The sequence below is a fragment of the Capsicum annuum genome, chromosome 12 (assembly GCF_002878395.1).
Source record: "Capsicum annuum cultivar UCD-10X-F1 chromosome 12, UCD10Xv1.1, whole genome shotgun sequence".
Classification (NCBI taxonomy): Eukaryota; Viridiplantae; Streptophyta; class Magnoliopsida; order Solanales; family Solanaceae; genus Capsicum; species Capsicum annuum.
Genome location: NC_061122.1, coordinates 48,816,113 through 48,888,201, shown reverse-complemented (window position 1 = coordinate 48,888,201; position 72,089 = coordinate 48,816,113). Strand labels below are relative to the sequence as shown.

General features: G+C 35.2%; 1 pseudogene; it reads left to right on the top strand.

The window, feature by feature from the left end:
* The first annotated feature begins 28,715 nt into the window (after positions 1 to 28,715).
* LOC107849269 lies at positions 28,716 to 37,454 on the top strand (annotated as a pseudogene).
* Positions 37,455 to 72,089: the final 34,635 nt, after the last annotated feature.

Here is a 72,089-nt window from a genome sequence, read left to right as displayed (position 1 = left end):
ATGTCTAACTCAATCAGATCAGCCAACAAGAATCTATAAAGAACGGTAACAGGACACTTTTTATACACTTTCTGGGCAACAATCGAATCACTCACTAGGGTAGAAACTAGGATAGGCTCAGGAATAATCTCAAGACTCATTTCAAAATTCACAGTAATCAAAGGTGTAACATATGAGAAACTGGATCCAGGATCCAACAAAGCATACACATCAAACTAAAATATACAAAGCATACCAGTAACAACATCGAGAGAGTCCTTCTGTTCTTGGTAGGAAGGTAAAGCATAGAATCTATTCTGGCGCTGCCCGCCAGCACTGCTAGAAGAGGCGCCCTGAGCTGGGGCTAGGCGAATCGCTGGAACTGGAGCACTAACAGTCTGAGTCTGGGTCTGAGAGCGATAGTCACGATGCCCTTGTCCATCCTGTGGACAATATCTAACTCTGTGACCCATGTCACCATACCGGAAACAACCCTTCTTCTCATCCCAACACTCACCCGAATGAGCCCCACCACACTTAGGACACAGGGGATGATTTGGCTTACTGCCAGCACTGTACTGGGACCTGTATACATATGACCTGCTACCTTGCTCCTGCCTATCTCTAGGCACGGGAGCACTAGCAGATACCGGTGCTGGCATAGACGAACGATCCTGATACTGAGGGCAACTCTCTTCCTGCAATCTAGTCTGACCCTGTCCATGCTTCTTGGACCTAGCTTTTTTATTCCCTCTCATTCTATCTCTCTCCTTAATCTTGTCGGCCTCAATCTGTTGGGCATAAGTCATCAGCCTAGAAAGATTCATCTCACTATTCAGTATAGCAGACCTATACTCCTTAACCACATAACTAGACACTCCAGTCACAAACTTACTCATACTAGCCCGATTATTAGCCACTAAGTCAGGAGCATATTTGGCCAACTGATTGAACTTTAGACAGTACTCCCCAATAGTCATAGAGCCCTGTCGCAGGTTCATAAACTCTTCCACCTTTGCCTCCCTCATCTCCAAAGGGAAAAACTTATCCAGGAATGCATCCTAGAACTCTTTCCAAGTTGTAGGGATAGCTCCCTCACCTCTACCTTTCCTCCAAGAACCAACCCAGTCATAAGCAAGGTCTTTCAACCTATATGCAACCAACTCCACACTATGTTCCTCAGATACATGCATCACCTGAGTAATATTCTGCACCTCCTTTAAAAATAATCGTGGATCCTCATTAGACTTGGACGCATAGAATTCCGGCAGATTCATCTGCATGAAGTCATAAATCCTAGCAGCAGCTGAATCACCTCCCTGTTACTGTGGAGCCAGGGTCGGGTTGGCCTGAATATTTATAGTAATAGCTTGGACTAGCGCCTGAAAGGCTGCCCAAAATTCAGCATGAGACACATTTTAATTCAATGGGTCAACGGGTTGAGGTTGCTGACCATCATTATTTCTTCTCGCTCGATGTAGAGGCATATTTCTGAAAGAGGAGAGCACGAATCAATAGCAGAGAGAGACACTTTAAGCACGATAGACTTCTCAAAGAAAGAATCACACTTTTTCCTAAAACTTCTTGTAGCCTCTTGCTCATAGATGTGGCGCGCTACACACCGATGATCAAGACTCTACTTAACGTAGCTTGTCAGACTTCCTAGGACACCTTAAAACCTTAGAATCTGATACCAAGTTTGTAATGACCCAGAAAACAGATCGCTAAGCGTCACACGGTGCTTGAGGCTACGAGTAGCCCCAAGCTAACCCTTTGAGCCATTTTCATTCAGTTTAACACAAATAAACGGGGTTTTCATAAATAACCCTCAAATATCAATAGAGCAATCACTATCCAAGAATAAAAGAATTTCAGAAAGATAATAAAATACGACTTATTAGTCAACTCCCAACATCTATACTAGTATGACAAGCCTCTAAGAAAATCAACAAAACCAGCGAGCCATTGAGATATGCCCCAACTGACTCATACTCAGTTATCAAATGTAAATAATTCCATAAAACCAACATCAGACATCACGTCCTCGGAACATGAGGACTCACCACAACAGAGGATGTAGAACAGCGTGCCCAAAGAATCACTGTCGAACCTGGAACTGAGCACCTGAACCTACATTCCAAGAAAATGCAGCCCACATTCAAAGATATGGGTCAGTACCATGGAAAGGAACTGAGTATATAAGGGTGTATGCAGTTGTATAAATATCATCATCATAAATATTTATAAGAAATAAGCAGGATGTATGAAAAGCTCACATAGCCCGACGAAAATCATCATAATCATGAGAGGATGAAATAAGTACAATAACACATGTGAGTCATCATATAATTTGTCAATCACTTTCAGTTCATTAAGAATATCAATTCTCATAATGTAAATATTATTTAAATCTTTTGAAAGAATAACTTTCATAATTCCACTTTCAAATCACTTCACCATTCACCATAGACACAAGGAAACACACACACACTGGGAGATCCTATAACCGACATAAACCATGAGAGCTATATGGAGTCCAACGTACAACCCACGTTGGGGAGAGCCGTCCTATCCTTGCCATCGGAGTAGGACTATCGATAGCAAATCCACACAAACTAGTGATCACTATATAAATCAGCCTCAGGCTTACTCCTACGGAGGCACATAGTTTTAGGGAAGTAAGCTCGCTTTATACCTTCCACTCGGTGCTAAAGATTTCTCCCGGACTTAGCTTAGATCATTTCAAAGACAATCCACAACAAAACAATTTCAGTAATATATAAATATACATTGGGAGCCATCATGCTTCCCATCTATCAAAATCAACCACGTTGTGGATTTCTTTCACACTCGAGTTCAAAACAACTCTATTAAGACCAAAAGGTCAAACCATTCAATATATCTCAAATATTCAACATCAACGTGCGTATAACACACACTTTCTCAAAAAAACACAATTTCCAATAGGGATTCACGACCCAAATATCAAAATCAAGATAAATATCGTTCAAGATTCATGCTTTATATCTCTACACATGTAAATTCATATTTCAAAATCATAAACATCAAGATTTCATAATAATCATCATAAGATATGGGTTCATGCTTCAAATTCATAAAAATCAAATAAAAATCATGCCTTTGTAAAGAAAATTACTTTTGGGCACAAGAACAAAAGAGAGTTCTTGTTGAGAAACTCCACATACCTTGAATGATGAACTTTAGATCGATACTTATTTTTGAGATGTTAATCGTGACTTTGAATGATGGTTCTTGGAGTTCTTGAACTAGGAACTTGGAATCTTGAATAAATTTGTAGAATTTATGGTGAACTTTGGAGGTTCTTGAAGTTGGATGTAGGAGCTTAGGGTTTTGTTTTTGAGGGAATTTGATGAAATATAACATATAATACTTCTAATAGGCTTTAATATAGGGTTTGGATGGATTTTTGGTGAGGGGGAATGACCAAAACGCCCCTAAAAATCAAATAATTCTCGAATCTGTCCTTTGATGGACTATTTTGATAGTATAAAGTAGATCAACCATAACATTTTACTCCGATATCCAAATTAGATAAAACCAATTTCATTAGAAAGAGGACTCTCATACCTTTCCATTGATATATAGTATCTCACCCAGATCATTGTGTGCGAGGATTTATGATCGTTTGAAGTTGATCCAAAAATTTGCTTTTGATAGGCTGAAGTAGATTGACCATAACTTTTTGCTCCTATAGACAAATTGGATGAAACTAATTTCATTGGAAAGAGGACTCGCAGAGCTTTCTGTTGATATATAGTAAATCACTCAAATCATTATGTACAAGGAGTTATGATCATTTAAATTTGGAGCAAAAATACACCAGGCCTCGGTACTTTTTCTTGCACGTTTTACTGTTCACTACTATTGACGGTTCAATCGGAATGTTCATAACTCATCGCTCGGGTGTCCGTTTTGGATGATCCATATATCTTTGGAAATCTTATTCGATACTCTACGCAATGGTGGGTCATAATCTAAGACATTTTGCACTAAAAATTTATAATTCATTCTAGAAGATAGAACCTAACACGTTTACGCATAAAATTTCAACAAAAAATTTTTCGGGGTATTACAGTGTAACACACTACCCCAAGCAAGATTGATTTTGTAATTTAAAGAAGCTTTTAAATTCACTTCAAACAACATAAGGGAGTAAATAATTATCCATAAAGAAAAAATGTTAAAGTAAATTTGACATTAGGCCGAAATTTTATGTCTTTTCTCTTATTGTTTTGTGGAAGTTGCTATTTTATAGAAGCGTAAAAGTTGGACACGTTTGAATTTTACATGTTACATTGAACTAAAAATAAGGTTCTTTTTACATACTGTTTGGATGGTGGTTTTTCATGATATGGTTACTGAGAGAATCATGTTTGTTTTGATTATTTCTTAAAAGGCATGGCATGGTATTGTTCGTTTTCATTGTTTGAAAACCATGAAATCCCTCAATTTATAAAACCACCGATTTGGTGGTATCCCATGATTTTCTTATTTTTTTTCGATTATGCCCTAACTTAATATTATATAATTCTATTTTACCCGTTATCCTATATTACTTACAGTCCTAATACATTTCTATTTTCATGTTTTTCTGCCTCATCATCCTACTCTGCATCAATTTTTCTTCTCTGCGTCAGTTTTGTTCTTCGTTCTTCTACCTTCAGTCACCTCTTTGTTACGCCCCCTTTTTTTGAATCCCAAAAAAAGAATTAGATTTAAGTTTAAAAGGTTTTTATTGTTAAGTGACAAAAAGATGAAAATTTATTTCGAAAAAGAATTATTTATATTCAAAACTCAGAGTCGCCACTTGGCATAATCGGGTATGCCAAGTCATCTTTGGAAAATCCTTTTCAAAATGATTTGACTCTTTAAACTTGTTTGCAAATAGATATTTCGGCTAAGGAATTCTGTTGACCGAGGGGAAAGTGTTAGGCACCCCTCGATCCCGTGGTTCAACCACGGTCTATTGGTGGAGAATATCGGATAATTTAACACTACGAATGTATAAACCACATAAAACACACAAAAACATTCAATCAAAACAAAACAAATCAAAAATCATAATGTCCAATCCAATTATACAGTCCAAAGTAGAAAAATGTGAAAAATATAAATCCTATTCTATACTATCCTAGACTAAATCTCCAATGCCTTACCCGACGTCACGGGCCTTCATCACTATCATTTTCCACCAACATGATACGTCGGGGAATTCCCTGGTGAATAAATACATGAAACCTTAGGGAATTCCCGACCAAATGAATACATTTGAATCAGATGCGATAAACTAGAAAAAACATTCCACACACATTCCACGCATTCAATCAAATATCATTCCTAAATTTGCCTACCCGAACCTAAACTTTTGCCTACTTAATTCAACCTATCATGATACGATCGAGTTAACATCATCGATGAATCGAAATTAACAATCCAAATAAACCAAATGAAATTTCCAATTAGACAATTTTTAATACCGTCCCAAAATCAAGATTCACCCCAAATTGAGCCCGATTCATTTAATTATCCAATTCATCCAATCAATCGATCAATATCAACAAACAATTATAATTATTCAAATGTGTCAAAATCAACTAAAATCTAATTCAAACACCACAGATTCAAACCATAGATTATCAATTACTTAAAGATTAGTGAAGAAAGAGATAAGGAATGGACCTTAATATGGCTTTCGATTTCAATTCACTCAATTGAATAAAATGGAGCCCGTGCCAAAACCTCGACTCGAACCTCTAATCGAGACTTCAGTAACAACCAACAATTAGAATCCCAAATCTCATGGCTTACTAGAGGACGGGACGACGTACAATTACCCTGGACGACAGTAACCCAAATCAGCAATTTCTGCTGGAATAGTAGCCCAAATTGGAGAATTTTACTGAAATGGTAGACAAACGACGACTCATAGCCTTATTTCAAGTGATGATTCTGGTGATAACGGTAGTGTGTGTGTGTTTTTGGGTTTTCAATGAGCCGATGGAGGTGCTTTTTTTATGGAATTAGGAATTTGTGTGGTGATGTGAGTGTGATTCCGTGTGTCTGTATGTGCTGGTGACTATTTTTGGGAATTGTATATGGGTATGTATTGTTGTGATGTGAATATATGGCCAGTCTCGATAAATGAAAAATGGGTTCCTTTGTAGTGTATTAAAATATATTCTCTTTTTTTTTGTTCGTTAGTTCACGTGAGAAAGGTAGGGGTAGGGGGGGACATGTGGGTAGAGGGTGAGGGGGTTGTAAGGTGTCCTCTTTTAATTGGAGAGGTTGTTAGGATAAGATTAAAAAAAAGATAAAATTTGTTAAGGATTATTATTTTTGTATTTTTGTGGGATATAATCACATGGGTGAGGGTGTGTGGTAATGTGAGCTAAAAATGAATAAAATTGATCTTAGGAGAGACAAAATTTGGTGTCTACAACATGCCCCCTTTGAATGTAAACATGAAGTGTTTTTCAGAGAAAGAAGTAGACAACGAGACAGAATTTTGTCCCAACCATTATTAAAAGAATAAAACAGAAGGAAGGAGGGACACCAAGTCTTGACTTAGGACATCCTACCTACCCAAGTTATGAGGGAATCAAGTGACAGGTATCTTAAAGGATTGGAAGGAGATGGACTATACCGAGTTGGAGAGTCGAGTGAGGTCCCATCGAAGTTTCGATCACGGCTCTGTCATTACATCAAAAATGAAAAATTTCAAGAGTTAAAAAGATAAATAAAATTACAAAAATCCTATTTGTGCAGCTTCTTTTGAACTCTTGAGTTGAGTTTCATCACCCTATTCTTCAGGCGGGCTCCTGACTTGCAATTTTTCAATTTGTTGCTTGCCTTTCAATTATTTTACCTTGTTGCTTGACTTTTTATTTATTCGCTTGTGCTTCGGGCGGGCTCCAATGTTGCTTAAGTTATCAAAACAAAGAAGTGTGTCTCCTTACCAATGCGCTTAAATTACCAAAATAAGAAAGTGTGTCTCCTTACCAATGCTGCTTAAATTACCCAAACAAGGAACTGTGTCTCCTTACAAATGTTCCTTGAATTGTCCAAATAAAAAAATGCGTCTCCTTACAAATGTTGCTTGTATTGCCCAAACAAGGAAGTTCATCTCCTTACAAATACCGCTTGAATTACCAAACAAGGAATTACGTCTCCTTACAAATACCGCTTGAATTACCAAACAAGAAAGTGCGTTTCCTTACAAATGTTGCTTGAATTTCCCAAATATGGAAGTGTGTCTCTCTATAAATGCTTCTTGAATTTCCCAAATAAGGAAGTGCGTCTCCTTACAAATATCACTTGAATTTTCCAAGAAAATGCGTCTTCTTGACAAGGAAGTGTGTCTCCTAGAGATCTTGAATTATGAGTTTTACCATGGTTTTGATTACCAAACTTGTGCAACAACATTGCCTTTTGCATTTGTAGAAGTGAGAAATTATGGTCTTTGATGTTTAGGCTCCAAAATCCTTGATCTGAATGTAACATGTGTTCCTGTTTCATACAAAGAAAACTTGTGAGTTTAAAAACATGGTGTCTAGTTTGTGTCTTTAGCTTTTGTGGCAATTGCTCTTGCCCTCGTCACATTTAACCTTGCTTCCGACCATTAGCATATGTCACTGACTTGCTGCATCATTGACCCAAACTCAGATTATTAAGAGTGACTCTGAAACAAACACAATATCTCTGCTTTGCCGTGCTTCTCAGATAAACCCTTTGAACCTTGGTATTTCCATAAGTTGCCAGACTTGTCAGTTGACAAAAATTTCTGGATGTCTTACTTTGGCTCACAATCATGTCTTTTTCATGTGTTGGCCTTTTGTCTTGCTTTGCGCAATTAAAGAAACCGGTAGCAAGTTTTGAAATCTTTTCTCACTTATTTTGATATGGACTTGAATCAAAGACGAGAAAAATGATGATGACTTTTATTTGGATAACTGACTCAAGAAAACAAAATAAAAACAAAAGAAGAACGAAAAGACAATAAATGCCCCCATTTGAAACAAAGAAATGAAAAAATTATCTAGAAATGACAGTCAACTCTAATGATTATGCCATGCATTTTTTATTAAGCTTCCTGATCTTTCCATCCAAACTTTCTACCAAGTTTTGTTGAGTTAATGGCCATGAAACTGAGTTGTTTATTTAGGTTAATTGATACCTTAAAGGTTTTTTTTACCAACAAGCCTCTCTCATTCTCTTTTACTTAGTTCACCATTGTCTTATGGTGTCTGTGAGGGTTTTTTACCATTGAGACTCTCTTATTTTCATTTCTCTCAACTCACAGTCGTCTTATGGTTCCTGTGAAGGTTTTCTATAATAAGACTCTCTTATTTTTATTTCTCTCAACTTACTATCGTCTTACGGTGCCCGTGAGGGTTTTCACCAATAAGACTCTCTTATTTTTTATTTCTCTCCCGATTCTTATTGCTGAGGAAGACAAGTAGTTCCCAAAATGCGTTATCATATTCATTGCATGATTAGTCTTAACATTCTTAAAGATTGATCTGAAGGTTTTGTTTTGGTTGTAACTTGGCTTTTGAATGGGTTAGAAAGAAAGGATGGCATGTGGCCCAGACGACACTTGAAGTGGCGTAGGACTTACAACTTTTGGAATCGACTCGAACAATGAGGATTAACTCATGCCCTAGTTTCTTTTGACTGGGTGATTCTAGATTGTTTATTTAGTTGGACCGAGCCCTTAGTAGAGCAGCCTACATATCTCACCCCCGAGAGAGGAGAATCAGGTCATGCGTAGTTCTGGCGGCTTGTTTTGCTTGCTTCTGATATCTTTTTTTCTTTTGAATTTTTTTTCTTTGTGATTTTCCTGACTTTATTTTTCTTGACACTCTTTTTTCTTTTGGGACAAGTTTTTTTTCTTTTTTGAAACTTTTTGACTCTATTCTTTTGCTCATCACTTTTCTTTTGAGTTTTACTGACTCTATCTTGATTCCAAAAGAGGGGTATGAAAGAAAATAGGACTAAAGCTCAGATGGGGTAAACAAAGGATGACATAATATTTTGATAACAGAATAAAATGCCTTTGTAATATCAATCCTTGAAAATACTAGTAGATAGCATGCAAGTGAAAGTGAAAGATGAAGATCATTGTGACATCTTTTACATCATTAACTTTGACTGAGTCTGGGCATCACTACTTTTTCCTCAAACTCCACCTTTGTTGTGCATTCCTCACATCTAATAACTCATGCTTTCGTGGAGCTGATTTTTTGTTCTTTTTGATGTAGGACCACACATTCACTATTTGACCTAATTGAGACATGTCTTTCAATTGATGACCAAGTTATTCTTGCGATTCTTAAAATAATTGCCTTAATTTTTCAAATAAGGCTTCAACTTGTCACCAAATGTCTCAAGAATCTACCTATGTCCTCAGATACTCTCTTTTTCTAACATTAATCCTTTAACTCAATGCTCATGCCTAAACTGGATTTTAAGATTTGGATGAAAATTCTGCTAGCATGTCATAACACTAGAATCAACATAAAATGTACTATGTAAAGAAAACAAACAAACAACATAAATTTAAAACACAAAGGAAAAAAGGGACACTCCATTTAATTAAAATGAAAGATAGAAGGATTTGAACATAACGACAAAAGGACAAAACAAGATAGATCCCGAACTACAACCCTGAAATAATTTGGATAACAGAAAATAAAGCAAAATAGGCTACCAGACTTCTTCCTAGTAGGGAGAGGGGTGACTTCTCAATTGCTCAGCCTAACATCTTAGCCACTGGTTTGCATATCAGCATGATTAGAACTTTCCTCAATGTCAATGTTCTGCACCATAATTGATTTATCTTGAATCATGTTTTCAATTTCTCTTTTCAAAGCACGACAATCTTCAATACTGTGACCCTGAATATCAGAACGATATGCACATAATACATTAGGATCAAAACTTCTTGAATGTGGGTCAGGAGTATACCCAAGGAGAATAGTAATCATGCCCCGCTATACCAATCTCTAGAATAAACTAACATATGACTCTCCAATTGGTGTGAAGGTATCCATTGACATCTGCCTCATTTCATTATTTGGCTTGAACCAAAAATCTGGCTTAGAAGGGCTTCGGTATATTTGTGGAGTTTGAGGATAACTCTGAGGAGTTGGTGCATGCCATTGTGGGTAAGAAGGGGATTGAACATATGGCTGTGCATTATATACTGGATATGGCGGTGGAGGAATGGGGTATAATGGATTTTGGGAGTGATTCTGTGGAGCTTGGGCATAAGATTGGGTTTGAGCCTATGGGTAACGATGGTGTGGTCCTCTTGCCCGTGCCTGTTGTCCAACTACAATAGCAGATACATATTCCTCATACTTCTTTCCTCCGACACTTCCCGAACCTTTTTGAATTGCTTGAGTAGTCACTTTCAATATTGCAAAACTCACAATGCGGCCGGTCTTAATTCCATCCTCTATCATCTCCCCCATTTTGAGGACCTCAATAAATGGCTTGCCTAATGCAGGTAACAAGTGTTGATAATATGTTTCATCCTGTGCTTGAATAAATACCTCCACTATCTTACTTTTTTTCATTGACGATTTCACCCTAACAGCTTGTTCACGCCATCTAATCACATACTCTCTGAAAGTATCAGTACTCTTTTTTTTCATGTTAGTTAGGGATTTTTCATCAGGAATCAACTCTGCATTGTATTGGAATTGTTGCACAAATTCATTAGCTAGGTCATCCCGACTAATCCACTTGTCGATGTCTTGGTTAACAAACCATTTGAAGCTAGGCCTGAAAGACTCTCACCGAAATATGCCATGAGTAATTCTTCCTTCCCCCCAGCACCCCATAGTTGGTTGCAATAACATCTCAAATGTGCTACAGGATCGCCATATCCATCATACTTCTCAAACTTCGGCATTTTAAAACCAAAAGGAAGATGAACCTCTGGAAACATGCACAAATCTTTATATGAGACACTCTTGTACCCCCTCAAGTCCCTGGAGAACTTTCATAGCCAGTTTCAAACTTCTTGATTTTCTGGTCATTTTCTCTTATTCTTCTGTTATAACAGGCTTCTCAGTGTTAAGAGAAAATTTAGGCGGGTGAGTAAAGCCATAAGGACTAGTCAACTTAAATGTGGGTTCAATAGCATGATATTGACCAGCAAAAATATTCAATACAGGTTCTCTCGCAGAGTGGTGAGGAATAAATTATGGATAAACCTCAAAAGTAGAAGCTTCGGGTGGGGGTGGTGCTGCAAAAACACGAACAGTGGGTGGAGCCGAGCATGTGGTAGCTTTGTGTTGAGGAATAAGGAAGTGAATATTGGAAGTGTTTGGATATTGTTGCCCCAAAGCAGGTTCTAATGCATGTTGTGGTGTGTCAACAAAAATAGGAAATTGTGTATGTGACACTGGAGGCAAGCTAGAAAGAAATTCCAGATTATCAGCGGGAAATGGAGGAGGTGGTAACCCATTAGCCCAAGCTCGATGCATTTCTATCATTTGTTGCCTTAATTTTTGAATCTCTTCATTAGCTCCTAAATTCTCATTGCCCGAACTCCCTATCTAATCAGTGACAAGAAACTCGATATCCTTGTTGGCCATAACTTTCTCTGTGACTTAGTGTAATATGGAGGACCAACCAAAATGCCACAAACCAACCACCTTAAACTAACTGAACAAGAGATAGCAAATGCATTAGAATTCGACATTTTTTTTTTCAAATTTTTTTTTTTAAAAGATCACCGGACCCAAGAGGGCGCCTACGTATCTCACTCCCGAGAGAGGATAATCAGGTGTGCGTAGTTTGTGAAGTCTTGCCAAAATGGCCAATTAATTCTTTTTCCTTTCTTTCTTCTTGAAACTTTAAAAAGAAAATGAAATAACAAATTGTCCAAAGAATTGACTATTTTTTTTTTTTGCATTTTTCAAGTTTAAACTCTCTATACAAAATGAAACCTATGATTACCAAAGAAAAAACTTTTTGGATTTTCGATTTTGAATTTCATATGAAAATGAAACTTGAACCTATTGAAGGAAAAATCTTTTTTTGTAGTTTTCTTTTAAAGATGTATATGAAACACCTACTCTAATAAAGAGTGAAGAAAATCTTTTTTTTTTTAAAAAATAAATTCAAATAAGATCCCCGAACCAACAATAGGTTGCCTATGTATCTCACTCCCGAGAGAGGAGAATCAGGGGAGCGTAGTTCATCCAGATTGGACAATTAATGATTAAATAACAGATTGCACCCTAACTTGAGACATAACCAAAGACACACGATGAACAACATAACAAAATCTTGTTTTGTTTTTGAGTTTTTCATTTGACACTTCACATAAAAAATGACACCAACAGCTATGAAAGAAATTTTTTTTGGTATTTTCGTTATATGAAATGTACAAAACTTCTACCACCTTTTTAAAAATTTTTCTTTAATAAAAGGCTCCTAAAAAAATCTTTTTAGAGTTTTCGAATTGTGAATGCTTGATAAATGAAACAAAAGGAAAGTCTTTTTGATTTTTTTGAAAAATGAGTGCAAAAAGTAAAAAAAAATCTTTTTTTTTTGAATTTTTGAATTGTGGAAAACAAAAGCCATAAAGAACCTAAAAACTATGAAACTCTTTTTTGATTCACCTTTTCTCTTTTTTCCTTTTTTTTTTCCATGCCTAACATACCTTTCTTTAATTCTAGCACATACTTTCCCCAAATCAGTCCGTCAAATGACCCTATTACCCTAAAAAATGCAAAAATTAGCACGTAGGGATACTTTAGAGGAGAGTCTCCTACAAATGACCAAGTGGACCCCGCTAGGTCTCAATATGATGCACATAAGCATGACCTAAAGGTTGACCTACGTTGGGGTTTACTAACAAGGCCATTGGGGGAGTATATGGTCGGTAGTGTCTGCTTTGCTTTCCACCTACTCCATACATCCAACGGCTCCCCTTCTTAAAATAAGGGTGACTCAACTAGAGTTCGTGCGCACGACGTGCACTCCGGAACTTGTTGTAGAAAGAATTGACTCGAGTTATGCACATGATGCCAGATATAAAGCGGTAACACACAAAAGAAAAATTGTAAACACGTAGCACTCAACAATGATAAAATAAACAACAAACCATAACACAAACAATGTTTATACACTCATAATGTCAAACTAAGCCGATACAACTCCAAAAATAAGCTCGAATTCTGAAAAATCCCCAGCAGATTCGCCAGAGGTGTTACACCCCTTTTTTTGAATCGCAAAAAAAGAATTAGATTTAAGTTTGAAAGGGTTTTTATTGTTAAATGACAAAAAGATGAAAATTTATTTCAAAAAAGAATTATTTATATTCAAAACTCAGAGTCGCCACTTGGCATAACCGGGTGTGCCAAGTCACCTTTGGAAAATCCTTTTCAAAATGATTTGACTCTTTAAACTGGTTTACGAATAGAGATTCCAGCTAAGAAATTCTATTGATCGAGGGGAAGGTGTTAGGCACCTCTCGATCCCATGGTTCAACTACGGTCGCTTGGTGGAGAATATCAGCTAATTTAACACTACGAATGTATAAACCACATAAAACACACAAAATTAATCAATCAAAACAAAACAAATCAAAAATCATAATTTCCATTCCAATTATACAGTACAAAGTAGAAAAATGCGAAAAATATAAATCCTATTTTATACTATCCTAGACTAAAGCTCCAATGCCTTACCCGACGCCGCGGGCCTTCATCACTATTATTTTTCAACAACATGATATGTCGGGGCATTCCTCGGTAAATAAATACATGAAACCTTGGGGCATTCCTGACCAAATGAATACATTTGAATCAGATGCGACATACTAGAAAAAATATTCCACACATATTCCACGCATTCAATCAAACATCATTCCTAAATTTGCCTACCCAAACCTAAACTTTGCCTACTTAATTTGACCTATTATGATACGATCGAGTTAACATCATCGATGAATCGAAATTAACAATCCAAATAAACCAAATGAAATTTCCAATTAGACAATTTTTAATACCGTCCCAAAATCAAGATTCACCCCAAATTGAGCCCGATTCATTTAATTATCCAATTCATCCAATCAATCGATCAATATCAACAAATAATTATAATGATTCAAATATATCAAAATCAACTAAAATTAAATTCAAACAACACAGATTCAAACCACAGATTATCAATAACTTAAAGATTAGAGAAGAAAAAGATAAGGAATGGATCTTAATATGACTTTCGATTTCAATTCACTCAATAAAATAAAATGGAGCCCGTGCCAAAACCTCGACTCGAACCTCTAATCGAGACTTCAGTAACAACCAACAATTCGAATCCCAAATTCCATGGCTTACTAGAGGATGGGACGATGTACAATTTCCCAGTAGGTTCCATCAGAACAGTAATCAAAACAACGATTTCCCCGGAAGACAATAACCCAAATCAGCAATTTCTATTGGACTAGTAACCCGAATTGGAGAATTTTACTGAAATGGTAGACAAAATACGACTCGTAGCCTTATTTTTAGTGATGATTCTGGTGATAATGGCGGCGTACGTGTGTGTTTTTGGGTTTCCAATGAGCCGATGAAGGTGATCATTTTTTGTGGAATTGGAAATTTACGTGGTGATGTGAGTGTGATTCCGTGTGTCTGTGTGTGCTGGTGACTATTTGTGGGAATTATATATGGGTATGTGTTTTTGTGATGTGAATATATGGTCAGTCCTGATGAAGATGGTGATGATAAATGAAAAATGGGTTCCTTTGTAGTGTATTGAAATATATTCTTTTTTTTTTATCCATTAGTTCACGTGAGAAAGGTGGGGGCAGGGGGGACACATGGCTAGAGGGTGAGGGGGTGGTGAGGTGTTCGCTTTTAATTGGAGAGGTTGTTAGGATAAGATTAAAACAAGATAAAATTTGTTAAGGGTTATTATTTTTGTATTTTTGTGGGATATAATCACATGGGTGAGGGTGTGTGGAAATGTGAGCTAAAAATGAATAAAATTAGACTTGGGAGGGACAAAATTAGGTGTCTACACTCTTCTGTGCAGAATGTACATGTACAACAATTGAACAAAATTTCTAAGAACAATCTACTTATAGAGCACAATATAAAGCTATAAGCTTTGCGTAGCGCACTAATACTACCTAATGAATAACTCAAAAAACTAACCTGAGCAAAGTTATCCAACTCAAGTGCGCAGGAATATGTTGGATCACTAGCATCTCTGGGAACCACTTTAACATTGACCTTCATCTTGCTTCTCAACCTTTTTTTATAGTGGTGTCAGATTTACCAATAATATTAACATGACTTGAAGTTGGCACTCCTTCTTTATCCTTCCGTTTCTTATCAGATTAAACCTAGTCTGATAGTGTTTCCAATTTACTGTATTTTTACGGAGGTCTCCAACTTTTCCCAAAAAGTATCACTTGTGTTTAATATATTTACAAGACATAATTTATGACAAATTTGAAGAAAGATAATTACTTTAAGTTAGTTTATCAATAATTATTAATAAATTTAGATTTATAATAATTAAGGATATTTTAATAAATTTATCAGTTACGACATCACATCATACCATCAAAACAAACAATAAAACTATTATTAAACAGTAGCAAATGATACAATCCATTCAAATATTGTATTGTATTATACAGTACAATACAATAACATAACATACAGTACCGATATTATGAAACATGGGAAACCACCATCCAAATAGAGTGTTAATAGGGGTTTGGACATGCGGTCATGATTTCAAATCTTTTTTTGAATATGGGAATTTGAGATGGTAATTTTAAATCTCAAAATTTTCAAAAAGCTCCAAATTGTGATTTTAATTTTTTCTAAACATAAAACTTGGTCTATAAATTTATATTTTGTGAAAAATATTCGTCATTTTAAATTTTGTAAAAAAAAAAGTATAAAAAAATTATGCTCGACATGAAGAGATTGCATGTACCATATGAAAAATTATATTACAGAATACTAGTTACTTACTGCTACTATTGTTGACTAGTGGATTTTATATGATTATGCGTATTTGAAAGCTTGTAATTTCTAACATTAATTTATAAAGGAATATGGAGATATGAATTTATCAATGTGGCATCTTAAAATATAAGGTATTTTATTTATGAACAATGATTAGTTCATTTGGTAAGATTGTATAAGTAGTAGAAAATTTTTGATAGTTTTTACTACTTGTGGGATCTTTATATTTATGAGAAATATACTACTTAATAATAGAATTGCATGTTCACAAAAAATTAAACTTCAAACTACTTTAAGTTCAAATTATGTGAGTGTAACAACCCTCATAGTGATTATCAATTTTACTACATTTTGACTATTTTATTCCTCTTCATAGTTGCTTTATGTTATTTTTGATCAGGGTGTGGATGGTATGGCTTTCAAGGTAATCAATTAAGAATTATGTGATTCTTTTATTTTGAAAGATTTGGAAGTTTATTTGACTGACTCTGGCCAACTTTTTATGATATCGAGGTCATATTGTGTATTGCAATAGTTCTATTAGCTTTGAAATGTGAGCTTTGGGTTAGTAGGACTTTTTGTTTAGGTACCTATTTTTTATGGTAAATTTTGAGTAGTTGATTAAAAAATAGAAAATTTAAGCATAAAATTGACTACGATCAACATTTATTTAAGACGATCTCTTTTTGGCGATTTTTTCATTGAGTTCAGAATGTCATTTTTAGTCTAGTAATATAGTTGATTTGTGTTCATGAAATTTCAAACGAATTCTAAGGCTCTATTCAGTGAATTTTTGGCCTTTCCTTGTTCTTTTTGCACTTAGTGTAATGTTATTTTCCTCTTCACATTCGCGAAGACCTCTTGTGATTTCAAATAGTTATTCGGCCTGGTTATCGCAATCACGATGGAGGGTTGCGTGATTGCGAAGGGTAAGGGGTGGTTGGTTGGTACAAGTAATTTTGGTCATTGTATTTTTTATGTGAATGTCGCAATCAAAATGGGTTGGGTCGGGTCAGCCTCGTGATCACGAGAGACCTATCACAATGCTTTGAAGGAAATGATCTCAACAACAAATTTTAGAGCTCATTTTCGATCTAAAACTCCATAGTTGATTTTTTAAATTTGAAATCTCAATTTTGGGAGATTTAAAAGGTGTTTTTCAAGTATTCTTCTTTGGGTATGATTCTTACATTATATTTACACATTTTTCAATGATTTATTATCATTTTATCTTCAAATCATGAATTTTTAATGGGAAAATTTGAGAATTTTAGGGTAAAGTTAAGAAATGACATTTTGATGATTTGAAGTTCAATGTTAATTTGTTTCTAAAGAAATATATGGGTAACGTGATTTCAAATAAAATTTTAGTTTTTTCTTTTTGGGCTCGGGATTAACTTTTATGTTGACTTTCTAAATCTGAAATTTAATAATAGTTTATGAGAATTTATGATTTTATTTTCTTATGTATAATATGTATTTGATCAGATTGAATTTGTTCAAAGGCTCTACGAAATGATAAAGTTTTGGTTGGATTTCTCGGACTTTTTTTAAGATAAGTTAAAACTTTCTTTGACTCTCTTTCTAAGTGTTTATGTGTTAGTTACTTAGATGGAATTAATAAGGAGATGGGGTCTTGTATAGATAAAATGATGAGTATCTATGCGAGTACCGGTGCTATGTAAAGGATTAAAAATATATGATTGACTTGATTGGATCATTTTTTCTTATTCTTGATAGTTGGAGCATAATATAAAAAGTGGAATGGTGCTTTTAGCAGGCATGATAGTTGTTGATGATGATTGTAATCCCTTTTATGAGGGTAATTTGAGTAAATTGAGATAGATTGATGGTACTTAGGCTTGTAGTCAAAGTTTTTGAGTTGAGTATGACCGTATTTGTCTGGATTGAGATATTTGTGTTCATCTTATCATTGTGAATCATGTATACTCACTCTTATTCATATCATTGTGTTGTTAAGGAAATATTTTCAAGAAAGATGTTTTGAAATAACTTGAATGTCTGATGAGAAAATATTTTGGGTGAATTTTTATTTTTTTATGACTTGCATGTCTAATGGAAAATTATTCCTGGTAGATTTTACTGATTTTTGAATTGGAAACTCGATGGAAAAATATTTCAAAAAGAAATCATGATTTGCATGCTCGATGAAAAATTATTTCGAATGAATATATGACCTGCCGGATCTCCATGGATCCAAACTATCTATACAAGCAATGTGTGTATACTGCAACACACATTGTATCATATGCATTCATCTTGTCGTTTAGATAACTTATACCAATATCGATGTGCACAGTGATTGAGTAATTTGTTACTCTCGTACTAATTTGAGGTACTTATGGGATTATATTTAGTATTGTATCCTTATTAACATTGTATGATTGTTAGATTAGTTGTGGCTTTTTTGATATGACAAGTACTCGAGGATATAGTCGGTAGTAGTATAATAGGTAGTTCTTGCAATCACTTTGATTTAGGGTCAGTAGTCAGTGTTGTTGAAAACATGTGGTTTGATACTCAAGCTTATTTATTTCTGCACTTTACCTTCAAGTATTGAGTTGATTGTCTCAAGCACTAATTCAAAGTCCGTGTTTGAAATATCATCACTGAGGTTTAGAGGTAGCGGCTTATTGATCCAGTGCTTAGAGAATCTCTTCTATTATGTTTTTGTTATCTTTCATGGTATTGAGATACTTTGACTCTTGTTGTATTGATTTCATCATTAGAGGCTTGTACTTATGACTTTTGAATTTTTGATAGTGTTTTTGATTTTTGTACTTCTTTATCGAGTTGCATATGTGATTTAGTTTTGAGACTTATCATTATTTTACTTTGTATACATATTTACTTGATTACTACTATTTAAGTATTGGGTTGATTTACCTAGCACAGGGGAGGAGGATAGTGTTATACTTTTCATCACTACTTGAGTTTTGGATCTTGACAAGATAGTGTCAGAGCTCTAGGTTCATTGATATCACAAGTACAAGAAGAGTCTAGTAGAGTCTTGCGGATCAGTACGGAGGCGTTCAGTATCAATCTTCAAACGGCTATGGGATATTAAAATAAACTCATTCTTTCTTTCTTATCATGTGAACTAATTTCATCCATTACTGATATTCTCTTTTTCATTCTCTCATACACTACTAGAAAAATGCAAATTACATGAAAATTTTTCTGCAGATTATATACTAAAATTTGTAGGTAACATAGTTTCCTGTAAATTTTTCTACTAAAAAAAATCCGATGAAAAAATCTTCGTGAATAATTATTACTTGCGGATTTTAAAATCCTCAAGTACATTACATGAGAATTTTAAAAGCGCATATAAATTACCTATGGAATTTCTTGCCAAAAAAATTGATAAAAATTGATGAAAGAAAGTATATTTCTTACAAATTTCTACAAGAAATTTCGTAAATAAATTAAATTCCAAAGGGGTTTAATTATTTTATTTTTAAATTATTTTTTGCAGATGTATTTCTTTCAAATTACCTTGAATCTCTTCCTCTATGTCATTTACCCACGCTACCTTTAGTCATTTGTTTCGAATTTATTTAATTCTTAAGACTTAAGAATATTCTCTTTTTCATTGTCTCATATAGATGGTGAGGAATCATGCTAATATGGAAAGAGAGCATGATCCCATTCTCGCTTCTATGCCTACTGCCTATGTTGGGACACACAAATGTGGTAGGAATATGGTACAGGCCGAGTTAGGGGTCAGGCTAGAGCAGATCATAGGCAACTACTTGGGTACCAAGTATAGAAGAGTCTCCTGAGGTTGATTATGAGTTGAGGTTGATCAGGTTCAATTGAAGATGTGGGCCCAAATTAGGCTCCACTACTTTTGTAGCTACTCTGGTGCTTTAGAATACAATGGTTCGTGTGTTGGATTTGTTAGAGGGTATGGCTCAGAGGATGGTTTTATTGGTACTCCTGAGGGTTCATAAACTAGAGTTACGGCTCAGACTCCAAATCAGCAGCGTATCCTAATTTTTCAGTAACTATTAGGCCAGCTAGTTACTGAACCAACTAGATATGATGATATGCCTTAGGGGTGTACATGCCAATGCCAAGTTAAATGGAAAAACAATTGACCTGTGACTTGGTTTGGCTGGTTTGGTGTTGGGATGCCTACCATTCTTGATTTGATTTGATATTAACAAAAAAAGGTTAAACCAAACTCAAACCAAACAGACATAATACAATTCTAATTTTAAATTTATAGGATATAGTAATATTAATCATAATCTACTTTATAAATATTATAAATAACTAATTTATAGTTTTAAATGTTTAGATCTGATTTAGACCTGTAATATATTCACCGTTCGATAAGCACAGGATTCAAAATCCAAATCTAAAGGCAAATAAATACCTAATAAGAGAAAAGAAACTTTGTCACTTTCTAGAGAATTCCAAATTCAAAGTCTCCTAATTTGTTCATTCATTTCACTCTATTCTAGTATTGTTTTAACTTTGTATTGAAAATATCTAGGTAACCAAATCTCTCATCCTACGCCTTTCCTATTAGCTCTTGCCTCAATTGCAAATATTGGAGGTTTTGCCATTCTAATTGAGAATTTACAGAATTTAATCATTGCCGTACAAAATAAGATATCTTTTGGAAGTTTTTTTTTTATATTCTTCTGCTAATGTTTGTTTCCTTAGTTGTTATTGCACTATTATTGCCTTGTATGCATTGAACTTGTAAGTATTTTCTTTTCAACTTGTTAGCAGTTTCTTGTTTTCTAAATTTTTTCTATTTTTTCCAAAGCTTGTGTAATCCAATTACACTTTCATTTATAATATAATTGTAAAAAAAGAAATTGAGAAAACTAAAAAAAATTGAGAAAAATAAAAAAAATATACTAAAACTAAATTGAAAAGCCCTACTTTATATTAGTTTAATTCAATTTATAGATATAATAAATTGGCATAATTAAATTGGTCATTGTTTAATGAATGTATATCCCACTATGCCCTTGTCGAGTGTGACTAGACCAGTGAAATCGAATGAAGAGAAGAGAAGTCTTGAGAGGTTCAGGAATATGAATCCACCTGAGTTTTAGAGTGGATAAGAGAGGATGCTTATTAATTCTTAGAGTTTTCATAAGAGGTTTCCGAATGTGGGGTTGGTGGAATCCCATAGGGTTGATTATGCAACTCTTTATATGGGTGGCCTCACCAACAAGTGGTGACATTCTTTTGTTGACTCTAGGCCCACCTGATCTCCGCCTCTGATTTAGGAGTTGTTTGCTCAGATTTTTCTAGATCGATTTATTTCTTGTAATTTGAGGGAGGAGCGTAGATATCAGTTTGAGCATTTGACTTTAGAGAGGATTTCTATGACTTAGTATGAGATCAGCTTATATGTATTGTCTAGCTAACCTCTTCTTTTCGACCCTATTTTCTCTTGCTCTTAATGATTTTGCAACAGACAATCATAGCTAATGTTAGAGTTGTGACCCGAATTATATTGAGTGGGCCTGAATGGACCTTTATATTTTTGGGCCTAGGACTTATTTGTATGTACGTATTATATAAGTGCATTTAGTGGGTTATTTTGTGCATTTAGAAAATTCAGCCTTCTACACATTGTACTCTTTTCCATTATAGTGAAACCTCTTCTGCCTCTGCCCATGGTTTTTCTCGCAAGGATTTTCACGTAAATTTGTGTGTTGTTCTTTTTTTCTTTTACTTGTGGTTTGCTTATTCTATCCGAATCCTAATAAATTAGTATCAGAGCTTGGTTAATTATTTTTTCGGGGATGGTAACCATGAAGTATGATATTCCACTGTTGAATCGCAACACCAGATTTTTGTTATGACAGGCTAAGATATGGGCTATGCTTGCGCAGATGGATTTGGACGATGCTCTATTAGGGTTTGATAAGATGCCCTTATCGTGGATGAATGAGGACAAACGACGTAAGGATCAGAAGGCTCTATCTCAGATCCACCTTTATTTGTCTAATTAGATTCTACAGAATGTTTTGAAGAAGACCACTGCCGCTGCGTTGTGGTTGAAACTGGAATCTTTATGCATGATGAAAATCCTAACAAGTAAGTTGTATCTCGAACAATGACTTTATTCCCATCATATGTCTGAGGGTGCATCTTTGAAAGATCACCTATCTGTCTTTAAAGAAATTATCTCTGACTTAGAGACTCTGGAGGTTAAGTACGATGAGGAAGATTTAGGGTTGATTTTGTTGTGTTCACTACCTACATCATACACGAACTTTAGGGATATGATTTTATATAGTCGTGATACCCTGACGGTTGATAAAGTCTATGGTGTATTGTTCTCTAAGAAGAAGAAGAAACATCTTATAAATGGGTCGGAGACTCAAGGAGATGGTCTCATTATTTGAGGAGGAAGGACTCATGAGAGGAATTCTGGGGATGATGACAATAATAGGTCAAAATCTAGAAATAAAAACAAAACCTGTAATTACTGCAAAAAGAAGGGCCATGTCAAATTCGAACCAACCAGAGAAGTTCGGTGAAGTCAGTTTTGTTAAAGATGGCGGTAGTGATGGAGAACTCTTGGTAGTTTTTTATGGTAAATCCAAACCCTGTGAGGATTGAATTCTTGATTCAGCTTGCATGTTTCATATATGTCATAATCGGGATTTGTTTACAATACATGAAACAATCTCTAAAGGTGTTGTGTTGATGGGAAATAACATACCTTGTAAGATAGCTGGTATTGGAACAATCAGGATCAAGATATTTGATGGGGTTGTGAGGACACTTGGTGATGTGCGGTATGTCCCAGGCCTGAAGAAAAGTCTTATTTCCTTGAGTACCTTTGATTCGAACGGTTATAGGTACACTGGTGAAGGCGGAGTCCTTGAAGGTTACTAAAGGTGCTCTTGTTGTGATGAAGGGACAGAGAAAGTCTACAAATTTATATGTCCTGTAAGGCTCTACTATTATAGGTGATGCAGACATTTTTACCTCCTCTCTATCAGAAAGTGACATTGCTAAACTTTGGCATATATTCCTGGGGCATATGAGTGAAAATGGGATGGCTGAACTAAGCAGGAGAGGACCTTGTGATAGGTGGAGTATTACCAAATTAGAGTTCTGTGAGTACTGCATTTTCAGGAAGCAGAAGAAAGTCAGATCTACTAAAGGCATCTACTCAACTAAGGGCACACTTGATTACATTCATTCTGATCTCTGGGGTCTTACTAGAGTAACTTCTAGAGGAGGCGCTAATTACTTGTTGACTATTATTGATGACTATTCAAAAAAAGTTTGGGTGTTCTTTATGAAGCAAAAGAATGATGTGTTGCCTACTTTCAAGGAGTGAAAGACTATAATTGAAAAACAGACAGGGAAGTAGGTAAAACGCCTTTGGACTGATAATAGTTTAGAGTTCTGTTCTAACGAATTTAATGCTTTGTGCAAGTCAGAAGGAATTGTGAGGCACTTGACACTTCGCCATACTCCACAGCAGAATGGTGTGGCCGAATGAATGAATAGGACTATAATAGAGAAGGTACGTTATATGCTCTCTAATGCTGGTTTACCCAAGTCTTTTTGGATGAAGCTGCTTCCACAACTTGCCTTCTTATTAACCGCTCTCCCTCAGTTGCGATTGCTAAAAAGACTCCACAAGAGGTATGGTCTGGTACTCCTGCTAGTTATTCTGATTTAAGAATATTTGGATGTCCTGTGTATGCTCATGTTGATAATGGAAAGTTGGAGTCTAGATCTTTCAAGTGTTTATTTATGGGTTATAAGCCTAGTGTTAAAGGTTATAAGATTTAGTGTCCAAAAAGCAGAAAGGTTATAATTAGCAGGGATATTGTGTTTAATGAATACTGTCATGCTTTAGGCTTCCTTCGAATCTAGTGCTTCGCCTTCGGATGAGCTTAGTGACATAAATCAGCAACAGTCATGCACCCACATTGAATTGCAGATTGGAGCAGAGTCTACACTAGTGCCGACTTCTAAGCCTAGCCCGAAGATATAGAGTAATACTATTTCTTCTTCACCATAAATGGCGCCATAATATTCTATTGCTAAAGACAGGCCTAGAAGAGATATTAGACCTCCTCAGAAGTATGCTGAAGCTGATTTGGTTGCTTATGCATTGAGTGCTGCAGAAGGTATTGATTCCGATGAAGATCCTTCTTCTTACTCAGAGGTAGTTAGTTGTGATAATTCCGGCTGATGGATGATTGCTATGCAGGAGGAGATGGAATCACTTCATAAGAATGGCACATAGGATCTGGTGAGATTGCCTAAAGATAAGAAAGCTGTCCGTTGCAAGTGGGTATTCAAAAAGAAAGAAGGAACATTGGGAGTTGAAGATGCTAGGTACAAAGCAAGACTAGTTGCTAAAGGTTACAGTCAGGTTTCAGGTATTGACTTCACAGATGTGTTTTCTCTAGTTGTAAAGAATAGTTTGATTCGAGCATTGCTTGGTGTTGTGGCCATACATAATCCTGAGCTTGAGCAGTTGGATGTCAAAACCGCATTCTTACACGGAGAACTTGAGGAGGACATCTATATGTAGCAACCAAAGGGTTTTGTAGTCTCGAGAAAGGAGGATTATGTATGCTTGTTGAAAAAGTCTCTTTATGTCTTAAAGCAGTCGCCCAGGCAATGGTATAAGAGGTTAGACTCTTTTATGACCTCTCATATATTTCAAAGGAGCAGCTATGATAGTTGTGTCTACTTCAAGGAGGTAAGTGATGGTTCATTCGTGTATCTTCTCTTGTATATTGATGATATGTTTATTGCAGCAAAGGATATGAGAGAGATAATAAAAGTCAAAGCCCAGCTCAGTAAGGAGTTTGAGATGAAGGATCTAGGAGAAGCAAAGAAGATCCTTGGCATGGAAATTATGTGGGATAAAGAAAAGTGTAAGTTATATTTGAGTCAGAAAAGGTATATTGAGATAGTGCAGGTTCAATGTGCAAAATGCTAAACCTGTAAGTACTCTATTGGTAGCTCACTTCAAACTCTCAACCACTTTATCTCCAAAATTAGATTATGAGCGTGACTATATGTCTCGAGTTTCATACTCTAGTGCCATCGGGTCTCTTATATATGCGATGGTGTGTTCCCAACCAGATTTATTTTATGCCGTTAGTGCAGTTAGCAAATATATGGCAAATCCTGGCAAAGAACATTGGAAAGTAGTTCAGTGGATTTTCAGGTACTTACATGGATCTGCTGATGCTTGTTTGCAGTTTAGGCAAAATAGAGATGGAGTAATCGGGTATGTTGATTCTGATTTTGTAGGAGATCGTGATAAAAAGAGGTCCCTTACAGGCTATGTTTTCACCATTGGTGGTTGTGCTATTAGTTGAAAAGCTACCTTACAGACTACGGTTGCTTTGTCAACTACTGAGATAGAGTACATGGCTATTACAGAGTCTTTCAAGGAAGCTATTTGGTTAAAGGGTCTATTTGGTGAACTTAGCAAAGACTTACAGATTACTAAGGTCTTTTATGACAATCAGAGTGCTATCTTACTTAGCAAATACTTACAGATTACTACGGTCTTTTGCGATAATCAGAGTGCTATCTTCCTTACGAAAGATCAAATGTTTCATGAAAGGACAAAACACATCGATGTTCGGTATCATTTTATGCGTGAAATTATTGCTTGTGGTGATATTATGGTGAGCAAGATTAGTACTCATGATAATCCTGCTGATATGATGACCAAGACACTACCAAGTGCCAAGTTTGAGCATTGCTTGGACTTGGTTAGTGTTAGCTGTTGAGATGTGCCCTCAGGGCTTTTGTAGAAGAGGTGGAGAGTTTTTCTTGAAATGGGTTTGAGTTCTGAATTAGAGTTTGTGTCAAGGTGGAGATTGTTAGAGTTGTGACCCGAATGATGTTGAGTGGGCCCTGAATGGACCTTTCTGTTTTTGGGCCTAGGACTTATTTGTATGCACGTATTATATAAGTGCATTTAGTGGGTTATTTTGTGCATTCAGAAAATTCAGCCTTCTCCACATTGTACTCTCTTTTCATTATAGTGACACCTCCTCTGCCTCTGCCCGTGGTTTTTCTTGCAAGGGTTTCCACGTAAATCTGTGTGTTGTTCTTGTTTTCTCTTACTTGTGGTTTGCTTATTCTGTCCGAATCCTAACAGCTACATAATAAGAAGAAAAACGATATTAACCAATATTTGATAATTTTAATTCACAAAATCTTGTTTAGTAGCAGCTCATCTCAAGCTAGATTTGATATCAAATTAATTGTCTTGCTAATAAATTTACAAAATCTTGTTCTCTCATACTTAATAGCTAACAGTGCTATATTCATTTAAAGCACATACACCCCAAAATCAACAAATAGAAAACAGTGCAAAAAACGTACATCATAGAATGTTTCTGCAGAGACAAATTCATCCACAGAGACAAATTCATCCAAACGTGAAAGAAATTAGCGAAATTGTGATTACCTGACATGAGATTAGTGATGATAGAATATGTAGGTGGTACATAAAATCAGGTCATCCTGCTGTTGCCTCCACAAAATGTCTAGTATCCATAAGTGAAAGTTTCACAAGGAGAGGTGGTTTGAATTCAACCCTTGCTTAGACATCATGCATCTGGGTGAGACACAAAAAGAATAAAATATTAAAGGAGATGACAACTTGGATTTTGACTTCTGCATTTTTGATTTATCGCATCAAAAATACTAAGAAACACAACATGATATTACGAAATACGTTGTCTAAAATTAATCAAGTTCTTCAAACGACCAAGCGATTTGCTTATTTTTTGCTTGTCCTAATCAAAATATAGCATGAAAAGAGGGCGTGGTATCTCTAAAAATATCATAGTCGTATTTATTTTAGTACTCTTTGATAACATCAGTCGACTTAGCAGATATATTGCATGTGTTGAAGCTTAAATACCAGATACACGATAAATCCGTTTATGAAATAAAAAATGCTAATATATTTTACTCTCATATGGTGTTAATTGTCTAGTTTCAATTTTTTCAATTTCAATGTTTTTCCATTACATACCTTCATAGTAGGGATTAGATGTATTTGGTTCAACATTAAAGGTATTATATATTTGGTTCAATCATAACCAAATGATGTATATATATTGTCGTAAATGAATTTTTTACTTCTAGCTAGTACTTGACCAAAGGAGGGCTACCAGAGTGTCCCTCGGTGGATCTAAAATCTAAACAAATCAAATCTACCTTATTTTAAAGAGAAAATACATTATCTCACCCCTTAATTTATCTGCATAACTTACTTTAGATTCTGAACTTTACGATTAATTATATGTCCCCTTAACAACTTTAAATTGTATTAAATATATCCCTAAGCAGAGAGTTATTCACTCTCCAAAAAATGTGTGAGAAGAAAAAAAAAATATGAATTAACATGATAATACACGTGACATTATTTTATTTGCCAACGTATATTATTTTTAAAAAATGAAATATCTGGTCCCACTTTTTTTTTTTTTTTTTTTTTTTTTTAAATTTTGATTGTCTTCTCCAACTTATTTTTCCTCCATTGCAAGTTCTAAATTAAAAGCTTCCAAAGATAAATGAATCAATTTAGTCATCTAAGCTTCTCCTTCTTCATTTAATCTTCTCCGATGCAATTTTTGTTGTGATATTACGAAGGACCGGTGAATGGATTATATATTTAACAAAAGACAAGAACCAATCATTAGCTTTCCGTTAAATAAAGATGATAGTAGTATTCCTATGCCAAAATCCGAGTTGGGTTCAAACGATGAAATAGTTATTGCTCAACAACTCAAAATGCGATTTTACAACACCAAAAAGGGTGATTGTGAGATCATGAAATCCTGTGTAAAAAAATCTGAAATTCACAGCCGATTCACTAACAACAATCGACAATCCAATATCAGATTAAAATCACCCTACCAAAATGCGATCTCATCGAAGTTTCCTTTGCCCAATTTTTCTAGGGCTTGTTCCTTGCTCTACATGTACGAGACATTGTAGAACGACGACGGCGGCTATGGGAAAGGTGTGTTGTTGAGAATTTTCCAATCACCATCACCACCACTGGAGCAATCTAACTCCACAACATTCATCATTTGGGCGAAATTGATTGATACGTGAGAACAAAATAAAGATTTTTAAGCGAAGAAAGAAGAGAAATGGGGTTTAGTTTTAAATTGGGGGTATTTGTTAGTGTTGGATCGGGTTATAATTAGGAACGAATTAGGTATTAATAATTTTATAAAAATAAAATATAAAATAATATATAATAACATTAAATGACGTGGACAAATCAGAAGGCGCGTGCTCCAACAACACGCAATCTTGACTTCAGTTAAGCTTCGCGGGATTTAATTTAATACACTTTAAAGTTGTTAAGAAGGTATATAATTACCCGTGAAGTTAAAGGTTTAAAGTAAATTATACAGACAAGTTTAAGAGTGAAATGATGTATTTTCTCTATTTTTAATAACATCTTAGAGAAACGTTCTAAAAATTTGAGGTGGTGTTTACTTGATTATAAGTGGTCCTAAATTACAAAAGCTTTCAATGAAATGTCGAGGCAGTACTCCTATTTTCTCATTAAAGTAATTGAATATGGTATCTTCATTTAAACTCGTCTAACCATTAGGTCAAATTTCTCTGTGGTATTATCTCAATCCAAAATTCGTTAGGATGTCGATATTATGGACTCTGTTGTACAATTTTACAAGATCGATCAATAATATCATGTGTGATGCGAAGCTGCTTAAGAGAGTGGACATGTGTTATTTTAAGGGTCCTGAGGTGCAAAATGAGTTTATAAAGTTTATAATGGCATCTGCACTTATACTTGAGGAGATTACCAGGTGGATGATTCCACAAACGTTTTGCATTTGAGGATGCACATTGATTTTGCCTCGCACCTTAAATTTTTTTAATTACATGTTTAGGTCAACGAGCCACTTCAATCTGTATCTAATAGCGTGTCAAAGCTTCACTTCAGGTCAAACTCACTTTCTTTTACGATTAATGGGAATTTATACCCTTTCTTGACCCCATCGAGCTCTTCCCAATGCTCCGTCTCTCCTCAACAAAGTCATTAAAGTTGGCAACTCGTATTCACTTACTAGCTTAGGTATGTTACGCCAATATGGATCTATTTTTCTTTGCCCTGATCCTCTCGGTGAGGGAATGGAACCATTAGTCTATATCTTTGTCTAAATATCGCCTTCAAGTTTTCTAAGCTCGATAATGTTGCTAAGTTAAATGATCTATCATGTAATGACTTGATTCTGTGAACTTTTTTTTTTTTTTAATATTTTGGTCATTTTATCCTTCTTCATGGTTGCTGACTGATGTGGAGATGGTTGACACGATTTCTGATGTGATCCAGAACAATTTGTGCGAGGTTGTGATTTTTAAAGGTTGTAAAGGCTTCATAGTTGATTTCGATCAATGCTTATTGTTCTGTCTATCAGATGGCAAAACGAACCGCCCCAGCAAATCCGTAACGTCAATTTTAGGTCAGTAGCGTGGTTGGTTTGATTTTATGGCTTTTCATTTTGATCCTTAGTTTGAAAATTTGTGAAATTGAGTCTAGGGGGTTAATTTTGTGAAAACAACCTCTGTTCGAAAATTCGAAGTTGTCATTAAGTCTGAAACGTTGAATTTAGTCTAGCAGCATATTATATTTGCCTTCACGGTATTTTCACTACTAAAAAAATTAGAAAAATCGATCACAAAAACCGACCACATGTGGTCGATTTTCCGGCTTTTGCAACCACAAAATCGATCAAAATGCGTGGTAGGAAAAAGTGGGGTAGCTTTTTTAAAATTGACCACATGTGGTCGTTTTTTTTAAATATATATATTTATTTAAAATTTAATATTATTTAAAAAAAATTAAACAAAAGAAACCACAAGTGGTCGGTTTTATAAATTTAATAAAAATAAAATTTCAAAATAAACTGACCACAAGTGGTCGGTTTTGTATTTAAATTAATTAATTAATTTTAATAAATGTGGTCGCTATTGTTTAAATTAATTAATTAATTAAAAAAACGACCGCTTGTGTTCGATTTTGCATATAAATTAATTAATTATTTTATACAATAGCTACCACATGTGGTCGTTTTTATGAAAATTAATTAAGTAATTTAAATTTAAAACCGACCACTAGTGGTTGATTTTTTTATGTGATAATTTATTTAATAAAATAAATTTTAATTAATTATAGTGAACCGACCACATGTGATCGATTTTCTGAAAATATTTTTTTGAAAGCCAACCACATGTGATCTTTTTTTGTAAAATTTTCTGAATTTTTGGATTTTGAAACTTTTTCAGAAAACTGACCACATGTGGTCGATTTTTCTGATAATTTTGTAAAAAGAATTACCAGAATAAACTGCATTCAATATAAAAATTCACATTTCAAATACCTACACTTAATCACTTTCAAGTCACTAAGTCACCTCCCAAGTTACCAAGTTTAACAAAATTCAAAATGAAAAATTCACATTTCAAGTACCTACACTTAATCACTTTTCAAGTCACTAAGTCATCTCCCAAGTTACCAAACTAAACTACATTCAAAATGAAAAATTCACATTTTCAACATTTTCAAGAGTCACTAAGTCCCCTCCCAAGTTACCAAACTAAACTACATTCAATACAAAAATTCACATTTCAAGTACCTACACTCAATCACTTTTAAGTCACTAAGTCACCTCCCAATTTACCAAGCTTAACAAAATTCAAAATAAAAAATTCACATTACAAGTACCTACACTTAATCACTTTCAAGTCACCTCCCAAGTTACCAAACTAAACTACATTCAAAATTAAAAATTCACATTTTCAACATTTTTAAGTCACTAAGTCATAGGATTGCATATCGGTCGGTTCAGTTTGGTTTTGAAAATTATCGATTTTACTTATTCATTATCATTTTGTATATATTCTAAGCCATTAAAGAACCATTAAGATATCGGTTAATCGGTTATCGATTTTTAATTATTATCGGCTCGGTTATCGGGTTAACCGTTAACATTGAACATATATAATTTAAAGTCCAAAGCTATTAAGCTACTGCGGACTGCCAGGCTAATGTTTAGTGCGTCACAATAAATTTCAGTCACTGCCTATTGCTTAGTGCTTATTACTCTTTTTATGCACAAAGCTACAAATAGAATACAAAATATTCAAACTAAAGTCACAATAGCTTAACTCAACTAAACTGCAATAAGTAATTTCACAATAAAATAGCTGTTTATTCACAACAAACTCGACACAAAGAGTACATGGCTTGACAACAAAGAGCAATTTCACAACAAAGAGTACAAACTCGACACAAAACATTACTTATGCATCTGTAAAGTCAGAAAACAAAACTTTGCAAGCACAACCAAATTAATTCTTTAATTGAACTGCAATTTCACAATAAAAATGGCTCAATCTACTAGTAATATAAGCAAATAACACCTGAATTCCTTCAAAATTAATATCCATTTATTAAAATCAGCTATTCCAATTACACGAATGACAAAATCGAAGGACAATAGGACATGCAATGAATCAATAATGCAAATGAGATGGTCCTTAGCATAATACGTCGAAGCTTGGACAGAAAATTAAAGATGAAGCAGAAGACTTCTAAGAATGAGATCGAGCAAAAGGAAAAATTCTTACCTGTTGAGAGCAAAAGCAAAAATCGTCTTTGGTCTATTAAGTTTTCAGCAAAAATTGAGCGCAAAAATTGAGCAAAGATTATGAATACTGAGAGAGAGAAAGAGAGGTTCTAAGACTGAGTAAGGCAAATGTGAAAATTGAAACCCTAAGTCTCTATTCTCTAACCCTAATTCATACGACCGAGTTTGGGCATTTGGGCTTGGGAATGGGTTGTTTTGCCTTTTAAGAGTTTTGGGCCAGTGGGACGGGTAATGAGTATTCAGTATTGGACTATTGGGAATTATAATTGGGGTTGATACCAGTGTGTAATGTGTATTATTTATCGGGTTATCGAGTGGTTCGATAAAAAAAATTAAGGAAGCTGCCGTCGCCGAGGTTCCGAGATTCGTCGGCTGCCGAATGCTACCAATTGGGTCGCGATTTAGGTCGGGTGTGTGTTGCTGTGTTGAGTTGGTGGGGGTAAGGGTAGGGTAATTAGACAAGAAAAGGGTTACTTTGACGGGCTGAGTCGGGTCAGATTAAATATTTATTATTACAAAATTATTGATAAAATAAAATATAAGTGTTCGATTTATTTTTAAAAAAGTTACTATCGAAAAAAGATCACTTGTGGTCAATTTTTATTAATAATATACTATATACATCATATACATGATTTTATTACCCCATGATAATACACAAAGGGAAAAGGGCAATTAAGATTGGGTTGGGTCGGGTCATTAATGGGTATTACCAAAATAAACGGTTGATTTATTTTTTAAAAAAATTATCATTCGAAAAATGAACACTTGTGGTCGATTTTTATTGAAAAATTAAAATTTTAATAAATTGTATAATGTTTAAACAATATCCAATAATTTAATGCAATGCATATTTAAATAAATCTGATAATTAGTTATTTTATCATCACATTAACACGAGTAGTATATTTCCCCAATCGTATAATAATATCAATGAATTTTGTAAATTACGATAAATTTTTGGTTAATTATCTTTTAAATACGATGTTATATATATATACCTCGTAATACTGTGTGTTAATCAGATAAATTATCGATTAATTGTCTTACATTATTACAACTTCAACAATATACGTGTGTCTACATTGACACAATTAGTATATTTATTTCCTCAATAGTATGATATCAACGTATTATTCAAAATATTTTTATATATAGATTCACTTATCTAGCTTTCGATTACTGCATACGTCACTACACGAGATATACGTATATATACATATATTCAATTGGCTATTAACTTTCAAATACGTACTTTATACAGTACATACATGATTTTACTACCCCATAACAATATACAACGTATTTCACATATACTCAGATGAATTATCGGTTAGTGTATCTTATGTCATTAATATACCTTCACTACATAATATGTGTGTATATATATATATATATATATACCTTTACATACACACACATATACACACTATCGACTATATCAAGTTCTAAACACTTACTATATACAACACATACGTACACGACTATATTATCCAATAATATAATGCGGCGTATTACATATACATTCTTTGATGAGTTATCGATTAATTTGATTAGCTTACATTAATATAACTTCAACGTACAGTATATTATTACTTCTGTCATTTCAAATCAAGGTATTCAATATGTTTGGATAGATTCTACTAGTTTTTGACTCCATTATTCATCGATCAATCATTACGTCATATATATATATATATATATATATATATCAAATCTTGTATACATACTATATGCATCACATCCACAAGTATATTACCTCATAATAGAACACATTCATTATATTCTGATGAATTATCATTTATATATGTACGTTACATTATTATACCGCAATAGTAGCATAATATCATTACCTCAACTGTATGATATAGACATATTTATTATACAAAGACTATGTTTAACGGCATTAAACGTACATACAAAGAAAAATATTTATTTTATATATTGAAACATAAGTAAAAGATAAAGTTTATGACTAACGTAATTTATTTATTTTATTTGATATATTTTTTAGTATAATTTTTTTACAAAATCTAAGTTTGATTGATTTTTATTATTATAAAATTGATTATCGACTACGTGTGATCAATGTAATTTCAAAAAATTATATATTTGATTTTGCATATAATTATTTTCAATAAAACCGACCACAAGTGGTCTCTTTTTTAAAATATTTTATTTTTTAATACAAAAGCGACCACAAGTGGTCGGTATCCTAAATAATTTTTTTTTTTACTTTTTAATACCAAACCTGACCACCTGTGGTCACTTTTATAAAATATTTTAAATTTAAGTTTGAAAATAAAACTGACCACAAGTGGTCGCTTTTTAAAAATAGTTTTTATTATATTTTTTTAAAATAAAAGCACAAGTGGTCGGTTTTCTAAATAATTTTTTGTTATTTTCCAAGACCGACCACTTGTGGTCGCTTTTATGAAATATTTTAAATTTAATTTTAAAAATAAAATCGATCACAAGTGGTTGCTTTTTAAAAATACATTTTATTATATTTTTTAAACAAAACTGTCCACAACTGGTTGGTTTTCTAAATAATTTCCTTTTTTATTTCTTTTAATTCCAAAATTGACCACTTGTTGTCGCTTTTATAAAATATTTTAATTTAATTTTTAAAATAAAACCGACCACAAGTTGTTTTTAAAAATATTTTAAACTATATTTTTAAATAAAACCGACCACAAGTGGTCGGTTTTCTAAATAATTATCTTTTTTATTTTTTTTTAATTCCAAAATCGACCACTTATAGTTGCTTTTATAAAATATTTAAAATTTAATTTTGAAAATAAAATCGACCTCATGTGGTCGCTTTTTAAAAATAGTTTTTAAATTAAATTTAGCACAAGTGGTCGATTTGTTGAAATTATTTTTAGGTGCAATTTTTAAAAATCTAAAAGCGACCACAAGTGGTTATTTTTTTAATATTTTAAATTTTTTAAAAATAAATAACAATTAATATAAAAATTATTGAAATAATTATTTTGAAATTTTAAAATATAAAAGTGACCACATGGCGTCGCTTTTTTTAAAAATAAATTATATTTTTTAAAAACTAAAAAACCGACCACATGTGGTCGATTTTTTTGCTACCACAAGCTGTGGTCATTTTTTGTGGTTGGAAAAACTATTTTTTTTTAGTACTGAATGAATTTTGAGGAATCAATTGGCAACTTTGCACCTTGGCAGTTGCTGATGCAGCTGTATCTGGTGTGACTATTTTAGCGGACCCAATCAGTCCAAGAAACTATCACTAAAGTGGACGATTGGCCATTTTAGTGATCACCGCTAAAGTGGTAGGGGACCGCTTTAGCAGCCTACCCTCTTTGGGTTGGATCTCATAAGCGGTTGACCCGGCGCTTAAGTGGTTATTTGACCTTTTTAGCGGCCATAGCTGAGAGAATATAAAAATTTCCTTTTCTCATTTTTTTAATTTTTGATACTTTGAACTTTGGGCTAAGAGATTTTTGGATGATGTCTTTCATTTTCGAGCTTGGGTAAGCTCTAAATAACTATGTTAATTATTTTACTTCGATTATTGTCGTCGTAAATGTGTTAAATTGTGATTTCAAAAGTGAAATTTGGAGATTTTAGCCCGAAAATCCTAAAATAATTTTTCTTTGATTTAAACACCATTTTAAACCCGTTTTTATTTGGGGTGTCTGTCATGTGTTCCTTTAATCACGGGCAAGGTTTTCATAAATAAGAATTTCAGTTTTACCCATTCTCTTTGTAAATCCATTTTGAGGGTTCGTTTTGACCCCAACTTGAAAATAGGCAATATGGGTATCGTTGGTTTTATTTTGATGCGTAGATTTTATATTTATATTTTAGTTGATTTTGAGGCCATTCGAGAGGAAAAATCTCTACATTGAAGGATTATAGGCTTGAATTTGGTCGTCACGAGGTAGGTTATGGCTTAACTTTCTTCAGATAGATTGCGTAGTTAATATTTATATAAAAGCATGTTGTGGGTATGAGAATAATTATGAAAATAATGCTATTACTGTTGCGTGCCCGTGCGGGGGCTTATGCTATTGTTATTGGTGATTTTGAGATGGTAATTGCTATGTATGGCCTGTGTAGGGACTTTTTGTGATAGTATTGGCCTTATATATGCGTTGGGTGCTTCCTTCATGATAGAAATACCCAAGTTGGGGTTAATGTGATATTAATGATTCCTTGCATGCATATATATTCCTATGGAACATTGCTTATCTTGAGTCATGGATATTGACATACTGAGTGAATTCTGAGATCACATGGCCGTATATTGATTGGAAGAGATCTTTATATTGGTATAGTTGTGAACATCACATCCTCATAAATATATACATTCATGAGATATTGATGCCATTGCAGAAACACTGATTTTAATAGAAATGAGATGCTTTTACAAAACCCTCTACCGTAGCTTACATATCAGAGAGAAAATATGAAGATTGAGATCAAAATTGAGTATTGAGAAAGTATATATATTGCGAACCCCCCTCCCCATGGGTCCTACCTGGAAGCATTGAGGCTTGGTAGGTGTATATGGAGGTTATGCGATAACCTCAATCATATCACATCATGATCATCATCATTATTGCATTCACACATTATCCATCTTCTGTGTTGTGATTCTTGCGATTCTGTGCGTAATTAATTCAATATATGATCTATTTCTTTTACATATCCATTTAATTATTTATGTGTTATATTTAGAACTGTTAGTGGAGATGGTGTGAGCTACTGTTTGGAATATTTTCTGATTTACAGGTGATGTGCATATAGATTGTATTTACGTATATTATTTTCTACTTTGCTCAGTCAGCCTGAGATACCTACTGAGTATAAGTGGACCGTTTCATTCCCACTGTGCCCTTTTGATGCAGATCCAGGTATGAGTGTGTTGCACGACGGATGAGATCGTGCGGTGATCTTTGACACTTTGATGTATTGGCCGTTTCATGCCTTCAGAGTTGACCTTATACCTCCTCCTATCCAGTTTATGTTATATTTTATATTTAGAGACAGACTTGTAGTTTTTCAAATTTTCAGTTATATTTTCAAATTTTGAATTGTATTTAGATTGTTCTTACACTGTGACATCGGGTTTTGAGATGGTTTGTGATATCTTTATTATTCAGTCTTATGCTATTATTGTACATGTATGGTCTGACTTTGCTCTGGAAGTCTCGCCTTGAAAATGTGTTATGTTTTCTTCTTACTTATCAATTTGGGTGATTGACTTACTTGTCAAAGCTTAGCTGAGATAAATGTCATCATGACCTTTAGTTTTGAGATCGAGACATAGCAAAATTATCAAAGTTTATCGCAACATTGCAAATGGAGATGGAACAAGATATTCAAGAAAACTGTATGAGAAGGACATTTAGTCATACAAGGAACTTGTTAAGAGTTAAGCATGGTTGGGATATGGTTAAGGTTTTGTTCAAGTAGATTGTAGTCTTATAGGGAATTTCCTGAAGGATCCAGCATCATAAGCGTCTACGTAGTTCTTTGCCCATATCCGGGAAAGGGTAGCAGTAAAGCTATAGTTCCAGGGATGTATGCCTTTCCCACCCAAAAACAATGGATGATCAAGCTTAATGTAGATGAACACTTTGCAAGGATGCAGATATAAAATTATATCGCCTCATGTGATACTGTTGCTACATACATTGATAAACTTTTCATCTGAAGAGATTTGGGTATTGTCATTTAGAAAAAGGAAAGAAAATTTATGTTAGTTTGACTTCAACATTTAATGTACTAAGAATATAAAGTGACAAAATATTTACCAAAAAAATGTAGGTAATAAGATGTTAGACACATTTTTGCAATACATTACTTTGGATGTTGTGTAAAAATTTTATTTCTACTACAGAGATTTGAGTTTTTTAATTCATAGTTCTTAAGTATTTGTGATAAAAGGTAGATAATATTTTTTATTTTTTTATATAATTTTCAATTTTTAAATCTTCAGTGTTATTTTAAATGAAAATTAAAACATAACATCCATCGTAAAAAAATTAGGGTTTCAATAGTTTAAAAGTCTAAAAAAAGTATTTTACTAGCCTCACCCTTGAGTCACCCCTGATATTGATAAGTGATTTAGATAGTGTCTTATACATAGTAACTTTGGTAAATGCCAATAATTACATTTGTTATGTTAACTAATTACGAGATGTTACTTTTCAGAAGTGTTGCAAATTATTCATATGCATGATGAATACTTTAAGCTTTGATGTAGATATGATTTGCAATTTGCCCTATAATATTTTGGAGAATATTCTATTGTTTGTGAAATGCAATGACATTGGAGGAACAACATTTCTTCTTGTAAAAATTGGAGATCAATGTACTACATTATTGATAGTAATAATCTCTCTACAATTTTTTTTAGAGTTATCCAACACTAAATAGTTTTTTTTTTGTTTGTTTTGTCAAATAGCAGTAATTTTTTGTTTTGATTAAACAAGTTATATTTAAAGTTGTCAAAATGGCTCAGCCCAGCTTGCCTCACGGACCAAGAAATGTATTGGGCTAGGCTAGGTTAGCCATTCATTTAAAAGAGTCTTAAAATGATCTTTCCAAAAAGAGCCACACGTTGGAGTGGACTAGCCCCTCATTTTCCCAATCCTTTTTCGCAATAAAATTTATTTTCAGTCTGTTAACATTTAGAATATATCATTATATGAAAGTACATTAAAAAAAATTAAGAGCATAAATTATAATTCCAAGAGTATGTCAATCTATTTACATTGTCAAGTAATACTTGCAAAGAGAATTTTATAAAATATAAAATTAGCAAAAGAAAAACTGAAGAAGAAAAAGAGGAGAAGAACGAGGGGGAAAAGGAGGAAGAAGAGAAAGAGGAAGAGAAAGAGGAGGAGGAGAAAGCGTAGCATAAGGAGGAGGGCGAAGAAGAATAAGAGGGGAATAGTGAGTAAGAGAAAAAGGAAGTATAAAAGGATGGGGAGAAGGAAGAATAAGGAGGAGCAGGAGAAGAAGAAGAAGAAGAATGCCTTCTGTAGTTGAGTGTCTTGGGATGAATTCGAATTGCTTCACAGAAATATTCCAGGCTTCCTCACCCTTATCTACATCATCCTCTTCCACAGTGTTGCTTAAAAGCTTGTTATCCTTATAATTATTGTAATTTTGAGTATTACCCTAGTTCTTGTATAATGAAATGATTATATTTGACCTCTATTTTTCAGGAACTTTTTTCCTTATGAAAATGAAATTAAATAACCCAGTTAGTCACTCATACTTACCTTGCTTGATCTCTTACAAAATTCCATCAGGATCTCATCCAACCCGATTACTCTTTCCCTAGGCATCCAACAAATACCAGAAAAAACCACTTTATGCTTCTTAAGATATGAACCTAAGTCCCTTTGTTTAAGGGGCTAATTCATGTCCTCCACAATTCAAATGAGTGCAATCATTAGAAAAATGGTACGCTCATTCCTTCAACAGTCTACGTGCATCTACCAAACTCTATACATATGTGCTCAATGGATAGAAAGAATTATAGGTCTTCATAGGTGAATTCTTCTGTTGAAAGAAACAATCCCTTCAACCCCTTATGCCAACAAGGCTATATATGTCCTAGTAGTTGTCGAAGAGAGAGTATTTTCTACAACTAAACTGGAACTCGACGCCTTCTCATGATCATTCAATTTCTGTGTAGCTTGGTCAAGAATTATTGTCTCCTTGTATTGTGTCACTATACTCTGAGCTTTCTTTCGTTTCTCTATAACTATAGGATTATCCTTCTTCTAGCCTCCTCTAAGTGGTAACTCTTTATATTGTATATGCCCTTTCATAAACCTTTATTGAGAGGGTTTTATAAACCTGCCTATACACTAATGTACAACCTGAGCATAGTGAGTGTAATAATATGGCCTCTGATCATACTTAATTGCTGGAGAAAAGATTTTTCCAAAAGGATTAGGGATAGCAATTCCTATGTGATATCCATGTTAATAAATCAAACAACCTAGCTTAGGAAAACTAGTTTTGCTTTCTTGTACACTTATCAAGAAATATGAGGATTTCCCATACACTTTTTGTCTTACTAAGGATCTGCACGCTCTAGATGTTTTAATTGAAGGTTAGATAACCTAACTCATATAGGCATTTTTCTGGGCATCTTCTAGGGGAATTCAAAACTAGTGGTCCACATTTTTAAAATTAGAGATATCCCATTTAATGTATAGTGTCCTGACAATGAGATCTTATCTTTATCGTGTGAACTTTTGAATTTAGCTATATAACTCTCATCATGCTAATAAAGATTTAATTTTTCCACCATGTTCCATTATCAACTAATTACGAGCTCATCTACGTAAAGTTGGAGGGAGGGGTGCTCACCCATAGCGAGTATGACCAACTATACCAAAGCTTTCTACCACTTTAATATTTGTTTGCATCTTCACTAACTTCAATCACTATCATGAATTTATCATAGATCAAATAGGGTACAATGAAAGTTATGAGCATACCTTTTTCAGCAACCTAGAAAATAGACTAAGCTATGTCTTGGATGGAGATTTGTGACTTCATCCTCATTCTCCCTAAATTCTTATTCCATTAATTTCATTGATTTTTCTTGTGTTGAATTCATATGTTTTGCCTACATCATTCCTTGTTTCCTGTTAGTTCTTTGGTGTCACTCTTCCCTTGGTATTCCTAGGTGTATCTATTGATATGATGTAGCCAGAGTTAAATATACTTCCTATCATACCCTTAGTATATCCTTGTAAGGGGTTTTAGTTTCTCCTCATATCTCTTCATGTTAATGTCCACCTTTGTATGTGTTGTCGTCTTTAACCTTTGCGTATCTTTTCCAGGTCTCCCATGTCCTCATTTCTCAATTGATATGGGGTTTCAGTGCACGTTATTAGAAAAACCCTAAACATGTGTTGAGAGTATCTACATAATTAAATAGAATCGTTGTCATAGTAAATATGTTTGATGCCATTATTGATGATCAATTAGTGCTCCTATGTATGCAATAGCTCCTTATAATTATCTATATATATTTTTCCCTTTTTGATTTGTTTCTTACTTCCTTCGTCCACTTTTAGTGTAATGCCCTAGGAGTACACCCTGGATACCACACGTGATTACAATCACAAGTAACCACAAGATAACTCATGAGTTGGTACCTGCTGTAAGCACTGAATAAACTGATAATAAAGGATACATATGTGTGGAAAGCAAAGCTGGATATGCCATAAGGTTTAAACAATTAAAAATATCTTTGAATTAATATTCCTATAAAATAAATATTTGAAAACGATACTGTAAAGACTGACAATAACAACTGATAACTGACTAACTGTCTGAAAGCCTCTAACTGACTGACTGTGGAGTTGATAGGACAAGTCCCCAACTAACTTTGCCTGACTACTAAATGGAAACAAACATAAACGTCTTCGAAATATGAGGACTCACCACTGCTGCTGGTGGTGGTATTCTGAGATGTCTAGGTGCGGTCGGGAACTTGAGCGTCCGAACCTATGATATGAGATATCATAGTGCAAAGAAACGAGTATGTAGTCAGTACTTTGAATGTACTGGTATGCTAAATGAGATTAGGATGATAGGCATGGCTCATATGCATAATAATAACTGACTGAATAAGTAGCATCAGATAACTGATGTATAGTATATGAGGAAGCTGTAAACTCTGAGAAATGCATGACCAAGCATATGACATGATACTGGGATAGTCTTTAAACTAAAATACTAAAATATTGAAACTGAACAACTAATAACTGTTTGCCATGATCAAGCAAGCCTGAAACTGAACTCTAAACTGAATGATGTACTGAGACTATGGGAGCTATTATCTAACCGACATTCCTCAATAAGAGCTAATTGGAGTCCAAACTGTAACCCCAGTTGGAAAGGTATCAGTACCGTGCCACAGGTACAAACACTTCAAATTCATAAACTTAGGCATGACAATGATTAAAACATGTGGGAATAACATAATCATAACACTAAAACCATACATTGGGGGATTTAACATGGAATTTCATGCTTAAAACTTGTAAAGACTACTTTTCAACTAAAAACACTTGTAAACATCATGCATAATCAAAATTCCCAAAAGCTTCATGAAATTAACTTATTGTCAACATGTGAACTCATGATTTAGAACAAAAAAATAGGTACTTGGACTCCATGGGATTAAAGGAACCATGGATGTATATTTAACATACCTTAAGGCTTTAATCTTGCAAGAGAATTGACGTTCTTGACCGTTTTTTGGTGGTGAAGCTTGAATTCTTGAAGAAATAATGGTTGAACTTGATAAATTTAGGTGATGGCTAGGGTTTATTTTAAAGAAAAATTGTGGAAATAGGGCATATAATGCCTTAACTGATGATAAATCCTGTGTTTTTATGGATTGGGGCCATGAGAAAAGACCTGACTGCCCCTGGAAAATTTAAATTCATAACTGGAACGCCGATTGAGCCTTCACCATGATGCGCTAAGGCCTTCATCGCTATTCCACCGCGACTCACCCCAATCATGGTGACTCACTATTTTGAAAATCCAAATGTGGTCCAAACCTTGTTCGAAAAATCCAAAACTTACCCGAGACATGCTACTTACACCCTTGAACATGAATTAACTCAAAAACTTAAGTCTTAGGGTCGGAAAATTTACTTTAAAAATCATCGAAGTTAAGAGTCCAATAGTAAAACTAAGTCTCTAACACATAGCTAAATTTTCAGGTTCTAAACCCCTTATATATGCACTATGGGCTGAATTGAGCTAAGACAAATACAGGGTATTACAATATCTTCTCCTTGGGAATATTCGTCATCGAATGAGACTGATTAAGCTGAGAAAATACAGAGGTACTGAGATTACATGCTGAATATGTATAACTAAAAACATAATTACATGACTGAGTCTGAAACAAGGTGACTGACTGAACTGATTCATGAATGCATGCAATGACATGAAGATGACCACATGGTTGGGACTGAGAATGGAAAAGAGATAATCTAAGGAAAACTGTTACCTTGAGCTGAGTCTAAGTTTTTGGAGAAAAGGTGAGGGTACTTGGTTTGCATATCTGCTTCTGCTTCTCAAGAGGCTCCCTCTACAGACGTTTCCGCCAAAGAACTTTGACCAAAGAAACTTTTTTGTTCCTCAGTCTACGAATCTGACAATCAAGGATTTTAACTGGAGTTCTTCGTACGAAAGGCTGTTCTGAACATCTAAATTTTCTAAAGGGAAAATGATAGCTGGATCACTAATACACTTCTTTAATAAGGTTACATGGAACACTGGATGCACTGAAGCCAAATCTGCAGGCAACTCAAGCTCATACACTACCTTCTCTTAATGGCTCAAGATCCTGTAAGGGCCTACATATTGGGGACTGAGTTTCCACTTTTTTGACAAATCTCTTCACTCTCTTCATGGAAGAGATCTTCAAATATATCAAATCTCAAAACTCAAACTCAAGATCTCTTTTCCTCATGTCTACATAGGATTTTTGATTTCTCTGGGATGACTTAAGCCTCTCTCTGATCAACTGAATTTTCTCCAAAGCATCAAATATGAATCTAGCCCTATTAACACAGTCTCACCTAAGTCAAACTAACCAATAGGAGATCTATATCTCTTTCCATAAAGAGCCTCAAATGGAGCCATCTAAATACTAAAATGATAACTGTTATTGTAAGCAAACTCAATCAATGGCAAATGATCATCCTAGCAGCCCTTAAAGTCGATAACAGATGCTCTCAGCATGTCCTCTAAGGTCTGAATGGTCCTTTTTTCCTGACTATATTTCTAAGGGTGAAAGGCTTTACTGAGATGAACTTGGGTACTAAGACTCTTTTGAAGAGCCTTTCAAAAATGAAAGGTAAACTGAGTACCTCTATCTGAAATGATAGATAACGGGACTCCATGAAATCTAACCAACTCTCTAATATAAAGCTTAGAATAGTCCTCGGATAAATAAAAAGTATGGACTGGCAAGAAATGGGTGGATTTGGTCATTTTGTCTACAATAACCCAAATCGAATCACGCTGGTGATATGACTGAGGTAACCCTATCACAAAATCCATGTTCACCTCTTCCCACTTCCATGTGGGGATGCTAAACACCTGCGTGCTTAACCTTAACCTGCTGATAATTAGAACACTTGGCTATAAATTCTTCAATATCCCTTTTCATACCGCTTTGCCAATAGATTTCTTGCAAATCACGGTACATCTTAGTAGCTCCTAGGTGAATAGTGTAACGCGCACCATGAATTTGTACAATAATTTGCTATCTCAAACCATCTACACACGCCATACATAATATACCCTGGTAATGCAACACACCATCCCCCCCCTGGGAGAAAACCTCTACTTTCTGATCTCTGAATGACTCTTTCAACTTAACTAGATTGGGATCCCTATCTTGCCTTTCTTTCATTTTAGCAACCAAAGAAGATTCTGAACTATTCCGTACCCATACACTACCCTTAGCTGAGTCAACCAAGCAAATGCCTAATCTAGCCAACTGATGAACCTCCTAAACCAACTTCTTCTTATCATTCTCAACATAAGAAACACTACCCATAGACATTCTACTAAGAGAACCTGCCACTACATTACCTTACCTAGATGATACAAAGCACTCATATCATAATCTTTCAACAATTCTAACCACCTCCTCTGACAAAGATTTAATTCTTTCTATGAAAACACATACTGCAAAGTTTTGTGATATGTGAACACATCAACATGCACCCCATACAGAAAATGCCTCCAAAATTTTAAGGCAAACACAACAGCTGCTAACTCAATATTATGGGTAGGATAATTATTTTCATAGGGCTTAAGTTGTCTAGAGGCATAGGCTATGACCTTTCCTCTCTGTATTAGAACACAACCCAAACCAACTCTGGAAGCATCATAGTAAATAACAAACCCATATGAACCATCTGGTAAGGTCAAAACTGGGGCTCGGGTGAGTCGATTCTTCAACTCCTGAAAAATCTTCTCACAGGAATCTGACCACTGAAACTTGACTTTTTTCTGAGTCAATCTAGACATGGGGGACGCAATAGACGAAAAATTTTGATAAACCATTTGTAATAGCCATCCAAACCAAAGAAACTCCTGATATCTTATGGAGAAATAGGTTTGGGCCAGTTTCTCACTGCTTCGATCTTTTGAGGGTTGACTCTAATGCTATCACAGGAAATAATATAGCCAAGGAGCCAAAACTCACATTTACTAAATTTGGTGAATAACTGATGGACTCTAAGATTTTGTAATACAATTTTGAGATGGTCTGCATGATTATTTTCATTACGGGAGTAGACAAGAATGTCATCTATGAAGACTATGATGAACATGTCCTAATACTGCTTGAACACTCTGTTCATCAAGTCCATGAAAGCTACTGGGGCATTTTTAAAACCAAAAGACATGACTAGGAATTTGAAGTATCCATATCAAGTTCTGAAAGTTGTTTTTGGAATGTCACATTCTCTGACTCTAAGTTGATGATAGTCGGATCTGAGGTCTATCTTGGAGAAGTAATTGGCACCCTAAAGTTGGTCGAACAAGTCATAAATTCTAGGGAGTCGGTACTTATTCTTGATTGTGACTTTGTTCAACTGACGGTAATTGATGCACATACAAAGAGAACTATCTTTTTTTTTGCATGAAAAGGACTGGAGCGCCCCATGGGGAACACTGGGCCTGATGAATCCCTTATATAAGAGATCTTTAAATTATTCTTTTAACTACCTAAGCTCTGTTGGAGCCATTCTATAGGGCAGAATAAAGATAGGCTTGGTATCTGGAAGTAGATCTATTCCAAAGTCAGTTTCCCTTACGGGAGGAACTCCAAGAAAATTATCAGGAAAAACATCTAGAAATTTCCTCATTACTGAAACTGACTCACGAATGAGAGTGATAACGCTCAAATTACACTCTTGAATGGGTGTAAGCAATCGTTGTCAATATAAAACCCAACTAGGTTGGGGTTAAATCCCATAAGGAATAAGGTGTGAACTAAAGTTATTTATGATTTAATTCACTAGTAGTTTACTATTTCCTGAAATGGGGTTTAAGTTTTGCAGATAATTGATTGTCACTTTGAATTTGATGTTTGTAACCAAGATTTTATGAAATAACCAGGATTATGTTGACTAGGGCTTACGATACATGATAGATGCTAAAATTTACTCAAGACTCTCACGGTGGTTAGTATCACAAGCTATCTTTATCGATGATATGCTCAAATGTCTCTCGACCTATTCAAGCGTCTAGTTTCCTAATCCTCTCAATCTTAGGGAATCGCTATGCACTGTTTAGATTTTAGCTTAGGTTAATCAACCTTGCTACAATGCTGATTATTAAACAAAGACTTTCCTAGTCCCTGTTGATAATTCACTTCCTACTATTTATGATTTCTTTCTCAAGCAAACCAAAGTAGGTACACCTACTGTTTGCAACCAATAGACATAAATTATAATCTCAGAATTACCAAGAAATCCTAAAACCTATTAAATCTTGAGTATTTAACACTTTATCATGACCTAACCCTAGATCCCATGTGTAACGCCCCAATTTTCTGAATCGAAATGCTATACGGTGCCCATGACCCCAAAGGACCACAAGCTAACCCATGACTTATATCTGTACCTAAGCACTAAATAACCATACTATAAAATATGCAAAAACATAATCTGTAAGGCTATAAGGTTCAAATATGAATAAACATTTGATAAAATAATATCTAAAAATGGTATAACAATACCAACATAAATATAAAATAATTGTCTGACATGCTGTAGTCTAAAAACCTCTAAACTGAACTGAATAAGGAGTTTAGGGGAATGTTCCCAACTAACTCCGTCTACTGAAATAAACTGAAAACTGAAATAGTGATATAAATAATAACATAATTGTCCTCAAAGGATGAGGACTCACTATTAATTACTGCTGCTGGCTGACTCTGAAATTGCTAAGAGAGCTCTGGATCCCGTGCATCCAAACCTATGGTATAAGATACCATAGTACGAGAAAAATATGCATCAGACTTTGAATGTACTGGTATGCAAGTGAGGAAGGCTGAATGCATGGGGTTCATATGTATGAACAATACTGACTAACATGAATGTAAGAATACATGCATGAATACATAATAACTGTTATTAAAACTATACTAGTACTGGATACTGAATTCTGTGTACTGATTTACGAACATCTGAGTTTACCGAATAAAAAGGAATTGATGTTATATTACTAATAAAGAAAATGACTGTTTTTGATAGTTCTGATTATGAGAACTGATCTGATTGACCGTATATAACAGTCCTAAAACTAACTTCATGATAACATGACTACTGAGTATGAATACTGATGACATGTATTTACTGATAACATATCATGACTGATAACTGAATTCTGATAACTAATATATCTGATAACATGAGTTCTGATAACTGATAGTATGAATGACTATATCTGGCAGTCTTGAATCTGATGAAACTAGCTGAGTTCTGTACTGTATCTAAGTTGACTGTATTTGTCAGTCCTGATATCCTAAAGAACTATCTGAGTTCTTTTACTGAGAATGATACTAAAATTATGGGAAGTAGTTATCTTACCGACATGCCCTAAATATGCTATAATAGCTAAGCTGGGGTCCATACCGCGCCACTGGTAAAGACAAGCTGTGAGTGACCCTCACCACTGGTATTGACACCCTTCTTTAATGTCCTTACCAGTGGCGCGGTAACCGACATGCCCTACTGAGTTCTATTAGCTGACTGAGTTTACTGATGTTTGAACTGAATACTGAAATAAACTGTACTGATACTGAGATTTACTGAATTCCATAGACTGACAGAATATTACTGAGATTACGTAGATTACTGAGTACTGAGTAAAACTGAACTGATACTGCCTTTACATGAGTTTTCCTGAGTCATGAGGCTGACTGAAGTCTACTGAACATGGATTTACTGAGAGTATGGTGAAAACATGACATGGCTCTAGGCACCCAGCTATATTTTTTGGTTACAAAGACCCCCAGGACTCGATAGAAGGAAACTGACAAAGCATGACTTTCTTGAATACATGACTAACATCAACAATCCACAATACCATGACTTAGAAAATTTCACAACTTACATGGTTATCATAATCTTGTACATAAATGGTATTGCAAATATACATGGCATAAATTCATAGAGATAGTTCATGAACAACCCAACAAGGTTAGCTATATTACATGATTTCTAGTTTCATAGGCATATTATCAAACACCTTATATGTACAATTTTAGACATAGGTAAAATTATCAATTCAACAAATCTTAAACTACCAAATTTATGGATTTCAACTTATATACTAACATGTTTCATAAAATCACTTAAAGATTCCAACTTGGGAAACATCCTACACCAACAACATGATCATCAACATCCAACTTGAAATTTCAAGAACTCAACATAAAGTTCATATGAATAATACTACAAAATAAATTAGTTTTCATGATTTCTTGAGATAACTCATGGAATTAAAATTTAATTTACATCAACAACATGGTTATAATCAACCCACAACATGAAAATCATTATTTATAAATTTTAAAGAGGGGTTTTAAGCTTCATGGAGGAAAGGAATCCATGAATCAACACTATACATACCTTAGATGAAAGATTCTTGAAGATTAACGGTGAAATTCCTTGATTCTTGAAGCTCCTATGAAAACCCTATACTTGTTCTTGATGAATTTTGAGAGAAAACAATCATATGTTGCTAAATTATGACTGATTCTCGTGTTTTTGTGTATATATATAGAGGTCAGAATGACTAAAATACCCCTGGAGAAAGAGAGAAAGACGCAGCTGTCCTCTGTTGTTTTCAGGCTGATAGGCTGAAGTAAATTGATCGTAACTCTTTACTCAAATGTTAAAATTGAATGAAACCAATTGCATTGGAAAGAGAACTCAAAGATATTTCGATTGATATATAGAATCTCTCCTAGTTCAAAATATTCAAGAAGTTATGATCGTTTGAAGTTGACCCTGAAATGCTGAAAACTAGGCAAGTAGTGGAGTTGCTAGGCGACGCGGGCCTTATCGCCCGTAGCTACTATTTTGGGCACCAAAAAGTGCCCTTACGCTACCCCAAGAATATCAAAAGTCACCCGGGGTATAATACGACCGTTCCCCATCGCAACACAACTTGAAAATCAAAAAACAGAGGTCGAAAAGGTTGTCCAGTAAATCCCCAAAGTTCGGAGGTATAAAATGAAACTAAGTGTTTTCAACACTTAGCAAAAATTCTTTTAAGTGTTGGATTTTCTTATTAATCCTTAAGAAGATGAGTTAGGCTTAGAATTTTATGGGGTATTACACCATGATCCAGGTTACAGGTGTTTATCCACTCGTGATGCAAGAAACAAGTGTGTAAATTGAATTCATAACTGAAAGGATTAACTTACAATGATGAAGAAAATCAAAAGTATACTTTGAATTGAATCACAAGGCAAATCTCCAAAATATTAGTCTTAGAGAGAGAGAGAGAGAGATAAATCGTATATGCTATCTTGTGGGATATGTCAATCGATTCCTAGAAAACCCTCAAACAAAGCTTTTAAATAATTAACCCTAAATAACGAAATAAAACTAAAGTTACAGATTTTCCTTAGAATAGATGATGGCGAACGTGACGCCCTACCAGGAGTTTGATGGCCTATCACGGATGTCGTTAGATTCTCTTTAAGTTTAGCTTTTGCTATCTCAGGCTGACAGCAACAATGACATCCTATCAGGAGTCTGACGGCGCATCATGGATGTCATCAGCTCCTCTTCTATTTTGAGAATTTTTGCCTAAGGTTGATGGTGATCCTGATGCCTTATCACAACTCTGATGCCTTATCATGACATGCCGTCACAACATTACCATAAATCTCATTCTCTGGTTAAGGCTGACGATATCCCTGATGGCTTATCACACTTTTGACGTCTTATCACCAGATATTGTTATAGCATTCAATTCATGCCAACTCTCTGGTTACGTTTGATGACAACAGTGATAGCCTTTCATGGGTCTGACGACTTATCATAGACGTCGTTAGCCATACCTCTCTTTAGCTTTCTCCAGATTTTAATTTCTTTGCCTCTATTCTTGTTGGTTCTTTACTCTATCAGCTTATACTATAAAATCAACATAAATACATCAAAAAATGAAAAAAGTTGCTTAAGACCTCACCATTATTCTAGTTTAAAGGCCTTAAATGTGTTAGAAATTTCTCACACATCAACACCCTTAACTTAAAACAATTGCTTGTCCTCAAGCAACTTAATCCAACTAAGAGAACACATAGCACATTCAACAACCAATTTTCCATTTAAGTTTAATACAAAGTTATTCCTCCAATGACAAACTAGTTAATACCAATTGTACATATCATTGAAATAAAAACAATACTGTAACACAAAGGACTCAAGCGACGGCATCAATCTTAGCCTCAATAACTATTCACATACCAATTCCACACTATCTAAACAAGCGAGTAGCTAGCAACGATACCAGTGTGCCCTCACAACAAAAAAATCCCCCTCTTCTTAAATAAGGAATCCAAAAATGTAAAAGTAGGGGTCACCAAAAGACTCTTACTCTCAAAAGGAAGTTCCAATCAATGTATGCCAAGTACCATAGGCTTGCCCTTATTTTCGTTATCAAGATCTTCAGATAGGCCAGCTAGAATTACTATAGGACTTCTTTTAGGCTTATACTATGGTTTGGGGCTGGTATGAGATTCAAGGTCATTTAGAGTGACAATGCCTCCTTGACACTACACTACTTTCTTGGGGCTCACTTATTATCCTCTTTCTCTTCTCCTTTTCTCTTTATCATCCATATTCAAGTTGGGTGATACTCTTCCCCCTCTATTATTATTATATATATATTATTTTTTTTGAGAACCCAGCTTCTATTCTTTCTTTTTTATTCCACCCTTTTTCATACTCATCTTACACCATGCATCCCTATGATTGCCACTCTCAACTTAGGTTGTTTGCTTAGGTTAAGGTGCTCAGTGTCCAAGGAAGGCTAGGGACAAACATGTTCATTATCTTATAAATGGGAAAGTGAAATTTGTCATACAAAAGAAATGGTCAATTTAGGCTTTACACAGGGATCAAGGGGTGTTTTGCACACAAGGACGGTTATTTAGGCTAAAAGTAGGTTAATCAACAAAGGCTTATGATCTTTTTCTAACTCCTATATTATGACCATGGCAAGACCAACTAGGAAAGTTCTAGCTTTAGCATAAAGAGGGGAACAAGTAGTAGCTCACATACAGTTGGCACACAAGTATATCACAGACCACTCCTTATCTAGTTTATGCAATTGCTTAGCAATGATCATCAATAAGCTATAACTAATGCCACAACAAGATTCACAATGGTCACAAGTAAATGTAATCCACACAGTTTATCAAACAAGACATTGGAGGGGTGTTTGAAAGTCAATCAAAGACATATCAGCTACTTTTTTTGCTTGAATTTCTCCTAGTTACCACAACTATATTACAACAACAGACTTCCCTACACCCTCAACTTAAAATCGAAGCAAAGCTAAATTAAGGGTTAGAGTATACCTGTACTAGATCAATCTTAGAGATCATAGGTTGCCTCCCATGCAGCGCTTGATTTAGCGTCGGGGTACGACTCAGGTATCTCGATTACTTCTGACTTCATTGAGATAGATAATGGTGATATTTTTCACTAATTTATTGGGACCAATATAAAGCTTGACTCATTGCCCATTTAACTTAATGGTACTGCCGTCTTTATTTTTAAGTTCTACTACTCCCGATGAGTGGACTTAACTAACCTTGAAAGGGCCTGACCACATAGATTTCAGCTTGCATGGGAGCAATTTGAGTCTTGAATTAAACAGAAGTATCAAGTCCCCTTTTTTGAATTCTCATTTCTCTATTCTCTAATCATGGTACTTTTTTATCTTTTTTTTATACAGATCTGCTCGTTCATATGCTCTGAGAAGGAATTCATCCATCTCATTCAGTTGTTCCAGTCTCATCTCTGCTGCTTCTTTCCAATTCAAATTCAACCTTTTGAGCACCTATAAAGCCTTGTGTTCCAGCTCTATTGGCAAGTGGCAAGCTTTTCCATAGACCAGCTGAAATGGTGACATGCCAATGGGTGTCTTGAAAGCAGTCTGGTAAGCCCAAAATGCGTTATCAAGCTTTTGAGACCAGTCTTTTTGGCTAGTATTCACCATTTTGGCTAGGATGGATTTAATATCACGATTTGACCCCTCCAATTGCCCACTAGTTTGTGGGTGGTATGGGGTAGCCACTTTGTGTTATTTCACTCCATATTTTGCCAAAGTTTCTCTAAACAATTTTTTACAAAAATGAGATCCTTCATCGCTTATGATAGTATGTGGTACTCCAAAGTGAGAGAAGATGTTCTTTTTGAGAAAAGCAACAACCCTCTTCCTTCGTTATCAACCAAGGCCACAACTTTGACCCACTTAGAGACATAGTCAACAACAACCAAAATATACTTCATCCCATATGATCTTACAAATGGACCCATGAAATCAATGCCCCATACATCAAACAACTCCACTTTAAGCATCTTAGTCAGGGGTATCTTATGTCTTTTAGAGATTGACCCCTACCTCTGACATTGTTCATATTTTACCACAAACTCGTGGGCATCCTTAAACAATATTGGTCAATAATAACCACTCTGCAACACCTTCCTGGCTATTCGGTCACCCGCATGGTGTCCCCCAACTGAGGAGGCATGACATGCCTCCAATATGCATAATATATCTACTTCTGGTACATATCTTCGTATGATATTGTCTGCACATCGCCGAAAAAGGTAAGGCTCATCCCAAAAGTAATGTGTTACATCATGCAAGAATTCTTTCCTTTGGTGGAAAGAAAGATTTTCTAGAATGATCTCACTCACAATGTAGTTTGCATAATCCGCGTACCAACGCAATTTTTCCATAGCAGCCGCTGGGATCTCCTCATCAGGAAATACATCATTTATCTTTGTTTCATCACTGGCTTCTTTTTCACCTTCCATTCTAGATAGATGATCTGCAACCTAGTTTTCACAACCTTTCTTATCTTTGACCTCAAAATCAAATTCTTGCAGCAACAACACCCATCTAATAAGCCTTGGTTTTGCATCCTTCTTAGCCATCAAATACCTCAAGGTAGCATGGTCAGTGTGGACCACTACTTTGGTCTTGAGAAGATAAGCTCTGAATTTCTTGAAAGCATATACCATAGCCAAAAGTTCCTGTTCAGTGACGGTGTAATTCTTTTGCACTCCATTCAGTGCTTTGCTAGCGTAATATATCGGATGAAATAGTTTGTCCCTCTTTTGTCCCAATACAACTCCCAGGGCAACACCACTTGCATCACACATTATCTCAAATGGTTTTACCCAGTCAGGTGCAATAATAATAGGTGCTTCAACCAGCTTCTTTTTAAGGCACTCAAATACCTTCAAGCACTCATCATCGAAGAAAAATTTCACTTCCTTCTCCAAAAGCTTGCAAAGTGGATTTGCAACCTTAGAGAAGTCTTTTATGAATCTCCGATAAAAGCCTGCATGACTAAGAAAACTATGCACTCCCTTCACTGAAATGGGAGGTGGTAGTTTCTCGATAACTTTCACTTTTGCTCGATCAACTTCTATCCCTTTTTTAGAAATTTTGTGGCCAAGAATGATGCGCTCCTTTACCATAAAATGACATTTTTCCCAGTTAAGTACCAGGTTAAATTCAATACATCTTTGCAAGGCCATATTCAGATTGTCCTAACATATTTTAAGTGAATCACCTACCACAGAGAAATCATCCATGAATACCTCTATGGTGTCTTCCACCATGTCAGTGAAGATAGATATTATGCACCATTGAAAAGTGGCGGGTACGTTGCATAGACAAAATGACATCCTCTTAAATACAAATGTGCCATATGGGCATGTGAATATCGTCTTCTCCTAATCTTCAAGAGCAATACAAATTTGGTTATATCCAGAATAACCATCCAAGAAGCAATACCACCCCCTACAGGCCAATCGGTCAAGCATTTGGTCCATAAAAGGCATTGGGAAGTGGTCCTTCAGAGTCCAAGAGCTTAAATTACGATAGTCCATGCAAACTCTCCAACCAGTTACTGGCTTGAGTGGAATCAACTTATTATTTTCATTAGCAACCATCATCATACCCCCTTTTTTAGGCACACATTAAACTGGGCTCACCCACTTGCTATCAAAAATAGGGTAAATCACTCCTGCATCCAACCATTTAGTAATCTCCTTCTTAACCACCTCTTGCATTGGTAGGTTAAGACGGCGCTGATGTTCTATGGTTGAAATACAATCTTTTTTAAGTTAAATTTTATGCGTGCAGATGCCCGGGGGAATACCAATAATATCTGCAATGGTACACCCTATTGCTCTCTTGTGCTTCTAAAGTACTAAAATAAGTGCATTCACCTGTTGTTCTCCTAAATCAGATGCAATAATAAAAGGTAGCGTGTTCCCTTTACCCAGAAACACATATTATAAATGTCCAGGCAGCTCTTTTAACTCTAATACTGGAGGCTCTTCAATAGATGGCTTGGCTGGTGGCGTTGGTCGATTAACCAGATCGAGGTCCAACTTTTTGGGAGTATAAGGATATGAACCCATGCCTGTCAAGGCACAAATTGTCTTTTTGTACTCCCCATTTCCTTCAATATCATAATTGATCATGACTGTAGCCAAAGGTTCAATAACAAGTTGCTCAGTTATGGGCGTGTCCTGTTTGTCCTCAAAATACACATTAACTACTGAGAACACACTCATTTTCTCATTCTATTTCATTGATTTACCTATATCGAACCGTGTTACTTCATCATTCATCCTGAATAAGAGCTCATTCGCTCTCAAATCGATCAACACACTTTTGATTGCGAGGAAAGCTTGACCCAAGATAATGGGCACCTCGAAGTCCACCTCACAGTCCAGAATGATAAAGTCTACAGGGAATATGAAATTAGAAACCTTTACTAACACATCATGTAGAATGCTGATAGGTCACTTTACTAACCTATCCGCCATCACCAGTCTCATGTTAGAGGGTGTGGGATTCCCCAGACCCAACTTTCTATAAATAGACAATGGCATCAAATTAACGCTTGCTCCCAGATCACACAGTGCTTGGTGAATTCCATAGTTCCAATTGTGTAGGGAATAGTGACTGCACCTGGGTATGACTTCTTCTGCATTAAGGTCCTTGTAGAGATAACACTACAAACGTGGAGATCTATCTCCAATTTGTAGCTCACCGCTCGTTTCTTCATCATAAGGTCCTTCATGAATTTCACATATACTGGAATTTTCTCAAGTTCCTTAATCTAAGTCACATTTATTGTCAATTGCTTGAGCATTGCCATAAATTTGCTAAATTTGGCATCATCAGCCTTTTTCCTATATCGTTGAGAAAAGGGAGGTGGTGGTCTTGGGATAGTTTGCAACATCACTTCCTCTTTCTTCTCCCTCACCTTCTCTGAAGCATTAACAAAGCTATTCAGCTTCTTAGAATCCCCTGGATTACTTTTTTCTGGTTTATCCACAACTACCTCATTATTCGCAGACTTGCTAACAGAAGGGCCAGGTAAGATCTTACCATTCCTGGTGGTAATAGCCAGACATGAGCCATCATTTTGCAGATTCTGACCCATTTCACAAGATACAGAACTACTTCTTCCTTGGTTCAGCGCTGCAGAAAGTTGGCTCATCTGCTGCTCTAACTGCTTGATAGAAGTTGAGTGTGATCTAACCAACTAACTCAGAGAAGAAAATTCACTGGTCATAGTATTTACCCCTAAGTTGGTAGCCTCAACTCCCTCCAATAGTTTTTTCATAGATATCTTTCCAGAGCTAGTTGCAGTAGCTTTCTGATTTCTAGGAAGAACATATAACCCACTCCTTTCATTTTTGCTTCTTCAGTTCCCTTGCTCCCTGTCTCTGTAACCAGGCTTGTCATAAATGTTTCGACCTTGATTCCCTTGGCTATTGCCTCAGAAACTCCCCTGAATATTAACATAATTATCCTCTTCTTTAGTCTCAACATTAACTCGATCCTGAGAATTTGCAACCTTTACTTTCTCAGTCTTCCCCGATAATAAGTGCTTGGTGAGCAAGTCCATCTGAGTCTTTATATGGGCCATATCGTGATCTTGCTCCTCATCTCTCCTATGTTGTTCAGTATTTATTCCAAAATGAATAGTGGGTCTTGCCACCACAGAATCCCTGGTGTACCAAGCCTGACTTTGTTTGGTCATTCTATTCAGCATATTTGAGGCATCTTGAAAAGATAGATCAACAAATGAACCGCTAGCGGCGTTATCTACAATCATCTTTGTTACAGAGTTAAGAGACCTATATAAAGTCTCCATCAAATTTATGTCCGTCATGTTGTGGTTCAGAAAGTGTCAGCTTTTTCTTGAACCACTCCCAAGTTTCATGCAAGGCCTCATTCGGGAGCTGTCTAAAGTTGCTGATATCATCCCTCAACTGTACCCTCCTGGAAGATGGAAAGAACCTTTCTAGGAAAACTCCTTTTAACTTCCACCAATTAGTTATAGAATCAGGCGTCAGCTCATTCAGCCACAATGTTGTCTCCTTAGATAGAGAAAATGGGAATAGCCTCAACTGGATAGCGTTCTGGCTCACTCCTGGGTTATCAAAAGATTTGCAAATGGTGACAAAATTCACCAGATAGAGGTTTAGGGTCATCCCCAGGAAGGCCTCCAAATAACCCTTTCAAGTTTGGGAGTTGGATCATCATGCTTGTAATGTTGAACTTTTCTCCAGGAGCCAACGGTGGAGAAATAATGGCATCCGTTGCACCTGCTCCATCCATACCGTCATCATCATCATCAAACTCATACTGAAACGGCTGTTCTTCCATTCCTTGTTATGCGTTGGAGTTCCGAATTAAGCTGTGCTTGGCGTACACTATTAAGATCCTACAAATAAACAAAAACAACAAACAAACGTAAATATAGAAAACATAACTAACAATAAATTAGCTCACCCAAACTTTTAGTTTACAACTGTATTCCCCGGCAATGGTGCCATTATTGATAACTCTCAAATTACACTCTTAAATGGGTGTAAGTGATCATTGTCAATATAAAATCCAGCTAGGTTGGGGTCAAATCGCACAGGGAATAAGGTGTGACTCAAGTTGTTTATGATTTAATTCACTGGTAGTTTACTGTTTCTTGAAATGGGATTTAAGTTTTGCAGATAATTGATTGTCACTTTGAATTTGATGTTCGTAATCAATATTTTATGAAATAACCAGGATTATGTTCACTAGGGCTTACAGTACATGACATATGCTAAAATTTACTCAAGACTCTCACGGTGGTTAAGATCACAAGCTATATTTATCGATGATATGCTCAAATATCTGTCGACCTATTCATGGCTCTAATTTCCTAATCCTTTCAGACTTAGGGAATTGCTATGCACTGTTCAGATTTTACCTCAGGTTAATCAACCTTGTTATAACGCTGATTATTAAACGAAGCCTTTCTGAGTCCCTGTTGATAATCACTTCCTACTGTTTATGATTTCTTTCTCTAGAAAATCAAAGTAGGTATGCCTACTATTTGTAACCAACAGACGTAAATTATAATCTCAGAATTACCAAGAGATCCTAATACCTATTAAATCTTGAGTATTTAACACCTTATCATGACCTAACCTTAGATCTCATGATCCAGGTTACAGGTGTTTAGCCACTCATGATACAAGAAACAAGTATGCAAATTGAATTCATAACTGAAAGGATTAACTTACAATGATGAAGAAAATCAAAAGTATACTTTGAATTGACTCATAAGGCAAAGCTCCAAAATATTGGTCTTAGAGAGAGAGAGAGAGAGAGAGAAATCATATATGCTATCTTGTGAGATATGTCAACCAATTCCTTGAAAACCCTCAAACAAAGTTTTTAAATAATTAACCCTAAATAAGGAAATAAAACTAAAGTTATAGATTTTTCTCGGAATAGATGACGGAGACCGTGATGGCCTATCAGAAGTTTGACGGCCTATCACGGATATCGTCAGATTCTCTTTAAGTTTGACTTTTGCTGTCTCAGGTTGACGATGATGATGACGTCCTATCAGGAGTCTGACGGATCATCATGGATGTCGTCAGCTCTTCTTCCATTTTGAGAATTTCTGCCTAAGGCTGATGATAATCCTGATGCCTTATCATAACTCTAACGCCTTATCACGACATGCCGTCACAGCGTTACTGGAAATCTCATTCTCTCGTTAAGGCTGACAACATCCGTGATGGCTTATCACACTTTGACGTCTTATCACCAGATATTGTCACAATATTCAATTCATGCCAATTCTCTGGTTACATTTGATGACAACTGTGAAAGCCTGTCATGGGTCTGATGACTTATCACAAATATCGTTAGCCATACTTTTCTTCAGCTTTCTCTAAATTTCAATTTCCTTGCCTCCATTCTTATTGGTTCTCTACTCCATCAGCTTATACTGTAAAATCAACATAAATACATTGAAAAACAACAAAAGTTGCTTAAGACCTCGCAATTATTCTAGGGCACATCAGAGAGTCTCTGAACTAGAGTCTTTAAATCAAACTAGATGGTAGAAACACCCCTTAGATATCAGTTTTCTCACTTTAAGGTACGAAATAAGTTATCTCCTAAGTGCTGAAGTACTACCCCTCCATTCTTGGGATGGTTCATTAGGAAATTGAAAATTAACAACTCTATTTCTACAATCAACTGAAGTAGAGAATGAGTGGAGCCAATCCATGCCAAGAATGACATCAAAATCCATCATCTCTAACTCCACAAGATCAACTGAAGTGTCTTTCTAGGATATTATGACCGGACAGTTCCTGTATACCTACCTGGCTATAGTAGAGACACCTAATGGGGTATACACTGAAAAGGATTCTACTAAAGTCTCAGGACTGACACCAAAATCAACAACTATGTAAAGGTTTACAAAATAAAGAGAAGCTTCAAGATATAACAAAGCATAAACATGTAAATAAAAGAGCTACAATGTACCAGTAACCATATCAGGAGAATTTTCCTGATCCTACTGAGACTGAAGTGCATATAATCTATTTGGGTGCTGGCCACTGGTGGCACTAAAAGCGACACCCTACTGAGTCAGGCGACTGGAATTGAGGGATGACTGGACTGACCCTTCTGACCACACTATGGGTAATCCCTGACCCCGTGGCCTATCTTTCCCCACCCAAAACATATATGTAATATCCCATATTTTGAACTAAGATGAAAATCCTTCATTTCTATGCGTAGACATTTCAAAAGCCTCGAATCCTATGTAAATTTAGCGTGTTAATTAATTATGTAGTGTGGGAATCTATTTGAGTATGAATTTATATTATAGAGGTCCCCTGACTATAGTACAAGTTGAAAGCTTTCCTATCGTTCAAGTTTTAGTGAGCGTCAAAACTTGGGTTAACTTCATTCAACCATAACTCATTGTATATGATAAACTGTGTGGCTTAGTATATATCAAATAAAATATCTTTGAATTATCTTTCCAATGATACTAATTTTTACTAAATCCAATATAGGAGCAAGGAGTTATGCCTATTTTACTCCAGTATGTTAGGCTGAGAAACCCAGTGATGACATTTTGTGACAAGCCATCACGCCTGTGATGGCCTATTGCCAATGTCGTCATCCCGGGATAGATTTTTACCCCCAGAGACAACATTTTATGACAAGCCATCACTCCCGTAACGGCCTATCACCAATGTCATCAACCTTAACTAGAAAACCAAGATTTCACCTTTTTGTGATGACAATTAGTGACGACCTATCACCAGTATGATGGCTTATCACAAATGTCGTCAGCTGTTTTTCCCATCAATTAAGGGATTTTTGGTAAGGGTATTTTGGTCTTTTTTCTTTACTTCCCATGACTTATAACCCTCAAGAAATATATTATCTTCCATTCTCTTTAGTTAAAAATCTCAAAAAGCTCTCTAATACACTCTCAACCACAAGATTAGGGTTTCCTCTCAAGATCATCTCCTCAAGAGCAAGCCTAAGGTATGCGTAGTGTTTATCCATGGATCCCTTTCATCTGTGGAGCTGAAGAACCATGTTTTAAATAATAAATTATGATCTTTATGTTGTTGTATGATTATGTTCATGTTGATGGTTGTTAATTGTGATTCAAGATGGTATCTAAATGTGTTTCCAAGAAGTGTATGGGCATATTAGTTGGAAACCCATGAATTTAGGTGGTTCAAGATTTCTAAATTTGTTAAGTACACCTATGCTCAATATTATACATGTAAGGTGTTTGATAAAATGCCTAAAATGATAAAAATCATGTATTATAACTTAGGGGTGAACTATATGATAAATTCATGCTAGTCTATTATGTTCAAAGATCTCACTTGCCATTGTTGTGCAATATATGTGTTAATGGAATGTACATAATGATTGGGGAACGGATTCATAGTGTGTCTATATACCTTACATGCTATGAACAAGATCATGATTTTGAAGTATCACATCAGTTATCCCCAAATTATTATGATATGAACTAAATGTTACATGTTTGCCATTACCCTATGCTTAAATGGTTTCCATGCTATTATTATGAATAGTATATATTGTCGGAACGCCCATGAATTTATTATATCAGTATTCAGCTTCATGACTATCAGACACAGTCAACCAGACCAGTTCTTCATAATTCAAACTGTCAGAAATAGTCATTCATCTATTCAGTATCTTAGTATCAGTACACTCATATTATCAGTATTCAAACTCAGTAGTCAGTATCTCCACAAGTTCAGTTACAGTTATGTATGCATGTATGTATTCTCACGTTTATATTAGTCAGCATTGTTTATGCATATAACCCTTTATATTTAGCGTACCTCGCTCATATACTTAGTACATTCAGACGTACTGACGCATTTGCATTATGGTGCTTTATCTTATGTTACACCATAGGTTTAGAGGTACGTGTTCTAGATCAGCAGTAGAATTCCAGTCGTATAGTTACAGTGAGTCCTTATCCATTTGAGGACAATTTTATTTTATTTTATTTATTATTTTAGTTCAGTTTTGATAGACGAAGTTAGTTGAAGACATATTCCATCAACTCCTGTAATTCCCCGATTCGCTGAACCGGAATGCTACACAGTGCTCATGACCCTGAGGGACCACAAGCTAACCCATGACTGATACCTGTATCTGTAAACTACATAATATCTTATAAATTATGCGGAAACATAAACTGTAAGGCCATAAGGTTCAATACTGATACATAACTGAAAAATATGGTATAATAATACCAAAAAAAACATAAATAATGAAGTCTAAACATCTAATCTGACATCTAGTCTGAAAGCCTTTAACTGAACTGAATAAGGAGTTGATGGGAAATGTCCCCAACTAACTCCAACTACTAAAATAAACTGAAAATTGAAATAGAAATAAAATATCATGTTCTCAAAGGATGAGGACTCACGTCTAACTCTGACTACTGATCCTGGAATCTACTGCTGAATTGGAGCTTATGCCTCTGAACCTATGGTGTAACATAAGAGAAAACACCATAGCGTAAATACGTCAGTACGTTTGAATATACTGAGTATACGAGTGAAGTAGTCTAAATGTAAAGGGTTATATGCACGAAAAATACTGACTGATATAAACGTAAGAGTACATACATGCATACGTAACTGTAACTAAACTAATGGAGATACTGACTACTGAGTCTGAATACTTACAACATGAGTGTACTGATAATGAGATTCTGAAAGACTGAGTTTACTGATATTGATATGTAAATCACTAATAAGTGATGGATCTGATACTATATTACTGAATACTAGGATACTGATACTATATTACTGATAAAGGAATGATTGTTCTTGACAGTTCAAATTATGAAGAACTGGTCTGATTGACTGTATATGAAAGTCCTGAAGCTTAGTACTGATAGCATGAGTTCTGATAAATTTTGTGATTGATAGCATAAGTGACTGTATCTGACAGTCCATAAATCTGAAGGAAACTATCTGAGTTCAATTCTATTTCTGAGTTGATTGTATCTGACAGTCCTGATATACTGAAATCTGAAGAACTATCTAAGTTCTTTACTGAGATGGGTAGCTATAGCTGAAAGTCCTAAAATTTGTAACTGAAACTATGGGAAGTAGTTATCTAACCGACATGCCCTAAATACGCTATAATAGCTAAGCTGGGGTCCAATCTCTACCCCGACTGGAGGGGTGTCAATACCGCACCATTAGTATGGACAACTGTGAGAACCCTATACTGGCAGGTACTCAATAAAAATGGTGGGAACCCTAAACTGATGGGTTAAGCCACCTCATCAACACTAATCTGACGGGTTAAGATGTCTCAACCTACGCTGGCTATGTAGTTCTGGAACACAAGGATGACTACTAAGAATCACACCCTGAATAGGCGGGTGAGTTCCCATCCTTGGGTTCACTCGGTGCTAGCTTCTACTCCCATATGAAGGACACTGAACTGAATAACTAAGCTGAACTAAATAACTGAACTGAACTGATTAGCTGAACTGATACTGATTAACTGGACTGATACTAGTGGTATTGTTCAACAGAGCTAAACTTTAGTTTACTGGATTACAATGACTGATAGAATGTACTGAGTTTTGAGGACTAGTTGAGAGTACTAAAGTTACTGAGATTGACTGTGAATACTGAGGTTGCTTAGGTTACTGAGCACTGAGATTACTGAGATTACTGGACTACTGAGATTACTGAGATTTCTGAGTTTTCCTGAGTCACATGACTGATCGAATTTTATAGATCATGGATTGAATGAGAGTATCATGAAAACATGACATGGCTCTAGGCACACAGCTATATCTTTTGGGTACAAGTACCCCCAGGACTCGATGGAAGGAAACTGACACACATGACTGACTTGATCATAAGAGTAGAGTCCATAATTTATAATATCATAAGTAGGGATCTCATACTAAGCATGGTTATCAACAATGTATTGCATGGAAAGTATTTCATATCACATGAAATTACTTGCACAATCTTAATATCATGTTCATTGCATAATCATATTGGCAACACATACCAATAGCATGGAAGTTCATGTGGATTGTATGGTTATCATACATCTTGTTCATAAGTAGGATTTGCAAGTAAACATAGCATAATCTCATAAGAATAGCTCATGAGTATTCCAACAACATTTACAAGGCACATTATCAACATAGAAGTCATTGGAACGTAAGAGCATATCATGAATCCTTCACTTAGTCACAATTTAACTATATTGCATGATTTCTAGTTTCTTAGGCATTTTATCAAACACCTTACATTTACATCTTAAGAATAGGTGAAATCATCAAATTATACATCATGAACAACCAAATTTACATGTTTAGAACTCATATGATATCACAAAATTCATAAAACATATAAAGATTCCATCTTGGGAATCACCCAATATCAACAACATGATCATCAACACCCAACAATATAGAAATCATACTTTATAATGAAAAAGAGGGTTTTTGAACTTTATGGATGAAAGGGATCCATAAATCAACTCACGCATACTATTATATAGCAAAACAAACAAGCACCAACATGGGTATGATCATATCACCACAATCAACCAAGCTTTTATATTTTAAAGATTGATTCTTGAACTCTACGGATGAAAGGAATCCTTGGATGAACACTACGCTTACCTTGGAAGGGATGTTCTTGATGATTGATGGAGGAATTTCCTTGAAATTGGATCTTCAAGCTTAATTATGCAACCCTAGTTGTTTTTCTCCTATGGTGCTCTTGGATGATGAGCTTTGAGATGTTAATAGGGTTGTAATATGTTTAGAAGCTATATATTTCATAGGGTTAAGTTTAGGGATGTGTAAGGAGTGTTAAAAGACTTAATTACCCTCAAAATAACTCAAAACGGAGTGTTTTTGGCATTGGAACTGACTTAGGCGGCACCTAACCAATCACCTATCCTTACTATCTCTCACGAAAATGGGCATAACTTTTTGCTCGGGTATTAGATTAAGGCAAAATTGGTATTATTGAAAAGATAATTCGATTCTCTACAATTTAGTGGGTATAAATAAGCTAAAATACCATATTAATATTGAATTATACTTGTTGAAAGATGACCCTTGTAAAATCGAACACTAAAACTTGATGGATTCAAAAATTCTTAGCTTGTATTACCTTAAGTGACTCATATGAACATGCTTAATGTATTATAAGCTATATTATCGCTAGGATACTCATTGTAAGTCATGCACTAAAATACTACTCACAGGATAGGAGGTTTCATACGTAGGAAAATGGTTTGTCTCCTAGCTTAGAAACATATGGGGTATTACAGTATCTCCCCCTTAGGAACATTCGTCCTCGAATGGAAATTAACTAAAGCGGGAGAGATGATAAGATGAAGTACGTACAAGGCATACACTACTGAAACATGGGTTCATGACTGGCATGACTGAAAGTTGAGCACAACATACTGAACATGCATATCTGATGCTTGGGAAGCTGATTCATGAATATAAGACTGAGGATTCTAATAAAGTAAGTTTTCTCAAAATGATAATGCATATCTAATGCATAACTGAAAGGCTAAATCCATGCATATCTGATCCATGATTATATGACTGACATAATACGTGAATGCATGACTGAAAGTACTAATGAGATGATCACACATATCTGATGCGTGAATTCATGACTAAACTTACTCATGAACATACATTGGTAAAGGTATCAAGTTTGAACTAAAAACTGAGCATGGAACTAAATACCAAGTTTGACACTGAAATATGAACATGAAAACGAGTAAGTTTAATGAAAACTGTTACCTTGAACTGATAATACCAATAAGTTTGAGATTAATTACTCCATATGCATGATTAGAAACATGAGAACATAACTGAGTCTGGGACGTGGTAGATCTACTGAATATCATGATCTGAACTGAATCTTGGAAACATGGCGCACGACTGAAGTTAGAGCTTGAGGGTTATCTTATGAGTACCCCTTCTCCAAACTGGATTTATCAAAAAAAAAAGAGAGCAGCATGTTTATGTCATGAAAGTTTGGGGATATGATGTATCTCCCTCTTAGGACACTATGTCCCTCAAAGAATACTTACTTGGATGAGCTACTAAGGGAAATTAAGGCGATGTTCAAAACACCTAGGAACAGAGTCATGACTGAATAACTAGGATCTGAAATTGAGACATGATACATGAACTGAGCTGAACACGAGTGCATAAATATACTAACTTATCTGATTAACTGAATAACTGATAGCTGAATATTGGATCTGCAAAGCTAAACTGTACTTATTTTAAATAGCTAGGCTGAGATTTTTGAGTTTTATGCATAGGAGATAAGGACTAAATGAGTAGAATGAGGTATCTAAGCATGGATTCATGAAGTCTGTATTATTTTTGAATGGGAAACCAAGCTACGACATGGCTCTGAGGTATTCTATAAACTGGGGTACTGAAACACTGATAACTGAGTACTGACGTCTGGAACTGAACTGAGTTTCAAATCTGGTTACTGAACTGAGGATGACATTATAACTAAGCCTATAGCTAGTACAAAAGTACTAAATTCAAGGACTGAACACTGATCACTGAGTGCTGGATACTGAAACTATAATTGAGTTGGCAACTGAGTTTTTGATGGCTACATGCTGGGGAATGACATAAGTCAAGGATCTAAATGTACACTTACACTTTGTACTTTCCCAACTTCTAAATACGACCCCTTGCTAGACGTTTACTTGCACGTTTATCATGACATTCAAGCCTATCTTCACAACTACACCTTCGTGCAAAGTAAGCATGGAACAATCTTCTCTTATCTAAACAACTACTCATCACTACACTGTTCCATAAGGAGAGCTAACTGGAGGAGTAAATCAGGAGGACCTGAAACATGAATAGATACAAACTAAACTTGACACATGACTGAAACTTGAGGAAAAAAATATCAATAGTTTGGATTTACCAATAAGGTCTGAACTGAGGATATACATGACTTAGTCTAAATGTATCTGATCTTTAGGGGCATAGCATGAGTCATGGAAGCTAAGTATACTGGAAAGCATGATATGCGTACATGAGTCATGAGCTGCATGAACTAAGTCTAGAGTTTTCTATACTCGTGGGACATGATTTGAATACTGAGGGAGCTGGAACTGAACCCCTTATACTGGGAACTGAAGGTGCACATGATCCCGTGGAAAGTGCGTGAAAGTAGATTATGCTCATGGAACATGACTCATACTGTGGAGTAAAAGGGACTCCTTATGCTAGAAATTGAATTCATACATGATTATGGAAAAAGAGATACATGAGCATGGTTCATTACCATAGAGTTGATATGTAAGACCTGAGTGGATTTCGTGATAGCTAAAGTACAAATATTTGCACTGAGAAGAGGATAGGTTAGGAATCGTCTTCCCTTACTGCTTTTCTATACATACTAGCACTACTACTGGAATCTTGAAAGTCTGACTTGGTCAGTTGATCTACCATCACATACCTACATTCTATTCAATACCTTCCTGTCTTACTAAACACATCATCTGATTTTATTTCCTCTTATACTGCTTATATCACATTCACACCTTCATGCTTAATTTTGAGTCAATAAACTTAAGTTTTTAGCTCGTACTATTCAAGCCTACTGATCTAATCCCCATGAATACATAATCTAATCAAATAGAATAATACTATCCCAAGTATGCTACTGCTAAACTTCTGGATTTAAGAATTAGTTCTCATGATCATGCATAAAATCTGTACGACCTTGGAACAATAATGAACTGATAGGATATTGTTTAAGTCTGTGGCTAATCCCTTAACTGACTGTAGGAACTGTCTAAGAAAGCCCTATCTTTAAGAATTTGAACTTCACTATTTTTGTTACCGTAAAAGTAAGGTAAACTAAACATGAGGGGTGCATGATATAAATCTACATGGGTTCCTTAGAGAAACTTACCATAGCACAATCTTGAGACATGAAAGAAGGGAAACTATTCCTAAAACATTTCATAGCCTCTTGCACATAAGTGTGGTGCATAACACACCTATGTACAAGACTCTACTTGATGCAAATTTCAGACTTCCTAGGACACTATTGAACCTTAGGCTCTGATACCAAGTTTGTAATGCCCCAATTCGCTGAACCGGAATGCTACATGGTGCAACCCATGACTGATATCTATACTTGTAAATTGCATAATATCTCATAAAATATGCGAAAACATAAACTGTAAGGCCATAAGGTTCAATACTGAAACATATCTGAAAAATATGGTATAACAATAACAAAAAGAAACATAAATATCGAAGTCTGAAAATCTAATATAACATCTATTCTAAAAGTTTCTAACTGAACTAAATAAGGAGTTGATGGGATATGTCCCCAACTAACTCCAACTACTGAAATAAACTGAAAACTGAAATAGAAATGAAATCATCATGTCCTTGAAGGATGAGGACTCACGTCTAACTCTGACTGCAGATCCTGAAATCTACTGCTGATTTGGAGCTCATGCCTCTGAACCTATGGTGTAACATAAGAGAAAGCACCATAGCGCAAATACGTTAGTACGTCTGAATGTATTGAGTATAAGAGTGAGGAAGGCTAAATGTAAAGGGTTATATGCATGAAAAATACTGACTGATATGAATGTGAGAGTACATACATGCATACATAACTGTAACTGAACTAATGGAGATATTGACTACAGAGTCTGAATACTGACAACATGAGTGTACTGATAATGAGATTCTGAAAGACTGAGTTTACTGATATTGATATGTAAATCACTAATAAGTGATGTATATGGTACTATATTATTGAATACTGGGAGACTGATACTATATTACTGATAAAGGAATGATTGTTCTTGACAGTTCAAATTATGAAGAACTGGTCTGATTGACTGTATCTGACAGTCCTGAAGCTGAGTACTAATAGCATGAGTTCTGATAACTTTTGTGATTGATAGCATAAGTGATTGTATCTGACAGTCCATAAATCTGAAGGAAACTATCTGAGTTTAATTTTATTTCTGAGTTGACTGTATCTGACAGTCTTGATATACTAAAATCTGAAGAACTATCTGAGTTCTTTACTGAGATGGGTAGCTATAGATGACAGTTCTAAAATCTATAATTGAAACTATTGGAAGTAGTTATCTAACCAACATTCCCCAAATACACTATAATAGCTAAGCTGGGGTCCAATCTCTGCCCCGACGGATGGGTGTCAATACTGCGCCACTGGTAAGGACAGCTGTGAGAACCCTATACTGGCAGGTACTCAATGAGAACAGTGGGAACCCTAAACTGACGGGTTAATCCACCTCATCAACCCTAATCTGACGGGTTAAGATATCTCAACCTACACTGGCTGCGTAGTTCTGAAACATAAGGATGACTACTAAGAATCACACCCTGAATAGGCGGGTGAGTTCCCATCCTTGGGTTCACTCGGTGCTAGCTTCTACTCCCATATGAAGGACACTGAACTGAATAGCTAAGCTGAACTAAATAACTGAACTGAACAGATTAGCTGAACTGATACTGATTAACTGGACTGATACTAGTGGTATTATTTAACAGAGCTAAACTTTAGTTTACTGGATTACAATGACTGATAGAATGTACTGAGTTTTGAGAACTAGTTGAGAGTACTGAAGTTACTGAGATTGACTATGAATGCTGAGGTTGCTGAGGTTACTGAGCACTGAGATTACTAAGATTATTGGACTACTGAGATTACTGAGATTTCTGAGTTTTCCTGAGTCACATGACTGATCGAATTCTATAGATCATGGCTTGACTGAGAGTATTGTGAAAACATGACATGGCTCTAGACACACAGCTATATTTTTTGGGTACAAGTACCCCCAGGACTCGATGGAAGGAAATTGACACAAATGACTGACTTGATCATAAGAGTAGAGTCCATAATTTATAATATCATAAGTAGGGATCTCATACTAAGCATGGTTATCAACAATGTATTGCATGGAAAGGATTTCATATCACATGGAAGTACTTCCACAATCTTAATATCATGTTCATTGCATAATCATATTGGCAAAACATACCAATAGCATGGAAATTCATGTGGATTGCATGGTTATCATACATCTTGTTCATAAGTAGGATTTGCAAGTAAACATAGCATAATCTCATAAGAATAGTTCATGAGTATTCCAACAACATTTACAAGGCACATTATCAACATAGAAGTCATTGGAACATAAGGGTATATCATGAATCCTTCACTTAGTCACAATTTAGCTATATTGCATGATTTCTAGTTTCTTAGGCATTTTATCAAACACCTTACATTTACATATTAAGCATAGGTGAAATCACCCAATATCAACAACATGATCATCAACAAATGATATCATGAAATTCAAAAAAACATATAAAGATTCCATCTTGGGAATCACCCAATATCAACAACATGATCATCAACACCCAATAATATAGAAATCATACTTTATAATGAAAAAGAGGGTTTTTGAACTTTATGGATGAAAGGGATCCATAAATCAACTCACACATACTATTATATAGCAAAACAAATAAGCATCAACATGGGTATGATCATATCACCACAATCAACCAAGCTTTTGTATTTTAAAGATTGATTCTTGAACTCCACGGACGAAAGTAATCCGTGGATGAACACTACGCATACCTTGGAAAGGAGGTTCTTGGTTATTGATGGAGGAATTTCCTTGAAATTGGATCTACAAGCTTAATTATGCAACCCTAGTTGTTTTTCTCCTATGGTGCTCTCGGATGATGAGCTTTGAGATGTTAATAGGGTTGTAATGTGTTTAGAAGCTATATATTTCATAGGGTTAAGTTTAGGGACGTGTAAGGAGTATTAAAAGACTTAATTACCCTCAAAATAACTCAAAACAGAGTGTTTTTGGCATTGGAACTAACTTAGGAGGTGCCTAACCAATCGCCTAAGTTTGGTTGGGCGGCGCCTAACCAAGCGCATATCCTTACTGTCTCTCACAAAAATGTACATAACTTTTCACTCGGGTATTGGATTAAGGCAAAATTGGTATCATTGGAAAGCTAATTTGATTATCTACAATTTGGTTTGTCTAAATAATCCAAAATACCACATTAACATTGAGTTATACTAGTTCAAAAATGACCCTTGTAAAATCAAACATTAAAACTTGATGGATTCAAAAACTCTTAGCTTGTATTACCTTAAGTGACTCATATGAACATTCTTAATGCATCATAAGCTATCTTATCACTAGGATACTCATTGTAAGTCATGCACTAAAATTCTACTCATAGGATAAGAGGTTTCATAGGTAGAAAAAATGGTTCATCTCCTAGCTTAGAAACATACAGGGTATTATAACTCCTTATTCAGACAGTTTAGAGGCTTTCTAAACTATAGCATATCAGACAGTTATTTTAGATTTATTTTGGTATTGTTAAACCATTTTAAGACATTATTCTTATCAGATGTTTTTGAACCTTATGGTCATTCAGTACATGTTTCCGCATTTTTATGTTATATTATATAGTGTATAGGTATAGATATTAGTCATGGGTTAGCTTGTGGTCCTTCAAGGTCATGAGCACCGTGTAGAATTCTGGTTTAGAAAATTAGGGTGTTACAATATATCACTGCCATCTCTACACATACCCTAATGGTTTCTAGTGTATTTTGGCAAAGAGGATTTGTGTGACCACTGTTCACAATTCCCTGGGGCTTAGGGCCTCGCTCCATATCCCGATTATCATTTTTGAACTTTGGAGCTGGCACACTAGTTAAATATAGAGCTAGGGCTAAAATTATTTGACAGAATTAAGGACGGGTACCACCCTCCGACCTCAATTGAGAAAAACTGAAGCTACGTGTTTTGGCTTTCTTATTCTCCTTTTCTTTTTCATTAAACTTTTGCTCCTCAATCTGTTGAGCATGGACCATCAACCTAGACAAGTCCATCTTCTTAATCATCATCATGGTCTTGCACTCCTTGGCCACGCTATCAGCTATACCAGAGACAAACTTACTCATCCTAGACCTATCATCAGACACCACACTAGGAGCATACCTGGCTAGCCAAGTAAACTTAAGAGTATACTCATTCACACTCATATATCCCTGCCTTAAATTAACAAACTCCATAACCTTATCTTCCCTTAATTCCAAGGGAAATAACTTATCTAAAAAGGTCATCGTAAACTCATCTCATTCAATAGGCCCTGTATCTACCCCTCTATCTCCTTCCACTGCTTATACCAGGTGTGAGCAATATCCTGGAACAGGTAAGCACCCAACTATGCACTTTTACTTTAAGTCACAACCATACTATCATTTACCTTCTGAACAATCTTGGGGAACTCCTGCGGATCTTCATCAGACGTAAATCCCGAAAACAAAGGAGGGTTCATTCGAGTGAACTCCCAAATCCTAGATACGGTAGTATTAGATATTGAAATGGATGGGAAAGCAGCCAACTAATTATTCTGGGCTTCTACTGAGTGAAATAAAGTAGTGAATTCAGCTATGAATTCGGCATATGAGATATGCTCATTTAGCGGATCTTCTTGAATAGGTAAAGGTGCGGGCTGATTCTCATTTCTCCTTCTGTTATTCTTTCTGAGAGGTATGTTCTATAAATAGAAAGAATATTTAATTATAAAGAGGGTTTAAATTAAGCTCATGCTCACTCGAACAAAATAAATACTTAAATAAGGAAAATTTTCCGAAAACATCTTGTAGCCTCTTGTCCATAAGTGTGGTGCACTTCACACCCATGCATAAGACTCTACTCAATGTGGCTTTCAGACTCCCTAGGACACTTTAAAACCTTAGGCTTTGATACCAAGTTTGTAATGCCCCGGGAGTACACCCTGGACACCACACGGTGCTTACAGTCATAAGGGACCACAAGCTAACACATGAGCTAGTACTTGCTGTGAGCATTGAACAAATTGATAATAAAGGATACATATGTGTGGAAAAAAAGATGGATATGCCATAAGGTTTAAACATTTAAAAATATCTTTGAGTTAGTATGCATGAAAAAAATATATCTAAAAATGATACTGTAAAGACTGACAATAACAATTGATAACTGACTAACTGTCTGAAAGTATCTGAAAGCC